Genomic DNA, 71,182 nt, shown 5'->3' with positions numbered 1-71,182 from the left:
CACAATTACCAAACATAGTGTAACATTATAATATGAAAGTCAAGGAGTGTAGGTCTGATAGTCCCAGAGAGAGTATGCTTAAACTCATGTCCATATATGCCCAATGTTAACTCATCCTTTTTTAATGTAAAAAAAAGATCCAGCTGATCTATAAATCATAGCCAATCAAACCACTATGCCATGATATTAGGTTACCGTAAACATATGTGTAGTGTTTTTAATGGTGCACATACTCCAGTTTCATAATAATCAACTTTCTATACTGGTCAATATGCAACATGGACACAGGATATTCAGTTATCTTCTAATATATGAGTCTTTTCAAATTTTTTTCCTTTGAGCTCGATTCCAATTGGCCAGCATTTCCAGACTCATTGTGTTGGTGATTTATAAATGTCTAATCATTGAGCGTGTAACCATTAAATTACACTTGGGTAAGTCATTAGTCACAGATCAGAGTAAGGCTTGTTGGCAGCTGCGGATCAATAGCACTGGACGTTCTGCAGTCATTTTTGTATGGCGTCACTTCACAAAGGTCTTCATCTGAATCTCTCAAAGTGGCTTTTCACACTGGTTGGACCATAATGATGGAAAAATGGAGGATGGTAACAAAAGCTCATGATGCTAAACAAAAGCTCATGATGCTCATGATTTCGATTTGCATAACTGTGGCTTCGTATCATGATATGCATCATTTCATGGTGTCTGTAGGTCGGTATTATAATAGTCTGTGAGTGTGAGCGGTTGTGACCCAGGCAACTTCCTCGGCGCTCCTCCAGGGCAGGTGTTTAGCTCAGGTGCGTCTGCAGCATCACACCAGCAGGAGGCTGGCCTTCACGCAGTGGTGGTCAGGCACTTGTTAGAAGCACATAGTTCACACAGACAGGAACAAGAAACATCCGCAGACTGCGGAGGGACCGACTGAAGCATGGGGAAAACTTTAGGGGAGGAGACCAAACAGAAACCGAAACAACAGAAATGGCACTGGCTAACATCTGACACTGAGTTGAAAAAGATGACCTAAATAAACATATTCGGCCAGTATACAGTCAGAGTTCAGTTCCCGGTGCTCATTCATGACCATATCCGTGTTAGAAGTCTGTCTCAAAAGGTGCCGTTAAACTCCAGTGTTCACTTAACTATGACTGGTGAGTTTAAGGCCAGGTTACAATACCAGCCATAGAAACAGAAAAGAGAAAATGAAAGAGCGAATTTATCCCACCTCCTGTGTGTCACACCCCAGTTCACTCCATTTCATGCAATCTCTTCAAATCTCCTCCAAATCTCTTCTCCCTGTGGGTTGGATTGTGCCTTAGTTGTTTTTTTTACCCTTATTAGTGATAATTTGGTTCTTTTCCGCATAAAAATGACATCTCACACGTGAATAAAGGAGGTAAAAGACTTAGGTAGTCTACTGACATAGCAGTGCTGTGTATTCTTCATATAGTATTTTGAAGATTAAATCAGATTCCTGAGTGCAAAGATGGTTTAAAGCCTTTTGGAGCTTGTATGGTTGTTTACTGGATCTAAAACACTTAATGGCTTTCATTCATTCGTTTATTCATTCAAGCCCACCTGAATTCGTGAGAGCAAACCAAGCTTCCTTCTTTTCCATACACAGTGGCTCGGCGCAAAGCCCAGGCTTACCTAGTGGTTGGGTTCACCCCAGCCAATCGTGGTAACTAATTTACTCATTTTACTTCTCATTGCGTAGCGGGGCCAATAAATGTTGCCGCTGCTGAAATTCATTATGTAATTGCTTAATTGTCTGCCACAGATTCCTCAGCTAATTTAATTTTACAGAACCCAACTTCAAGCACTTGAAATTTCAGCCAGCAGCCGTCTCTTTATTCTAGCGTCTGCGTTCATTCCCGTTTTAAAGAGGCTGTGCAGGGGACAGGTAAATCAAAAAGCAGGTAACCTCGCTGAGTCTGCTGCTTGTCTTGTATTCCACAGCAGAGCAACTGGCAAGCTTTCAAGGTGACTTAATGATTGTGTAACTCCGCTGAGGCTGACACTCACTTTCTCCTAATTGGGGCTCTCATTAACAACAGGTGACCTTCATTTCCGGACCCTTTTGATTTGGCTAACGAAGGAGAACAGGATCACAAAGATGAGTCCAGTATGGAATTCGCTGACCTGGAATGGCAAAAGCAAGCTTAAACTGGAGTCCCAAAGAGATGCTTTTCCCAAACCAGGAATGCTTATATTCTTATTACCATAACCTTCAGATGTGCTGTGCCTTGCAGCGATGCTGCTCTCTAATGCCAGGCTTGCTCTTAACACTTGCGAGTATTAACAGGGGTCTTGTAGTAAAGTGAAGAACAGTTTGGAGCTCTATGACTATCCTTGAAAAAATGGCAACTTGGTGTGTATTCTATAACAACCCTGAGGCCTCTATATATAAATACCACATTACACCAGCACGCTCTGCCCTGCTTGACAACTGTAATGACATTTGCCCATCCAGCCATATCAGATCGGCTTTGGTCAGTAATGTTTATTGCATGTGCTCAGGTCCTGTGGGTTTCCAGGCTTTTTAAATGGCTCTTGACCTTTTCCAGACAGTGACCAGCAAATGGGGTCTCTATTCATTGCCATTTTTATTGCAATGGGCATTTTCCTGTCCTTTTATGAGCAGTTGACATTTGCTCATTCTCTCCGAAGGTCTGCTGGGGTGACAAGGTGAGTCCATGTGAAATTTAAAGCCATGGTTTCATGTGTGGAAAGCTAGCTTTCTCCTTCTACAGTCCCCTTGAATTATGTGCCTCTTACATCAAATAGATTCGTCTCAAATGTTAACAATGCACATTTTTTATTTAACACTTACTTATACAAAGAAACTCCATCAAGACCAATGTCTGTTATTTCCAGCTTAAAATGCATGCATACTCACATACAGAAATAACTACAATTTAAAAAATCAAAGACTAACTAAAATAAGTACCTTCATCGTTAAGGCCTTTATTCTTTGTTGAAGCCATTGCTTTGACGTCAACTCAACATTGGTTAGCCAGATAGCTCCTCTGCTTCAGTGGTATGTGGTTGACAAACAAGGATGATGCTTTTTCAAATGACTGAGTATTGGTTTCGTCTCTGAGAACCATGACAATGAATTTGGCAGCAGACCAGCGATCCCTTTTCCTTCAGTTTTGCAGGAATTTAATTTCCAAGGTGTCCACCACTGTTGTTTGAAAATGAAAGAGTGCACCTTATACACTCAGTCCTTTACAGTCGAACTGTCCTCAGGAAGACAGTCTGGTCTGCAGGTATAACGCAGACAGGTGGGGATTTGGTTATAACTCATTTCAGAGACTTGATACTCCTCAGAATTCTACTATCCTGATTTCTTTAATTATCTCCTACTCAGAATGAAAGTTCAAGTGAAAGAGTCTCAGTTGCATCAATGGATGTACTGGAAATTGATTCGCTTGTCAAAGAAAAAAAATGTTTAACATGACATCAGAAGAGATCTGATAGGGTATGTTATTATCCAGCACGCTAATATTTTTCCTGCTTGCTCCAGTTGTAAAACACATTTGTATTAAAGGACTCGGTGTCAGTGCACCCTCCTATCAAGAACCCCTCCCCCCTCATCATTTCCACACCCCATGTGTTTTACGACCTGGGGGACCTTGTTAGACTGGGAAACCAGTGGCGCCACACTAGGTCTGAGTCCGTGTGCCTGCTCACGTTCCCTCAGGACAGGTCCGAGCACACGTGGGCATTCGGGGAGCCGGAGTCTTGGAGCCACAGAGAGCTCCTGTCACCTCCTGTGATTCCTCCTTGAATACTTTATGTTCATTGCTTCTGACATCATCCGTGCGCTTTAGTCTGGGAGTCTTTAGTCTGGCAGGCGACTCATTGGTACCATCTGAAAAATGTCACAAATGAAAAGGGCTCGGCACCGAGCTGTTGAAATTTGTTCACTGATCTTCATGGGGCCCAATTTACTGCTGATGGTGTGTCTCCTATGCCAGTGGATTTCTCAAATGATCTGAAACTTTTTTACTCGACTCAAGGAAATGGCACTGCCCGTGCTGCTGAAGTTTATTGAACACTTAGGGGAGCACCATATATATCCCCTGTCATGGCTAGTTAATTAGGATCCTAGTTTGTATTAAAGGTTTGGAAATAGTCAAAATCAAGAAAAATCAAGTTTATTCATGGTCATTTCAGGACAACATGCATAAGTAGTTCTCGGAGAGTTGGTGCCTCACCAAAGCTAGCATATGCCAAGACTGTTCCAGGCTCGTGCCAATCCTCAGCATGGAGGTGGCTGATCTTAATTTAGAGGGCTGGTGCAAGATGCCCTGCATCAGTGGCGCCACACACAGCACTTCTAGGGTATACTGCTCAGGCGTGAAGTGAGGCAGTGTTCTCCCTCAGGGAAGATGAGGACCAATTTAAGCGTGGTGGGGTGGCGAGGCGCATTGTGTGGGGGTGTGACACATGGTCTAATATTAGGTCCCGCTTTACTGTGGACCCCTGGTGGTGCTGGCGGCTTGTTTGCTGTTCTTCCCACTGGGCTTTCCTCTCCCTCTTTTCACACATCCTCCATGGTTTTGAAAGACGAGGAGTGCCCCCCAACCCCACATAGAGGCACAGAAGCCCCAGTTCTCTGGAGCCCCCCACTAATGTGGGAAATGCTAATTGATGGGGACAGACCATCAGACGGCCTGTTGCTAATTGTCTGTGAAGACTCGGCGTCCCTGGACTCTTCTAGAACCAGAGTCACAAGCAGACATTCCTGCAGCAGTGAAGCATGCAGAAGGGGCCCTGTGTATCCCTAAGGGGTCCTGGTGGGAGATGGAAAAGAAGACTGGCCGCTTCCTTTTTTGTGCTACTTAGCGCAACACTTGGGGAAAGAGATGGGAAGAGAACAAGGAACATAGAGAGAGTGAGAGAAACGGAGAGGGTCTGTGTGTTTTCCTGGACAACAGTGATTCTGGACTGCAGCCCTGTGGGTGTTAAAGCAAACCTTCACTCAGCAGGCAATCAATACTGAGAACACTCAGGTGTGGTGGTTTACAACCAAAATAATGACTTTAATCAGCCTTACACTCAGCTCAGAGGAACAGAAACAAGCGTTACTGTTAGAGGCTGGCTGGACCAACACTGACACGGCTAAAAGATTTCCAGTGCCAGATAAGATAAGCACTCTCATCTCCAACGAAGAGTTTATAGTGACTCTATGTTTTGTGACAAATGTGATACTTTGGTGGGCAAACAGAAAAGTAGTTACTCTTGCTCTAGCGCTATCACACCACATTCTGACTTTTTTATGATACACTTTATGCATTTATGTTATCTATCATTGTTTAACTTTGAAATCTTAATTTCTAATATCACAAACCCAATAACTATTAAGGTAATCCTCCAATTCAATTATTGCATTATAAATGTCACCTCCTCATTAAACTGAAGATTCTCTCAGGGTGTAATTTCATAGATCCCCAGTCGAAATTTTATCAGCCCCTTTCTGGTTTCTGGATATTTAGTACTTTTATTTGACCTTTTCAGAGTGACCAGCAAAACTAAGGCCCATTAATTTTCTTCGTAGGGCTACTTCCTCCCCTATATTACCAGTTGACATTTTGTGCCGTTCTGCCTTGTGTCTACCTCATTCAGAAGGGTTAAACACACATGGCTAACCAAAATCAAGCCATTAAAAGCAATTGTCCTCCATTTTGGCTGCTCCATCTATTTTAGGCTTATCAGATTAAGGGGGTTTGGAACATGCATGGGGAGCACCCACAGAGGTCGCTTCGTCCTCGAAGTCTGATTTGGGACGTTTTCATCATGACCTTTATCAGTGACTGGCTCTTGTCTACAGTCTAATTCAGGCTTCTGCTCCCCCCCACCCCACCCCTCTCGTACATGTCTCCCAGGCAACCAGCTGGGACCGCTAGGCAACGAGACAGCCAGGCTCAGCAGAGCTGGGTCTCCGAGGGCTTCCTTTTTCAGCTGCTGTTGCAAGCCTGCATCGCTCTGCCCTCTGCTAACCATCATCTCCTCTGCAAAGGTTCGCTTATCGTTACACCTCCTAGTCCTTAGTGTCACCATTCAGCTCTGTCTGTCTTGTGTGACAGACTCAATCCATCGCAAAGTCACTCAGTCTTACCAGCACTTTGGGTTTTTTGTGTTCTGTATGCTGCCAAACCCCCTCGTCTGCCTCTTTATTGTATCATCTTACGCTGAGATGTAATAACATGTTGTCAAGCATTCTTTTTGATGGTCATTTGTGCATCTAAATTGCAGTGTTTTGAGAATGAGACTGCAATCCATGGATGTCCATTGGTTCCTTTTGTCCTATCTCAGCCTCTTACTTTCTCTGCTCTGTCGCTCTCTCTTTCACTCTCTCCTCTGCATCACTCTCTCTTGCTCTCTTCTGAATCACTTTGCTCTCTCTCTCCCTCTCTCTCTTTCTCTCTCTCTCTCTCTCTCTCTCTCTCTCTCTCTCTCTCTCTAGTTGGTCTGAGTATCCTAATCACATATTTCTGTTAAATCTTCAGAAAATATATCAGCAACAATACACCAACATACTGACACACATTTACATAAAATACTATACAAACTGAAAAAGTTTGCATCATTTCCACAACATGTATAACCAGTTATCCCCGGCCAAATTTGCATGACACATCATAGATTCTTCCAGACTGGGTTGCTGTCATGCATCTATATGTGAAGATGCTGCATTGACTTGTTGGCTGACTGCATTCCCTCACAGGCTATGTAATGGCTGAATTACCATCCTGCTCTCTTCTTGCCAAGAGAAGGCATCAGCCTGCAAATAAAAGATAATGGAGGCCAAATAAGCACCGAAGGCACTGTGCAGGGTCCAAACACGCTCAGCCCCTACACACACACACAAAGAGAGAGAGAGAGAGAGAGAGAGAGAGAGAGAGAGAGAGAGAGAGAGAGAGAGGGAGAGAGAGAGAGAGAGAGAGAAATGGGCAATGGCTGCCAGGGCCATAGGGCCATTTGGCAGCCCTGCTGCTGGAATCACAGCTCCCCTTTGCAGACAATTAGCACAGAAAAAACACCCAGAATGCCTTGCAGATATTGTGCCATATTTGTATGTTTACCCACATCAAACATGCAATAGCAGACTTACAAATCTGTGGCAGAATCTATAACGATGGATCCATTTTAGACTTAATGCTCAAATGGATATTACCGACTTGATGGACAGTCTGCCAGGGTTTGCCTACTGTCATCCTGTTCCTTCTCTACCCGCCGGAAAGCTGGGAACAGCTTTCCGGGAAACTGCAAATGGGCCCATCAATAGGCAAATACATATGCGCTCAATTACGTGTTTGTTAAGCAATGAAATATGAGGGTAATGAGGCGTGGCCATTCACGGTGCAGTCATTTAGCCCGTTGAGTTATTACCACGTTAATGACACTCTCTCAATACCTTAATTAATGCTGGCCACACTGCTATAAAGTGGATGTAGGTGCGATGGGTGCACAATTGCCCACACAAATATTTATGGGTAATGGATAGACCAGCTGGGGCTTATAGTCAAATAATGACAGACTTTCTGCAAGTATTGACTCTGAGATTAGTGGTACATTGCCTCTCTGTGCCTTCGCTATGATTTAATTTTGTATTCTAATAAAGGACGGTATATTCCTTTATCATCACGTACAGTATATGCCTTAGCTAGTTTGCATGTTCACATGATTTGTGAACCCAGTGGTAGGCCTTATGTATAGTGATGTGCAAAACATGTTCATGCCCAGTATTTCATTAAGCCTGACACCACAGCTCCCCTTAAATGTGAGATGCTAAATGACATGTGCTTGATGGAGTGGTCACAGGTGTAGATAGAACACTGTGCAACTTGCGTGGGTGTGCAAGTCTGTCCATTAACATATGAATGTCACCTTAATTAAAATATGGTTGACACTTAGTGTTGGTGTCATCTCGGTCATGTTATATAAAGAATATATATATTCAGCATTTATAGTTAGACAGTCAAACGGACAGGCACACAGACACACACACACACACGCAAGGCCACATTCATAAATCATTCACCTCGGTTAGTTTGGTGTGTTTTCCTCTTTGATGGGAATGAAGCAGTAATGTCATATAAATCTTTCAGGGTCTCCGATTTGTGAGCCCCATGTATTCTGACTACATTCTGTTCTTTTTATGTCTTTTTAGAGAAGCCAAAGATTTTAAATTGTACTCTTTATGTTTCAATGGCCAATCTTTCCTCTTTCACTCTCAGTCTCTCTTCTGTACCAAGCTGATATATAATTCCTTTCTCTGCCCACTTATGTCTGACTCTGACCCTTCTTCTGTCTATATCAATTTCCCTCTTCTTTCGGTGACCTACTCTATCTCTGTACTCTTTTTTTTCCCCAGCTAGCTCATTGCTCCCCTGCGGTGTCATTATTCTTCCCGTTCTTTTTTCCATCCACGTCTCTCTCTGTATTTTCCTCCCACTGCATGTGTGTGCATCATGGCCCAAGGGAGAATTCAGCACCTCTCTGTCTGTGTGTGATTTAGTCTCTGGAGTTCCCCCTCTGCGTATGTCCTGTGGAGTCACCGCTTGTCCAACGGCGCGTTTTCTCCTCTGGCATCGCCAATTACTCTCTCTATCGAGGTGACCTAATTTTCCCAGCTTCCATTGTGTCTATGGTTGTTACTGCCACACACAGCTTGTATGTGTGTGTGTGTGTGTGTGTGTGTGAGTGCTGACCACCCTTCACCCTCATTGCCCTGCTACTGCGGTTTCAGGATTTGGTGCCCTGCGCGACGAGCCGTTCCAGCTCCAGCCTGGTGGGAGGGTGTTTTATGAGTACTTATTTTATGAACACTCTGGCAGATTACTTCACTCTGCTAATGTATTAACTCAAATCCTCTTTCCTCCACACCCTTCTCTTCTCCTGCAGAGCAGAGCGTCTTGAAGGCTGCACCACAGCCCTTGGAGATACAGTGCATATCGCATCAATGCAAAACTGTGCGATGCCGCAATTTATCGCTTTCAGCTTGCGTCGCTCTCTGCCAGGTTGTAGCGGCTGTGATGTGCACCTGAGCTGTAAGGCTGGGGGGGGCGCTCCTGGATCTGACAGCAGAGACTCCTCAGCTCCAGACTGAGTTATACTGATGGGCCATCCACGCACTTATGCAGACAATTTTAAACCCCTCTGGCTGCACTATTCCAATCTGGTTTCAAAGCAAAGAGCGATTTACGACTCAATCACCCCGACTGGCTCTCAAATGGCCCCCTATTTCCTCACTTTGAGTTTCCTATGGAAAGCACCTGTGTAGGTAAAAAAGATCTGGGGATTTCTTGACCATGTTGGATGAAAAACGTTCGTTCGTGGACGCGTGTTAGTAAGGTGGCATTTGGTAGGTTCTGCGTACCTTGGACGAGGGAATTTACTGTTCCTTGCTCATACGAGAAGGTCTTGGTACCTTTTGTGCTTGGATAACCGTTGACAAGCTTGTGGCTTTAAATCCAGGCCGGAAAATCAGTATGATGCTAAAGCTTCTGTCGCTGACCATTCTCTTTGCTAATCCTGCTCTTATATCCTCTGTCACAGCTTCCTACTCCACCCTCCTGCCCCCTCCCACTTAACCCCCCCCCCACAATCCCTGTCAAAAAATGCTCCTCGTCTTGCTTGGACAAAGGGTCCCTGGCTCACTCCCCCACACCACACACCACTCACACCCCCCCCTACCTCCACTCCAAGCATGCACACATGGTCCCTGTCCACACATGGTCCCTGTCCAGTCACAGGGAACACAGCCACCCACAAGAAAATAGGGAGATGAATCCAGTCTGGTCCTGAGGCTGCCTTCCCCTCCATCAGCCTCCCCTGTGGACATCCAGGAGGCTGGAGCCCATCCGCCAATTTTAGTGCACCATCCACAGCCAGGCAAATTGGCCATTTTACTGTAGGGTCTGTCAAGGCCCATGAATATTTGATAGGCTCTGACTGTTGATGAGCATGTGCATTGACTCCCTTATCTTATTTGGTCAGCCTGCCAGCACAAGTCCTGCACCTCCAGCTGCCTCCCCCTGCTCCCCAGGAGAGAGAAAGAGAGGAGGAAGCAAAGCGGCGAGGCCGGTAAGCTCTGATTCAGCGCTGGCCGCTGCCGGCCGGATTGTGATGTGGAGGCTCGGTGAGGGAGAAGGGGGACAGGGACAGGGATCATCTCAGCCATCTGGTAAAGAAAGAGATGGTAGTAGAGTGCCCAGCTGCAGCTGCAGAAGATATTCCCCCTGGGTGGACCACGGATGAAAAAAGCTCTTCCACCTCAACGGCAGTGGCTGATAACAGGGAGGAGACTGAATGGGACATGGCCTGCACATTTCCTGCCCTCGTCACCTTCCATAAAGACATCAGGGCCCTCGGCTTTCTCCCCAGGCTGCAGAGGGACATGGGGGCATTAACAGACATGCTACCTGGTTACCCCACCGTAGTGGAGGCACTGTGAGAGTAAAAAACAGGGGTAGAAAGGAATCCTGGCAGGTGACTTCTTCCCTGGTAAGTAAAGTAATCCCTGGCTTCTCTATTTTGGCGAAGTGCAATGTGATAGGATATAGGTACACATGTCATTTATAGACATGGATATAAATAGAATGATGCTGTGGTGTGTGTGTGTGTGTGTGTGTGTGTGTGTGTGTATATATATATATATATATAATTGGATGTTTGCTGAGGTCAGCAGTGGTGTGATCACTGCCAGAGGGTTGTTTTTTCCCTTTATTTCTCCATGGAGACAGCCGTGGAGCGTCCGTGGAGTTCTGCCCTGAGCCCGCGGGCCACTCCAAGTAAATGGATTTTCTTTTTCCATCTACCAGCATCTGGAATCTCATTTCATCCCTCCTTCACAGCTAGGTAAAATGGCGGAGCAAGGGAACAATGCAGAATCCTCGGCTGCGCCACCCAGTCGCCCGGAAACTCTTCACGTTCACACGGCCCGTTTCCCATGCTGTGCTGGCGACGTGCTCTCCTGAAGTGCATCGATCAAAGAGAAGTCTTAATCCACTCAGATTAATCTGACACTGACCCCCATCGATAAGACGCCCTTTGCCACTTCTTGGAGAAGCCTGGTGCCTCGGTACCCTTGACCTTTGAACCCATGCTTTCCATTCTGCAGCTCCCAGCTCTCTCTGATCTCTTATGTTCTGCTCAGACAAAAGGAGCTCCAGGACTAATTTCAGAGCAGGGGCTTTTTTCACGAAAAAAACCCAAAACAACACACCATGCCGTCTTTTGCGCCTCCAGCTTTGTTTCTCATTTTTCCTGACCTCAATCCTTGTAGAGGGGACAAGAGGATGAGATTGTGCTTTCTGAAGAGCATTGGCCTTCGTCAGCTTCCTGCTAATTGAATAAGGCTCTTCTCCGCTCACCGTAATGTGGGCTTTTTAATTGCGTTACAGGCTGGGTCAGGAAGGAGGGCCCTCTCAGAGGCAATAACCAGAGGAGGGAGAGCAGCGCAGTGGACTATTGACATTGGGCAGAGCTGGTGTACTCTGGGACGTTGTTATGGCAATAACCGAATTAGGGCGCATCTGGTCATGAATGAGGGTAAAGTGGGATTGGTGAGAGAGGAGGAATGGAGTGGAATCAGATCAAGAACGGGAGAGATGAGAAACAGAGGAAGATGCATCTAGTGGAACAAATCTGGTCCAAAGATGTCTGCTGTAGCTTTGAGGAACTTGATGTTGTGACTGACAGAAAAGCTGTGCTGGCCATTGCATTTTATCTGTCATGAGATAATGAGTGATGTTTTGTGAGCCTTGCCTTTCAACCTATCATAAAGCACTTCCGCCACTTTGGCCCTGTCGGAGCCTCTGAATGATATTCACTGCATCATTATGGCACTAGCATACTAAGTGGAAACATTTGCATATGCATCTGTATTCTGGCCAAAGCTTGCTTAAGGACAAAAAGTGTCTGGTTGCATAGATGGTGACGAGATCTCTCTGTCAAATAGAAAATAAATAAATATTGGGAGCCAAGGGGATCGATGGAGATTCAGGCTCCGTCTCGCTAGGTTCTTGCAAGTGTTGGTCTGGCGACACCCACTTTGCTTATCACCCACAGCATGATAAACGAGGCTACTCCACCGTGAAGAAATTCACCCCCCAAAAATGCCTGGCGCAATAGATTACGCTGGGGATTAGTTCAGCTGCACAGAATGCCCAATACATCTCGCCCAGACTCCTGCCATGAATGCAGACCCGTGTGCAGAGTGCCATTTAGTGCAGCAGATTTAAGTTCAGTCAGGAGCTGATGCTTAGCAAAGAAGATGGTTAAGAAAACAGAGATGAACCAGAGGAAACACCCAGGACAGGAATAAATTTGGTTGCTGGCTTTGAAACCCCACAATTGGCTTTGTGCATATTTGGGCCTGCTGGTTTCGGGCGGGGCCTTGGCAATAGCTTTACCAGGCGGATGCCATGACCTGCACCTGTTACACTCACATATCGCTGAAGTTCTAAAGTGCCAGCATTGGCAGCAGTAGTGCAGGGGGTCATTTCTGGAGCAGGATCACTCTAAAGTGCAGTAGCACATGCTTATGTCTGGCTGAGATGCCCACCTTGCCTTTACATGATTCGGAATCTACTCGACATATGTCCCATTGACAGCTGCCTCCACATCTGTCAAAATTCACACCTCTTGAACTCCCTCCTCCGCAGCTGAGCTGCACCAGTGCAATCTGAGCTGAAGATTAAGGCAAAATAAACACTCCACTAAACCCACTGGTCAGTAATCATTTTACATCCAGAGTGGCACAGAAAAATGGCCCAGGCCGTGAAACAAAACAAAATTCATAAACGAGGCTCTTTATTGACGGCCATAATGTTTACCTGAAATCCATTTCTCCAGACCGTTACGTGAGCATTAGAGATCATCGAGCGCCACCTTGCCTGGCCATGAAGATTCATACCGAGAGGCTCATCTGCGGCCAACGCCAAAATCAATAGGTACTGGCGTGGTAGGTGAGGCACTGCAGCCCTCATGTTCTTGTGCCCTCACAGTTCTGGCCCTGGTTGTTGAATTGTATACGTATTGGGCTTTGGTGACCAGTTTACAGCATTAAGCACAAATGCAGCTTGCTGTGCCCAAGTAAACTTGCAAATCCAGCACCAAAACAGTCTGAATCAGGAGAATCACCGTAATCGGTCATGACAGCGTAATCCATTTAAACGTCCAGTGTCGACCCACTGAGCCATGTCTCTCCTGTGAATGAAACGATGGTGCAAATGTTATTTAATCACAGCTCCAGGGGCCTGTATCAAGAGGATATTTTTTTTTGGATGACAAGCACAAAAGAAAAAAAGAAACTAGACTAATTTGAGCAATGAGAGAAAGATGATGGCTCCCCTTTGAATTTCAGATTTTGTCCTGTCTCTTTTAAAACCCTGCATGGCGATCATTAGAGACTGTAAACTCATTCCCAAATCTGCATTGGATTAGATGAGGTTTGTTTAGATTTGTTTATAACATTTCCCAAAATCCTCCTGCCTGTAGAAAAGCTGCCTGAACCAGGTGAGTGATTTGGTGTTGCTCTCAGAGTAAAACTACTTCCATTTAAAGCTCTCTACCTCGAACCTCTCAAACATTCAATAAAACATATCGGATGATCAACATCTTTTCCTCCTCTCACATTAATACACCACTATCACTTTGTTTCCTTTCCTCTGCAGTTCAGACCCCTTAATGACACTTCCTAATGACTGAATTCTGAAATGCGTACATCTTGTTAAAATCTTAACCTAAGAATACAGTTCTGCTGCTTTATGGCTAGACCTATTGTATGTTCCAACAATGAGATTATTTGTTCTCGAATCCAATTGACTGGCCATTTCAAATGTATTTTCCTTCCAAATGCTTCCATAAGTCTCTCTCCATCCATGCCCTCTGGTCATCCTTCCCATGAGCTGATGTTTCCGCATTAAACACACAAACCCAATGTGTCCTCCACAGTAATAATCTCTTATGCTCTGTCCAAATAAGGACACCAGTGCAATATGGGCCAACTCTTTAAGGGATTTCATTAATTGATTAAATATTCATAAATCAATACAGCTTTGGGAAAAGTGGCAAAGTGACTCATGTTTACTTTTTCACAGGCAAGCAGGGGGAGAGGGAGAAAAACAAAGGGAAAGATAAAAGAAGAGAACGAGACAGAGGGGCCGAGAGACAGAGAGAAGCTGATGGAAAAGTACAATAACAGGGAAAAAGTTCCGTGTTGTTTTCCCTGCCTAACTGTTTCCCTGGACAAATTAATTGTGCAGAAAATGTCTCATTGGTCTGGTGCATATCCTAAAGAGGAGTGGGTTTGGTGAGCCAGGCCTTAGCCTTGAGCTTTCTCAGAGTCCGGCTCTTCCTCCACCACGGCGAGTCGATATTTGATCATCTCGGCTCTGGCCCGGTCTCCTGCACTGACCTACAAAAGAGATACATTTGTGACATCCGTCTCCTTAAGGTCCACTTTTTATTTGCCACACTGCAGAGTCAATTTTCGCTCCCTGTCACGGGGAAATAAATAATTTCCTGGTCATGGCTGGGGGTGATGGCAGCAGGGTAAGGTGGCTTGGCAGCTCCTGGCGTGGAGGCAGGTGAGACAGAGGAAGGGAGAAAGAGTGTGTGTGTGTGTGTGTGTGTGTGTGTGTGTGTGTGTATGGGGGGAGGGGGAGCCGGACTGCTCCGATGGGTTGATATTCAGGTCTTGGAACGAATGCTAATTTAATCAATGTGCTGTAAATCCGACTGGCTGCTGACTCATGTGAGTCTGCTCCTCCAGAGGCCTCCAAGAAAAGCCCTGCCATTGCAGTTTGCTCCCCTGATGCATTTTAAAATGCTCTCTCACACACATGCTCACACACGAACACACACTTGCAAACAGTGGAGATCTGGACACATGGACGCATACTAACATCTTGCAGCTGCAGCTGTGTGTGTGTGTGCGTGTGTGTTGAGAGAGAAGTGCTGATACGGCAGCTTGGGGAGTACTGGGCGCGAGTGGTTCCAGATTCCCCTTCCTCTCCTCGAGTCCGAATGTCTGCCAACCCGCAAGTCCTGGCCATCAATCTCATCACCAAGTGTCTCTCTCTCTCTCTTACTGCCACCCTCTCTCACTCTCCCCACACTCACTCATTCACACACACACACACACACACACACACACACACACTTACCAGGCTCAATGAGAGGGCATTGTGTCCGACGGGTCGTCTGGGCAATATAAACGTTATCATGGGTGTCATGACTACAGAAGCTGGTGAGGATTTGCACAGGGGCAGAGAAACAGAAGCTAAGGACGGGTAGAGACAGGGCAAGAGGAGCAGTTCTCTGAGGGAAGAAGACAAAATAGAAGAAAAAAAGATAAAGAGTGAGAGAGAGAAAAAAGATGTCAAAGTGAAAACATCTTTCCTAATCGGACCCAAACAAATTATAACCAATTAAAAACCAATATACATCATGGAACGAATCAACAAAACACACAACTTGCAGTGCATTTTGGGTCTAAATCAAAATTCGACACTGGCAACATATCTAATCGTAATCAAAGACCGAAAACTCAGGTAAGCAATGACAATATACAGACTCAGTGAGCACAGCCTGGTCACTGAAACTAGTAGGTGCACGCAGACCCAACTGCTTCCACTACCATCTGGGAGTGGTGGAGACAGAGCTGCGCTTCCTCACCGACTGTCTCAAATATGAATGAATTAGAAACCTGTTGTTTAAGAATATTTGCAGAATTTTCCCCGTGTTTCTACATTGCAGCAATAAAAAAACTGGCCTGTATCTTGGGAGAGAAGAGTGGGTTGATTATGCAAGCAGCAAGATTTATGCCATCTTGTCACAGCCTAAGGGACAACCAGTAATTCTTTCTTAGTTGGTCAATATTAAACAGGATGTTAATTATTTTGTAAATAATGTACTTTATTTTGTTCTATCCCATTTATTTCCCTTTTTGCTTATATTAATTTGCTTTGGCAACAACACAACAAATAACATTCATGCCAGAAAGCATTGTTGAATTGAACTCAATTGAGACAAAGGGAGAGAGAGAGAGAGAGAGAGAGAGAGGGGGAGAGATGGACTAAGAGAATAAAGAAAGATCAGGGATTGGGGTGCTGAGAAATAATCTTGAGGGACAGGTTTTATGGCTGGGTGAAAATTTATTTGGAATAAGTCCACTGTGGCCAGTGCATGGTGTGGCTAGGGGGGCTTTTAATTAATGAGTGCATGCTTGTCACAGGCTTTGGGAAGGCTTCTAAATCACTGAGGCAAAGGCAAGGAAATATGTGAATGCAGCCACAATGCAGACTATTTGAAAATACATTTCATGCATTTGTTTCCCCTCAACATATATAAATTAAGCTCTGCAGTATGAAAAAAATAAACTGTGTTGAAATACAAGAAGGCTTAAACGTAATCTTTCCTGCACCTCAGGAACCTCAGTGTGCCCATCACCTCTAAAGGTCGCGTGTGTGTTCAGGTCACAGAGAACCATGAAACAATCACTAATGACACAACAGACCTCTTGAGGATGGTGTCACTGTCGAGATGTGGGGGCGTCCAGTACATCCCACATTATATCAGATGCATCACCATGGGATCCCTACACCCCTATGCTGGTCCACACATCTTACTGGATGGGGTTGAGTCTTAGCTGTTAGGAAATGATGGCAACAGTCTACCCAACGAGCTTGAAGCATGGGCTACATATATAGCTTGTGTACATGGCTCGGCCAGCCATGCTGAACACAGCCCAGGGTGTGTATGAACCGAGCAACCGGTCCCCTTGTGTCAGGCCACGCATGGGACCATGACAGAGTGTGACAGTTGAAGAAAATGAAGATGAAAAGATGAAAAAAGGAGGAGGGATGAATGGGTGATTTTTTTTCTTTGTTTGCAATGTATAACATGGAGTTGCTTTAGATTGAAAAAAGGGTGATGTCATGTCTGGTGTTGTCTCAGCTGGCCAACTCTCTCCCAGGCCGTCTCCCCTAGCTTTCACCCACTCACCTCCCTCTCCCCTAGCTTTCACCCACTCACCTCCCTCTCCCCTAGCTTTCACCCACTCACCTCCCTCTCCCCTAGCTTTCACCCACTCACCTCCCTCTCCCCTAGCTTTCACCCACTCACCTCCCTCTCCCCTAGCTTTTACCCACTCACCTCCCTCTCCCCTAGCTTTCACCCACTCACCTCCCTCTCCCCTAGCTTTCACCCACTCACCTCCCTCTCCCCTAGCTTTCACCCACTCACCTCCCTCTCCCCTAGCTTTCACCCACTCACCTCCCTCTCCCCTAGCTTTCACCCACTCACCTCCCCTCTCCTCTAGCTTTCACCCACTCACCTCCCCTCTCCACTAGCTTTCACCCACTCACCTCCCCTCCCCTAGCTTTCACCCACTCACCTCCCTCTCCCCTAGCTTTCACCCACTCACCTCCCCTCCCCTAGCTTTCACCCACTCACCTCCCTCTCCCCTAGCTTTCACCCACTCACCTCCCCTCCTCTAGCTTTCACCCACTCACCTCCCTCTCCCCTAGCTTTTACCCACTCACCTCCCTCTCCCCTAGCTTTCACCCACTCACCTCCCTCTCCCCTATCTTTTACCCACTCACCTCCCTCTCCCCTAGCTTTCACCCACTCACCTCCCTCTCCCCTAGCTTTCACCCACTCACCTCCCTCTCCCCTAGCTTTCACCCACTCACCTCCCCTCCCCTAGCTTTCACCCACTCACCTCCCTCTCCCCTAGCTTTCACCCACTCACCTCCCCTCCTCTAGCTTTCACCCACTCACCTCCCTCTCCCCTAGCTTTTACCCACTCACCTCCCTCTCCCCTAGCTTTCACCCACTCACCTCCCTCTCCCCTAGCTTTCACCCACTCACCTCCCTCTCCCCTAGCTTTCACCCACTCACCTCCCTCTCCCCTAGCTTTCACCCACTCACCTCCCTCTCTAGATTTCACCCACTCACCTCCCTCTCCCCTAGCTTTCACCCACTCACCTCCCCTCTCCTCTAGCTTTCACCCACTCACTTCCCTCTCCCCTAGCTTTCACCCACTCACCTCCCCTCTCCTCTAGCTTTCACCCACTCACCTCCCCTCCACTAGCTTTCACCCACTCACCTCCCCTCCTCTAGCTTTCACCCACTCACCTCCCCTCTCCTCTAGCTTTCACCCACTCACCTCCCCTCTCCCTAGCTTTCACCCACTCACCTCCCCTCTCCTCTAGCTTTCACCCACTCACCTCCCCTCTCCACTAGCTTTCACCCACTCACCTCCCCTCCTCTAGCTTTCACCCACTCACCTCCCCTCTCCCCTAGCTTTCACCCACTCACCTCCCCTCTCCCCTAGCTTTCACCCACTCCCCTCCCCTCCCCTAGCTTTCAACCACTCACCTCCCTCTCCCCTAGCTTTCACCCACTCACCTCCCTCTCCCCTAGCTTTCACCCACTCACCTCCCCTCCTCTAGCTTTCACCCACTCACCTCCCCTCTCCTCTAGCTTTCACCCACTCACCTCCCCTCTCCCCTAGCTTTCACCCACTCACCTCCCTCTCCTCTAGATTTCACCCACTCACCTCCCTCCCCTAGCTTTCACCCACTCACCTCCCCTCTCCTCTAGCTTTCACCCACTCACCTCCCCTCTCCACTAGCTTTCACCCACTCACCTCCCCAATCCTCTAGCTTTCACCCACTCACCTCCCCTCTCCTCTAGCTTTCACCCACTCACCATCTTCTGTCCTTACTTTAACTCACTCATCCCCCTTTCTCTAAAATTACTCAGTGTGGAATGTATGAGGACATTGCTGAAGACCTCCAAGGCACCCAGCCAAAGCAAACTCTCAGTCAAGAGACCGCCCCTCTTAAACCATGCCATTAAAATGTTGCACTTAAATAATTGCATAGATCAGGCAGGATTTGACAAATGCTTCTAAGCTGCTGAAAGCCTGTCAGTGTATTACATACACATATGAACTTGCTCAGGACACCCATAACAAATTTACATAACATTTGTGTAACAAATATCAAAAACAATTTGCATGAAGAAGTAAGAAAAAAAGAAAATGTATGGGGTCAGAGAGGGCAGGTGTTGATATTGTTATGGTTATGCTACTCATGTTGCTTCTGGCTGGTCTATCCCTCACTGTGGACATGGACAGGATCAGGATCTGCGTCTCGCCACACACATTAACCTCCCTACAGCTCCACAAACTATTTTATTTCATGAAACACTTTTTTATCCTGTGATTTTATCCTTCTATCAAGGCAAAAGCTATACCCCTACCCCACCCAGCCTGGCCTCTACTGTCATGATTTAAAACATGTTTCTTTTTATTATTTCATCTATATTTCCATCTTTTCTCTTTCTCCACTTTGTCTAGCTCTCCCTCAGCTCCCTGTGTAAACATCTGTCACGCCCAGATTTCACTATGTTGGTCCATTTTTCGACATGTCCTCTGCTAACCCTCTTGGTTCTATCACTCTCTCACCAATCCCACAACTGTCCATCTCTTTCTCTCTCTCTCTCTCTCTCTCTCTCTCTCTCTCAAAAAAAACCCCCACATCTGTAGATGGATTCCATGTGAAAATTCAATCTACTGCGGCATCTGCAAGAGAAGATATTTGCCCAACGCAAAAGCTCTCAGATTCCATGGTCTGAGTCAGCTAATCTAAGCTTTTCCATGCAGTCCAGTCCAGGCATGTGAAGATCTGTCTCTGTCAGAAGAGATCATCCTCAACATGACAGGCGGTTGGATTTAAAATGAGTTTTTACTTATGCCACTTTTTGCGAAGACTGTACAATAGAGATATCATCTTAAAAGGGACTTCAAAGCATTTAAATGCCTCTTACACATGCAGGAACCAATGCAGAAACACTTCCATGGAATGAATCACTGTTAATGCCCATTTCTTATATAATAATTCATATTACACAAATGAAGATATACGATCAATTCAACTCCATTCAAATATTTCCTTTTACAGTGGCCTTTTATAAACCAGTTTTCCTCTTACATATATAATGGTTAAGGTTAGGGTTTAGATAGGTGAATGTAGTTCATGATTACATAAAGAGAATATGTCGAGTAACAGAGTAAAAATTCTATTTTTAACAAGCTTTTGAGCACTTTTGCTTATTCTATTTCTTTAAATGCTAATTCATTACACTTTAAAGGAAATTCTTACTAGTCTGGTTTTTGATACACTTTATAAAGTTAATTGGGAGAATGTTATTTTTGTGAAAAGAACACCGTTTAGGAATTGCATAATTTTTCAATGATATGTACAAAAATATTGCCATATAAAATAACGTTTGCAAGCTGTTAGTCCTGTTTCCTCAGTGAGTTAATTTCTTCTTAAATACGTTCACTAAGGCCAATGTACAATAAAATAAAATACCTTCTCTTAGGTTCACCACCCCATTTGCACGTGTGACGCCCCGGAAGCGTGCGCGCGTCTGCATAACACTTATCGACCAGCTCCATTCAAACATTTATCCGCCTGACGCTACTGCTTCTGACATGTGACCCAATAAGGTGCCGATTAATACGCCACCCCACCTCATGTCCTCTTGCATCCCTTTCACCTTGTTCTGGCCAGGCCTTTGTAATTGCCATGGCCAGCGGGGCGCCAGTGGTGTGCTGCAAGGCCTGCTGATGGGGGAGATGTTGTCTGTATTGTGTTAGTAGTGATTAACTGACAGGGGTGAAGGTATGAGCATACATGCCTTATAGTGGGAGTGGGTCTGAGGAAATGTGTGTTAGTGTGGAACGCAAGATGTAAGAGGATTATGGAGACAGGAGCTGAGGAGTAGTGTGTGTGTGTGTGTGTGTGTGTGTGTGTGTGTGTGTGTAATAAACAGTGTGTGACAGTGCATGAGTCAGAAGCATGTTATACAGTGTGAGCAGTACTACATCTTTCCCCCCTGCAGAAACCTATTTACATGCCATTGAGGAAGAGTGTGCAGTGTGTGCGCACATGCATGTGTCTGTGCGTTTTGGGAAGATGTTGGAAGCAAGGAATGCCACGTGTTCAAAGACGTGGCATGGATTTTTTTCAGACCCCATGGAATTGAGTGTGTCTAAAATAAATAAATAAATAAATAAAAAAATAAATAAATAAATAAATAGATAAAAAATAAATAATAAAAACTCCATGTCTGACTTGCACACGGCCCAACTCAAATGCAGGAATGGAAAGCAGGAAAACAAATCTCGAAACACAAATGCAAATCTGAAAATTCACAAGCAAATGTGAAAAACACAACAGCACAAAAGAATGCATGAATGCTAAACGCTGTGCAGGAAAACAAATTAACGAAGCCCAAAGAGAACACCAAAAGAAAACAAAAGGCAATCGGCAAACTGACAGCAGTGCCTCATTACAGGAGACACAGAACAACGCTTTCACCAGTAGGGCAGGCCTCCTTAACTAAGGCTCTACATGCACCGCTTTGGTCGGTCCTTCTTTCTGGATCTACTCCGGCCCGCCATGCTACGCGAGGGCTGTGAAACCCAAACGACTGACTGCTAGACCAGCTGCTCTGTGTGTTCAGAGTGCTGCTGCAGACGTTCACACACACTGGCTGTCACGGCGTACCAAAACTGGCTCTAGTCGCAGTGTTTCCTGTTCCCAAGACCTTCAGGGCTCAAACTCTGGCAAAAACACTACCCCCAAACCTGCCCTCCCCACTGGATCAGGACGCTTAGCCATACACATCAGCACCTTATGCCCGCTGCAGAACAACTACAACAGCCCTGTACCAGTCAGTCATCCACCCAGCTGTGCCGGCCATCTGTAACCACTATTATGGTGAAGTGCTCTAGAAGTGGTATTAGTGGTAGGGTAAATATTATTGCTAGTATGGGCCATTCAGAAGAATACCAGGATCCACTGCTGAGCCAGGGCAACCAAACAGATCAAGAGATTACACCAGACATTAGAAGTACTGTTGAAGGAAAGATATAACTCCTCTTTAATGCGAAGGAAGTGCAGAAGAAAAACACACACACAAAAAAATTGTAAAACAGAGTAAAACATTATGAGAACTATCGTGTGCCAGTATTTGTAAATAATGGTAATTATTAACAACTTTCAACTTGTATTTGTGAATACTGAGGAAATAAATATCCAACACAGGTTAGTAATCTCACGAGGTCATATCTCTGTGCCAAAACTTCGGCAAAATACAGATAATCTTCAATATGTTTAATCTCTCTGTAACAGAAATGTACTTATCCTCTATCTAAATTACAGGTATTTAAAATCACTACAAAATAGTTAATAAGTAATCTAAGGTAATAAGGGATCCCTAGTGGTTTGGCTAACTACAATTAGCGTTAGCTTATTTCTTACCGATGCGGGACTAAACAGCGAATATTTATCGATCGTGACAATGGAAAACCTTTGGTTTAAGATCCTGGTGAAGAGATATGATCAATAAAGATGCTATATACCGCTCTAATTCACTTTTATCATCTCGTTTTCTGTTTCATTGCAGGTTAGACGGGAGAGATTTAATTGCATCTGTTCTATCTGTAAAATGACATGCACTGTAATATTATTACTTTACGCGACTACATTGATGCGGTTCGTTGGCTGAGGAACCGTCTAGATCTTTCCATACTTAAAAGCCAGTAGAAAACTGTAAAATAGCTGGGATAACATTGAGAAAATGAACTCATTTTTTTTCTAATGATCTTGTCTGTCCTTACACACACATATATATAGTCCAGTTTTTCATATGTGTGTGTATATATATATATATATATATATATATATATATATATATATATATAGAGAGAGAGAGAGAGAGAGAGAGAGAGAGAGAGAGAGAGAGCTATTTTTGTGACTGCTTCACAATACAATTCATTTATATGATAATCTAATTAATAATCAACCATATTAGAATCTGTTATTTGCTTTCCATATCCTGGATTACATTGCCATGCACTCAACTGTACCAGCCAGACTTCCACCTACTTTTACCATCCACCCACTTGTACTGGCAACAGCCAATCATATGCTGTACCAGCCCTGTACCAGCAAGTCATCCACCCAGCTACACCCAGCACCCACCCCAATGTGCCAAGCTCCCAGAGCATCCACCTCCCCATACTGTTGCAGTGCCCCACCCAGATCCATCAACTTGTTGCTTGATTACAGCTGACGGAGGCTCTTATATACAAACGTTGAGCATAACAAGATCTCCATGCTCCTGTACTGACTGCACTTTGATATCAGAGTTCATGTAGCCTTTTGGTTATTGTGAACTAGCTTCATTACTTTTAACATCACTACAGGCTACAAAAGAGCTTGAGACCTTTGCTTTTTTATTCCAGGCCTTCCACTTAATAGGCTGCTGTGATAACAAAGTAAGAAGCCTTACCCTGTGAGCAATCACAGTAAAAATATTCTCAGTGTTTCGTTGTATACATCATGATTTGCCTCTGGGCTAGTTGCGCTAAAACTGACTGCTTCTTCCTCCTCTGGCAAGCTGATTTTATTCACCTGTAACTGGAGTGAAGGGGCGCTCCAGACCCGTGCGTAGCGTTCCTGTCCAATACCTCGTTTAAGCCACTCTGGAGTGCCTTGCTGCACTTAAACAGAAAAGCACAGTCATCTTATCTCTGCTACACCTGACACGGAGGAGGGAGGGCGGATAAACCTCGAGCGGCGTCATCTTAAGAAGAAGGATCGGCACTCTGCTGCTGTTCCTGTACGATGTGCGGAGCCGCCCCTCCCCCGGTAACCATGACTTCTAAAGACCTGCCTTTATACCCTGCAGAGGGAAGCGGCACCAAAGCAGGGCTGCAGTAAGCTGGGCGCTGAGTCGCAATGCCGGCCCGTCCATTCCGTTCCATTGATCACCTGTCCTGGGCAACTCCAACGGAGGTCAGGGAGTTCAGTGCACACAACTGGCACTGAGAAGGATAGCCTGATCTCACGGAGAAGCAGCACCCCCTAACAGCCCTCCTCTCCACAAAGACAATATACTTGAAGTCTATCACCAGCAACCTGCTTTCATAATATTCTAATCAAGGTCCCGAATGCATTGTAGATCTAATAGTGGTGAGCTTCCCAAATCCAATATAGGTCTTAGATTATGTCATTAAATTTGGATTAATTAAGTCATCAGCACTGAAACAGGTATCTAGGGTAGTCATGTACACATGGGTGCATATGTACACATGGTGAGTGAATTGTCTTGTCAGCTGTTGACAGAGAGGCTTGGAACTCTCAAGGAATACACACTAATCTCTTCTGGGCTGTAAGCATCACTCTTAGTTGAGTGTTGTCTCATAAGTAAAGGCGAACTCAGTGTTCATGGTTTGAACGTGTCGAGGGAGACTTATTGTGTTCACATGCGCACACGCATGTGCACATGCACATGCCCACGCGACGTGCCAAATTAGCTTTTCTCCGGATAACTCCTCAGAAAACCCCCCCCCCTTCCAAGCTCTCCCCCATCTCCTCGACCCCGGTCGAGCGTGTCCTGTGTGATTGGATACCCTTAATCGCGCCGGCTGCAAATTGCTTTTGGGAGGAGGGGAGAGCCCCTGCGTTCCGCCGCGGCCCCGCCAAGGGAGTCGCTGTGCGAGTGGCTTTTTGGGCTCGACGCGCGTCCGAGATCGAGGAGGGAAGCAGGAGCAGAATAGTTATCTCCGGCTGTGCAGCGAATGTGAAAACCTCTCACGTAGATGGCAGTGCAGCGTCTCTCTGAGTGCGCCGGCGGTCTTAAATTAGCCTCTGCGCATTTGCAAGTGTCACGCCAGCATCCGGCAATCTGAACTCACGCGACTGAGCTGAGGTGCGTCGTCGTGGCTTAAAAAGACGGAGGAGGTGCTTATCTCCTGTCCTCTCTCTTATTTCTACACCTAATGACTTCCTCTGTGTGTGGGGTCCCTTTATTAGCACCGTGTGGGAGACCCGGGTGCGTTTCAGTGGGTGCCAGAGGAAGAAGCTGAGGAGGGGGACCATTTTAGCTCGGTAACATGATTTCACGTAACACACCCGGGGTAGGAAGAAATGGTTTCCGTTTGGGAGCGGGCATGTAGAAAAGCGCTCTTGGCCCGCCTTAGGCTCTCGCTCTTAACATACCATTTATCATCCCCTTCCATCCAGTGAAACCATGCATCAAGCAATCAACAAATAAGGCGACACTGCACCACCACCAAGGGGAGAGATGAGAGGAGAGAGTAGGGTTAACCGAAAGGAAGATGGTAAAAGTGGGGCAAAAGAGAAAAAGAGGCCGAATAGCATAATACAGCATTTAAATACTTTGTTGTTTTACGTTCAGGGCCTGCTTCTAAGATCACAGCCAGAGAGGCTCATTCATAGAGCCCGGCGGGCGTTCAGTGGTCGTCTGGAAACCCCGACGTTTCGCAGGACAATTCTACTCTGCTGCGTCCCAGTGTTTCTCCAGTGATATGGACCATCAGAGCCTCTTACTTTCGCAATGCTGCTTGGAACATCTGGATCAAATGGAGGAAATTATGTTTCCGACTAAAGCTTTTAAACCAAGCTTTAAATTTACATTCTCTGTTCCATCTCTGCAACTGCCCAAAAGTGCACTTACCATGAGTGAAGCATAAGAGAAAAATCGTATTTTAAACTTTTCTGCTTATTCCTAAAGCAGACGTGAAACACGATACTTGTTGGTGTCACCCTTCAGGCCTCTTCTTCACTCCAAACACGCTCCAGTAAGTAAGATGAAGGGCCACACAGCCACCTCACCCTGCGCTCCAGTCAGTAAGATGGGCAAATTAGGCGGGGCGCCGTGGGAGTAAACTGTGCTGAGGTCAGTCCGGACTGGCGTTTAGGAGATGTAACATGGGAACTTGCTGATCCATGCAGAGCACAGTAGTAGCCGGCCCTGGGGCCCAACGTGATGCCCAAAGTCAAGTTGCAGGGAGCGCTTGGAGCTTTGCGCAGAGCACCACAGCAAGCATGGAGGAGACAGAGCAGCTTCGTGTATCCCCGCTGAACCTCCACGTCTATCCTCTTTTATCCTTCTTCATACTAGTGTCATAACCTCTTTGCATGCTTTTATACCTCTCCTGTTCCTTTTTATCTGCTTTTCCTTGCCTCTGTTTCATCCAACTTTCCTCAAGTCTTTTTTTTATCTATCTTCTATTATCGCTCTGTCTTTACCCCTGACTCCCTGCTTCTCTTCCCTTAGACCTCCATCAGCTCTCTCTCCTTAGTCTCGTATGTCTCCTCTCTCCTCCTGCTCTCCCGGCATCCGTTTTCTTCCCTCTCTTCTTTCATGCAGCAGTCGTCCTCTCCTCACATCGTCTTCTCCTACTTTCCTTACATCTCTCCTGTTTCATCCCCCCATGTCCTTCAGCCTGGTTCTCATTTCTCCCTTTAAGCTCGCCGTGCCTCTCCTCTAGCCTGGCTCTCATTTCTCCATCTTGGCTCACTCCAGCTCTCCTCCAGCCTGGCTCTCATTTCTCCATCTAGGCTCACTCCAGCTCTCCTCTAGCCTGGCTCTCATTTCTCCATCTTGGCTCACTCCAGCTCTCCTCTAGCCTGGTTCTCATTTCTCCATCTAGGCTCACCCCAGCTCTCCTCTAGCCCAGTTCTCATTTTTCCATCTAGGCTCACTCCAGCTCTCCTCTAGCCTGGCTCTCATTTCTCCATCTTGGCTCACTCCAGCTCTCCTCTAGCCTGGTTCTCATTTCTCCATCTAGGCTCACTCCAGCTCTCCTCTAGCCTGGTTCTCATTTCTCCATCTAGGCTCACTCCAGCTCTCCTCTAGCCTGGTTCCCGTGCTGCTTGCTCTGCCTCCCCTCTTCTCCCGCGTGGAGATGCGCCTGGGCAGTCTCTGCAACACAGGAAGAAGTGGAGCCATGATTAGATTACACAACAGTCACACAGCAAGGGATGGTGCAGCCACTGGAGGTGGGGTGGGGGGGTGGCGGCGCAGGGAAGTGTGTGTGTGTGTGTAAGTGTATATTTGTATATTCAACATTTTTCTTTAGATGTCACAAGCGAAGATACTGAATAATGTTCAGATGCAACATTCTGATCCCCCAGCAGTAAGTGTGCAAACAAATAAATACACACACACACACACATATGTATATATATATATATATATATATATATATATATAGAGAGAGAGAGAGAGAGAGAGAGAGAGAGATAGAGAGAGAGAGAGAGAGAGAGAGAGAGACACACACACACAGAGAAAGACACAGAAAGAAACATTGCTGATTCATAAACCTTTGCTCAAAAGTACACCTGTCCCCCAACAGACACAGTCTGCCTTGTAGTAAAGTCCTCTGCCTTGTCTAATGATGATCTCTGTGTGTTCAGGTCAGCGGATCCTGCACTGGCCACCTCACTGGCCTCGTGAGCTTTGTTGCGTTTCTGCTTCCAGCAGCGCCCGGCACTGAGCTCTGTCTGCTGCTCCACTCACCCTCCACCCTGCTTCCATATCTTTGCTAGCCTCCTAACTCCCTGACATTTCTCTCACTCTCTCTCTATCTCGCTCTCTTTCTCTTCCTACCTGTACAGCCAGGGAGTCTTAGATAGCTCTATCTCTTTTTACACCAACCTGTCAGCTCCCTCCGTTGCCAAGGCAACATGCTATTGTCATGGCAACCCCAGCGGGTTGGGGAGGAGGAGGAGGAGGAGGAGGAGGAGGAGGAGAGAGTGTGTGTGACTGAAGCTGAAGAGAAAGAAAAATTAGAAAAGCAGAGGGAAAGGAAGAGTGAACTAGTCGCCCATCTTTTCTCATTAAGCGATAAACAAGTCAGAGTGCTTCTAATCTTCGTTCCACCGCAAGTTTATCAGCTCTAAATATCAGGCCCCCTTCTTCTCAGAGTAAATAACATGGGCAAGTCCATTTGGTAGCATAATGACTGCCATTTATTAATAGTAATGCTGGTATTAAGTTGGCCTTGGTCATTACTTGCGTTCTCTGCTCACCGCTCCACCCTCTTCCTCTCCGGTGTGCTGTCAGACAGGGAAACTGAGGGAGAGAGGGTGACAGAGAGGGGAAAAACACTCATCACATTCGCTTAGGCTTCTTTTGTGTGCTCTTTTCTCTCTCTCTCTCTCTCTCTCTCCCGTTAAAGAGCGTGCTGAGAGCCCATAACAAGCGAGACGGGATGCAGGTCAGCAGCTCTCTTTAACCTCATTACCGGCCCGTGTGAACAGGAATACGGCCCCACCTGATTCAGTGTGCACAACGCCCCCCCCCCAGCAACTCCCCAGAGGGAGAGTCCACACATACACATGCTAATATATTTAATCTCTGTGTATTTTATGTTGTGTGTGTGGCGGTTGGTGCATGTGTCCATGTACACACACACAGAATAAAGTGTGAGCCAGGCATGGAAAATCAATGTCAGATCAATTTTCCTTATTCCCCACAGCAGAGGTAGCTTGCATGGCTCAGCGAACCCCTAGCCCCCTCTCCATCTCTCTCTCTCTCTCTCTCTCTCTCTCTCTCTCTCTCTCTCTCTCATAAGCACTCTATATCTCTCTCTGATGTAGGTACTGTAATTTGAAATAGTGCCCCGATAGAAATGCATTAAATAGACCTCCGAGCTGTGTGCTGAACGCATGGCCCCAGGACTAAAAACAGATAAGCTATTACAAAGACTGATGGCCACACTCGGCAAACAAGTCTATTCACTACCTGGCCTGCGTCTGGTGACGCAGAGCACACAAAGCCCATTTCCCACCTCCTCACAGTGTTCCCACAACTTGCCTATAAAGTCCCAGATCATCTCATTTTTATGTTTAAAATCCATTTGATTATTGACACTAGACTTTGTAAATCACTTTAAAACATGATCATCATCAACCAGGACGTGTCGTGGTATTTTGTATTCATACTTTGTTTTCTGGAAAGTCACCCATCCACACTTGCCAGTCAGATGTAGTTACTTACTCATATATGTACTTTATACTCATATGTATATACTTACTTATGTGTTATATATGTATATTTACACACACACTTGCACGTTGTTCTTCACACATACAAATGCCAGTCTGAATGCAGGAGAGATTGACCGGTGAGGCTCAGGTGTGCTTGTCTCTTAGTTTATCACCAACCTTTACAGAGTGTGGAAGTTCATGTCTTGGTGCAAATCTTCTTGCTCTCTAATGGCTGCCCATGAGTGCGCAAAGTTTAATTAAATCCACACGTCTAATGAGGTCAGGCTCCATTCTGCGACAACATGTTAACGAGGTCATCCTGAGGGACTGCGAGACGTGTCTGGCAGCTCGTTGTGGAGGCGCCGTGGAGGTGCGACGAGGTTTAGAAGGCACTCTCTCTGGGTTCTGATGGGTTATTATGATGTTATAGTCAGATGTGAACAGAGTAAGTGGTGTTGTCATGAGCACGGGTCAACCGTGTAGTCACTGAGTGTTACGCTGCATGGGAAAGCTTGACCAACACACCGGTCCGAGTTGAGATATGCTCTTTCGTGTGCGCACAGCTCAAACCACCACACTCTCTGCCTTTTGCGCGTGGTAATCCCGATTTGTCTGAATGTGACTCCCATGCAGATGGGCGCTTCCTCTTGTTGGGCAGGCGAGGCCGGGGGGGTGTCCCGGCCCAGCACGGCGTGCAGGTGTGCGGGAGAATGGCACGGTGGATCTGGAGGACGGAGGAGATGAAAGCCTCGGAGGTCAAGCGGACGTTCATGCTGGTGCTACACTGTGATGGCTTACAGTGAAAAAATGAGAGAGAGAGAGAGAGAGAGAGAGAGAGAAGTAGGCAGAGAGCTAGATGGAGGAAAGAAACCATGGAAGCAAGCGAGAGATCCCTGGCAGGGTTAATTTGGTAGGAGCTGCTGCTGCTGTGTTGGTTTCCTGTACACTGTGCTTTTTGAGGTGCCTGTCATAAAAGAGAGAAAAAAAACCCTCACCTTGCCAAATGGCTTTGGAGGAAAGTAATTATGTTCACATGCACACAATGTAATTCCAAAAATGTACTGGGACCATCCCGTACATCCTTTTACACACACACACACACACACACACACACACACACACACACACACACACACACACACACACACACACACACACACACTCTCACTCTCCATCAGACCACACTGTGCTTTAGGAAGCAGGCCCCAGCTCTGCTCCAGGTCCACCGCATTGTCTTTTCCACTTCCTCTCCTCTTCCGTTTCCCCCCGTTCTGCTCACCGCTGCTGAAGTGCCGAGAGGGCATGCCTGCCGCACCGACCCACCCGTTAATTAGAATAAATTAGGCACACTGATTCAATTAACCTTTTTGGAAATGGTTTGCTGCTGGTGTAGCGGGCAGGTTTTACATCCTGTTGACATCGGGCATGACAGCAGAGGACATCAGTCAGGTTTGGAGGGCCACGCACTCATAGTCCACACGTAGCTCTCTGATCCTCTAAAGGCCAAAATCCCACTCAGTGTCACTGTTGTTTAGGTTCCTCTTTACCACATAGAATTATGTTCTTCACATTAAATATGGCAAGATATAATCCAAGAGAAAATCTGTGTATAATTTATCATGCTATTAGAACAGATATTAGTATTAGTGGCTTGTACTATTAACATAAACAACCTCCAGATGTGGTTCCCACTGATTAGGAACCAGTAGCTACCAGTGACGAAGCATCTAAACCATGCCACATTTTGCTTTCAAACAGCTTTCAAAACAGATGAGACCTTGGGCTCCCTTATTTTATCATATGAATAAATGAGGCTCATTCCATCACCAGGACCCCCCCCCATACTTCTGCAGCTAAAATATTTGCTCTTTTGCTGTGACTGATGGCTGTGAGACCCCCTCATCCAGGGCAGGGCTATGCACCTCCCCACCACCACTACCATGCTTGTCCACGCATCATCCATTCAAACAGCATCAACTGCACATTACGTGAACACCCATGATGCATCTTTAGTCAATCTCTTATAAATTTGTCACATGCACCCGTCACGCCGTAACCCGCCCCACACTTGCTTGGCTGCAGGCGAATGATCAAGATGAATGACTTTATGTTCTGGGATGGGCCGGGGGTGGGGTGGGCTGTGATTTTTGGGTGCTCTGTTTCAGTCTGGCTCGAGGTGTCTTGGGTTTGGATAAGACCTAAAATTTCAGTACGTCTGGCACAGGGGGTCTCATCCACGGGCTCTGGGCCAGAAGAGAGAGCATCTAATGGGCCTTATTGATCACCAAACACAGCCAAGTGACGGATGGCTAAATAACCCCGTCACCCCCACCCACATCGCTCCCCACCCTCCCACCGGCCCTTCCTCCAGATGCAGCAGACCGAGGCATAATTGGCAAACTGTGTTCCAGTATGCATATATCACACCAATAATACAACTCTGCTTAGGCAGGCCCATATTTAACAGCAGACACCCATCCCCAGCTCAGCCTACTAAGGCTTTCGGACATAGAACCACAGATTTATATGAGGTAGGGAAAGAGAGAGAGAGAGAGAGAGAGAGAGAGAGAGGGAGAGAGAGCGAGAGGGAGAGAGAGAGAGAGAGCGAGGGAGAGAGAGAGAGAGAGAGAGAGAGAGAGAGAGAGAGAGTTCAGTTTTCTTTGTGATAAACTTGCTGTTCTACGTGGAGCGGAAGCTGAGACAGTCACCACAGCACCACAGCTCTGCATAATTTAAGAAAGGATATTTAAGAAATGGCTTCCTTTCTATGATACACTTTTATATAGACACACTATGTTGGTATGTTTTTCTGTTGGCTTATTCATTTATGTATATTTTGTTAAATGTTATTTTTTTGTTCTTTTTACTTATCAATTTGCTTTTGTAGTGCTTTGGCGAAATTGTATATCAGTCATACCAATAAAGCATTATAAATGAAATGAAAAATGAATGAAATGACACAGGGAGAGAAAGAGAGAAAGAGAGAGAGAGGGAGAAGGAGAGGGAGACAGAGATTGATAGACAGAAAACATATGCAGGCATCAACAAGTTCAGTACTTGATGCAATTTGTGGGTACTGTTGCTGAATGAGCAAGGGGGAGGTGGTTTCATCATCAAACACCCTCCACAGTCATCTCTAGGTCACCTGATGTTGTCCGGGCAGGTGTTGGCATGGCGACAGAGATACACACCGGCGTCATACTACATGCCCGGCCGCTGCTGCTGACAATAGCTTTGTGACATTCTAATCTTTACTCACCTACTGCTGTGCATATAATGACAAGGGAAAGATACGCATGTGGCGAAAGAGAGAGGGAGCATGAGGAAGGCAGAGAGTGAGAGGAGGAGAGAGAGTCGCATTGTAATTGAGATGATGTCTGGATCAACAGTCTGCAAAAGCCATTATGTTTGTTTTTGTGGAATCAGGCTTAATGTTATCAGATGAGGGAAGAGTGCCAGTTATAAATGTACCCCTCTTCCTCTCTCTCTCTCTCTCTGTCTCCCTCTTCTCTGAGCTCTCATTCCCTCTGTTTCCTTTGGCTACGGATGCCTTTAATTTAGGAATCAAATTAGCAGAGCGGCATGCACACAAACACCTACACACACGTTCATTTGTGTCCACTCTATCCATCCTTTTGTCACTGTCTGCACATCTGCTTGTCCCTCATCCTACCTCGTCATTTCTCCCACTCTCTGCCCCTACTGTGCAACTTAACGGACGGAGCCTCACCGTATCCTTCCATGACATGCATAGCCTCTACACCCTCTATGCATGCATGAGCCTTGCACCGTGCATGACTCTCATTACTTCTCCTTGCATGCACACATCCCCTACACCCTCCACACACACACAACCACCTACGCCCTCCACACACACACAACCACCTACGCCCTCCACACACACATAACCCCCTACAACCTCAACACACACATAATCTCCAACACCCTCCACACACACATAACCGCCTACACCCTCCACACACACATATCTCCTCCACTCTCCACACACACAAAACACCGCCCACCCCCCACGTGTGTGCAACTGCCTACAACATGCATGCATAAACCCAAATGCACTCTATGACACAAGTGACCCCATGCGCACTCCGTGACATGGTGTAACCCCCTACGTCCTGCACACACGCCGACCCCGCCGCGCGTGACACCACATAACGTAATATTTATGGAGGACGGATGGCAGATCTCTCGCTTTATCCTCGTCCGCCCCCGAGCTTGCTGGACATTAACTTGCTCAGGTTTCATGTTAATGAGGGATCCTGTTTCCGCTTAATAGCCGCGTGTGCTCGAAGCCGGTGCCAAAAATCAATTTCCAGTCCTTTTCCACAGAGCATGTTTGCAGCAGGCTCTCTGGGAGGAGCGGACACCGTGGTGTCAGAGGAAAAAAATCCATTACAGAGAGAGTGAGAGCCAAAGATGGAGATACGAGTGGAGAAAGAAACGAGAGAAACGGAGCCAAGGATGAAGAGAAAAAGGCAAAGCTTCAGGAGGCATTTATCATGGAGAAAGAGAAAAAGACACTACTGAGTAGACCGCAGACAGAGAGCAGTGGGGGAGCCTAAAGAAACGAAAAAGTAAGAAAAGGATAGAAAAAGGGTGTGAATTCAGGACATTAATCAGCCAACTTGTTACAGTGAAACGTGTAAGGCGACACAGAAATTAGTGTGTGCGCGTGTGTTGGGGGGATCAATAAAAGCAGCGGTGCACGGCCCAGATAGCGTTTGGAGCAGAAGCAGGAATGGAGGAAATGGACTGATGAGGGGTTGAAGAGGCAAAATCCCCCAGAGTGTCTTGTGGTCAAGGGACGGAGAGCTCAGAGCAGTGGGGGAGAGAAAGAGAGACATGCATGTAATGACACAAAATAGGCTCGTGACGCTTAACGGCGGAAAACATCGGCAACGCAGCCACACGGCAGTGTCCATTAAATATTTATCTGCTCCTCACGCGATGCCGGGAAGCTGCGTCATCGTGTCGAACGAGCCGATCATTACTGTGGCTGCAGCCAGAGAGAGAGAGAGAGAGAGAGAGAGAGAGAGAGAGAGAGAGAGAGAGAGAGGGAGGTGTGGAGTAAAAGACCTTTGGTAGGGAAATAACTGAAACGATGTTGGATGAGAAATGAAGACAAAGTATGAGGCAGGGCTAACATTCTTGGTGACTGAGTCTTATACTCAGCTTTTAGCAGTCAGTGATGTTTCGATACAGTCGAAATGACAGTACAAAAAAGTCATTGACTGTTCAAAGAGAATAACGAGGTCGAATATATCTCAGTCAAAGGTCGGATAGAGCAACATCGACTAGTGTGATTCACTTTCTGTCAGTTCTAGCCTATAATTCATTTACACTTACCAAATCATATTGTTAATACTGCTATTAGAAGTATTATTAGCCTAACAATATCACTGACAAGCTGAAACCTCTAGGCTACTTATAACACAACATTTGGCCCACTAAATGAATGACATTTACAGCTAACATTAGTAAATGAGGTAGCAAAGTGTACAAGCAACATCCTTGTTATTGTAATAGCAAAACCATTGCTCAACCAGACGATGCATTACCATTTGTCAGAATTATTTTGTAGATTCCTGTGACATTAATTCCTATTGGTCCCTCATGTAACATATAAATTGCAAATGTTACCCTTCACCGGCTAATATGACACAGTGTACGAATATCGGTCCGGGTTTCGGCTTGATGGTGATATTGCTAGTCATACTTCTAATAGCGGTATGAACAGTATGATTTGGTAGATCTAAATGAATTATAGGTTATCACCTTTTCAATTGAAGTTACTTTTAATCATTCAATTTAAACGTGCCAAGGTCCATTACTGTTAAAATGTATAAGCTCTGAATTGCTTTATTATGTTAAGGCCAAATTCAAGACCAACGGCACAGGACGTGTATAATTTCTTGTGTCATCATACCTTACCGTGGCGTTCGGGAGACCGGGTCGTCCTGACAGAATGGCGTAGCGCCTCACGGGCGGGAACAGGCGCTCACGTCAACGGCCATTACCGACGCCCGCGCCGGGGCCTCTCCCGGTTAGCAGCACTCGGCGGCGCAAGCTGCACGCGCGCGCGCGGGTTCGAGGCGACGCTCGAGAGGGTCTGCCGTGAACGGGCGCTTCGACATCGGCTGCGTTTCCGAGGCTTGGTGACGTGCTGGCGTTTATCCTGTTTTATACACCTAACAGGCATAAACACGTCTTTGCCCGAGAAATGATGTGAAGTCCAAATGAATTTCATACTGTAGTTTTGTGGATATAATTAATGTTATTCCTGAACAGCTGGTTTATTTAATAAGTTTGTGAGCATGAAATTATTATGACATTTATAGTCGTCACGTGTTTGATCACAAAATATACAATGCAGCAGCGTATCTACTACACATTAAGAACTTGATGCAACTCGTCCTGTCATCTGGCATGACATGTCCAGTCAGAGAGAAGCAGAACGCCAGTCGGATTATCTTATTCCTCACCTAATTAGCTCAACCATTTAATGGCGTGAAATCATTTTCTGCACGGTTATTTCCTCTCTCTTATCTGCCTGTTGGCCTGCACAAATCCTCCCTGAAAAAAAAAAACCCAAAAACTGGCACGGCTTCTGGAAGCACGGCTTCTAATGAAATGTCAGCTCTCCTGCATTGCCCTTTTGTTTCTCCGCTAACCTCAATCTAACGACCTGCGCCTCTACCCTCCTGCTCCCGTCTCACCCAACTCCGTCCTCATTTAGGAGAACGCGGGGGAAAGGCCATGCCGCTCCTCTCCTCCCGATCGCGGAGTTGAGGGGCCTCCGACGGCTCTTTCCAGCGGTATCTTGCTGGCGCCTCGCCGCTCGGGGCGCATCAGGGCTTGCGGAAAGCCCAGCTCATATGGAAGCTGAACGAGTCCGGTTTGATTGCGAACATCGGCTGCCCATAGTGAGCTTTACAACCGCGTTATTGCTGGAGTGATGCATTACAATGTGAGTGCTAATGGCCTGACTGGTCCCCTCTTCTAATTATCCCTTTATCATAACCATATGAGGCGTTATTGAACTCTGGATTAAAAAAAGAAACTGTTCTAACCTTGCTGTAGTGCCACGTAATTGTATAGCTCCCTATGCAGAGTCGTATGTAGTAATTTCACAGCGGATCATATAAGATTCATGGATAAACGTGAGCCGCGCTGTCGCTCCGTGGCTTCCGTTACTGCTCTCCACCCACACCTTAATGAGCACATTAGCATGATTTCCACCAAAGACCCATTTCCCCACGACGAGCCTGCTTACGGGAACAGGCCTCTTGTTCCATTACAGAAACATTAAAAATACACTTGGATATTCATGCCTCAAGATTCGTCCCTTAGAAACAGATCTCTCTACATGAAAAATCCAGAAAAAAATAATCTGGTTTCATAAGTTTCCCTGAAGGCCTATTATAGCATGCTCAGTGCATGCAGTCTACAGCACTGGAAGACCCCATTAGGTAGATAGGTAGCAATCGATACACCTGAGTTAATTTAAATTATTGTGACTTAATTCTACATGTATTTCGCTAGAAATAAACCAAAAAAAATTAAAGGGTCGTTCGAGGAAGGACTGTGCTTTGAATCCCGGCGAGCATCCTACAGACTCAAAAGAATAAATCTAAATAAACATGATCAGACATTTGATCTTAGAGGTGCAGTAAAAGAAGACAATGCTTTCTGTGACTGACTTAATCTTTAATATACGGCGGGCAACTGAAAGGGGGCTAAATTTCAGCTGAGCACGTAAACCCTGCCAATCAGGCGCACATACTAGGATGCGGATCACGCAACGTTCAGTTTCTCCCGCAGTGGCTGAGGTTTTAAGGAGAGCGCGATCATCTCATTCCGGAGGGAAAGAGTAAGTCCCCTCCCCTCGTGCAGACAGCACGCTCGCCCTGATTCATGGCCATCTGTATCTGCTCCGCAGTGAGAACACAAGGCTGCATAGAAATAAATCCATTAGAACCCTGATGTCTGAGGACTTCCCTATATTAAAGGATCACTTTTTAGCATCTTTCCAATGCTGCTTGTTTGATATTTCATGAGTGCTGTAGTATGTTGCGCTATATAATGCAGAGCATTGCAATAAGCAGCGTGGTCTCCAATAAAACCTCCATGTAGAGCAGTTCCCATCGTGTTCCTCTGGGGCGTGATCTTCTGGGTTCAGGCAGAACCCTTTCATAAACACGCTCCAAAGAGCCGTCCAGGAACGCTTCCATCTGGCACTGAGCCAGGCGAGGGAATGTTTGTGTCGTATCGCCTTTTCATGTCAAGCTGCAGACATGCCTTGTTTCAGAAGACGAGCATGATGCATACCAGGGCCTGCAGGCGTTGGACATTCAGTTTTGTTTCTTTGATGTGTCCTGATGGGATTCGGAAACTGCTGTGTTGTGCGCATGGTGATGAGGTTAGTGTGCTCACAGCTTGCAGGTTTCTTTAAGTGCCTGTGTTGCAGTGTCTCTTCATACTGTGAGGGAACCTTGGGTCTTTTAAAATGATCAATTCAGCTAAGTTTGGTTTAGTGCCTGTCACTCTTATAAAGGGCCTATATTCTAGTGGTACATCTGGTTTATGATCACTTATAAGTCACCGTAGACACTTATAGGGAGTATTATGAGTCATTGAAGGTGCATAAGTTTTTATAAGGGATATTTTGGTCTGTTCTCTGGACACTGACTAAACCTAGCTCTAGATTAAAAACATCTTCAGTATTAAATCTCTATTGACAGTGTAATGTGATCCAAGACTAGTGTGTCAGTGTGTGTGCATGTGTGCATGTGTGTGCGTGTGTTTGAAGTTACACATGCAGCATGTGGGAGAAATGAAGGAGACTGAAAATTCCAAAGGAAAGGTGTTGCCTGAAAGAAAGTCTGGCAGAAATGCAACAGACGCAACACTTTTACTGATTCTAGGAGAACATTAGTCAAGCTGGGGCTCGAACCCGCAGCAGTATCTCCAGGGGCATGAGGTGGCTGCATCTGTGGCCCTGCCAGGTGTGTATGCGAGACAGTGAAGTGGGTCGTGTGAAGCGGGCCGTGTGAAGAGGGCCATGTGCTGACCTTGGCAAGCTCACCTCCGCATGTCTGTTATTCTGTCCACACCTGCCTTCTTCCTCTTTTCGAAATGCCATTGTCTTACAAGGCTCTGTTGATTGAAAGACTTTTTTTTTTTTTTTGTGGTTTGATTATCTCAAAGCCCAATTCATGGGTGTATTATTCTGCTTTGGAAGACCTTGACAGTACTGGAGAGGTGTCGATCTGCCCTGGGTTTCATACGGGTTTGAATAGAGACACAAATGTATACAATGCAGAACAACCTTGGAAGACACATGAAGCACGCTATGTCTTGTTGATAAAGACATTCAGAGGCTTAGTTTTTGTACCTTTTGCGTTTCATATTGACGTACTGAACTGCACTAAAGCAGCACATCTTGGTTAAAAGCGAGAGAGAGAGAAAGAGAGAGAGAGAGAGAGAGAGAGAGAGAGAGAGACACTAAATGTAAGAATTTAAGAAAAAATCATTATTTCAAAATATATAAAACACATTGTGCTTTCCAACAGAGCCATCAAATGGTCATTCAGCTAAATACACCTGCGTTATGTAAAACACCATATCCTACACAGTTGTGGGTATCGTGATACATGTTCAATAGTTATACATTTTGCCTCACATTAATTTTATACCAATCAACCGACTATCATAGAATTGATTATAAAATACTAACCCAGCAGAACTTCCCCACAATATGAAAAATGCCACCAGCCATCACGGCTGTCCCACACAATCTCACATAAGGGAACAATGCCATCTGCTGTTGAATTTGCTTTACCCCAACAGTGAAGTGTGTACACCCATACAGATAATTCATGCATATACTTAGGTGCATAATTGTGTGTGTGTGTGTGTATTTTCATATATACAACATTTTTCTTTAGACGTAACTAGCGAAGATACTGAATAATGTCCAGATGCAAAATTGATGCAACATTCTGAGCCCCCAGCAGTAAGTGTAAACACACATACACACACATGCAAACAAATACATACACACACATGTGTGTGTTGCTTGTAAGCTTCTAATTCACGAAACATTTAAACACTGCACATCTGATCAAACGGAAAGAAAAACAAATAATGTGATACAGTTTACAAATAGATATGCTTATGCTCCTGCACAAGCTGAATTGCCTCACAAGGTGCAGGATCAGGTGAAGAAGTATCGTGGGTAGCTGTGCTGTCTTCCTTAATTCAGCCTCTACTGCCCTCTAGCGCTCATAAGCCTTCAGTGCCATTTCAGTCACGTCATTCTGACGCCTTTGCCACTGGACTTCAGTGCTATTCTGATTGGGCTCATCTTTGTAATAAGTAATTTTAATTGTTTGAATCATTTGGAAAACTGTATTGGAAAATTAGTCTGACATAAAAGACTACTTGCTGTCGTAGGTATTCCTTGTGATTATCCAAGTTTGTTATGAGGTTCTTAACGTGGCTCTAAGTCTCCATGGAGAATGCCAGCTCCCTGCCCTGCCTGGGGTCATTGGTGTTTGATTACTTCCACATCTTTATCCAGTCTGAGCTTCATTACTTCTTTCCAAGCTCTCTATAGAAACTATGTTCAGCAAAGTTCTGATTCAATTAGCAATTACCGATGTATTAGATTCCATTACACTGGACCACTGACTGTGACTCTGTTAGTGGAGGAAAGTCTCCTGTGTTATCACACAAAAAGGCCCTCATTGTTCTTTTGACTGTCCACTAAATACACTGTGCTGATTTAGTAGCAGTTTCTTTGCATGATTTCCCAAGTTCACAATAAAAGTAAAATTGTTTTTTTTTAATGGTGTTAACTAATTCATAGCTCTGATAATGAATTACTGACTTCACTACAATTAAGAATATCTCTGCATCTCTTGCTACAGTACACTTCATTACTCCTTGATTACTTTTATTATTCTAATTATTTACCCAATATTTGCATTATGTTAAAGATGCAGGATTGGATTCTGGCAATAAATGCTCAGATGTGTTAATGATTATATTATAATACAGAATATTATAATACAGTCACTTTGCCCTGGATGGTTGTTTGTCTATTTATTTTGCTCATAATATCTTTTTTTTTTCTATGATGGTATTCTTGTAATGATTAAGTCAGTCTGTACAGTAGTGGTGCCAACGGTAGCGGCTTACAAATGTATAGCAACCTACAAGACACTTCGTGATTCTCAGTAGTGTGATAGTGATGTCGAGCCAAGACAGTTAAATGAAAGATTATTCAAGACGAGGCATCACTTATGAAAATCATAGCGGGCACCTAGATACATCTATAGGGAGGGGGATATATAGGGATACAGAGAGTATGTAAAAAAAGCTCATCACTGAGTGTATATCTATCGCTCTTTGTGTATATGTATCCCTCTGAGTGTATATCTCTCCCTCTGACTGTATATCTATCCCTCTGACTGTATATCTCTCCCTCTTAGTGTATATCTCTCCCTCTGACTGTATATTTATCCCTCTTAGTGTATATCTATCCCTCTGACTTTATATCTCTCCCTCTGACTGTATATCTATCCCTCTGACTGTATATCTCTCCCTCTGACTGTATATCTATCCCTCTTAGTGTATATCTATCCCTCTTAGTGTATATCTATCCTTCTGACTGCCACTGAACTTTGTTAGGTCTCTTGATTCTCAGAGAAGCTTCTGAGCTGGTGTTTAGTGTGCATATTTATAAATTCTTATTGTCTTATGTTGAATGACGGTGCTTGTGCCCATTCTCTCAGGTTTGCCTGCTCTCTAGAGCCCTATTTTCCTGTGATCTGGCCCTGTATTTTTTCTCTGTGTTTTTCCGCATGCATGCCTGGTCCACTGTAGCCTGTTTACTGGTGATAACATTGGCTTGTACACTGTACTGCTTGTAATAAAAAACACAATCCAGCGAACGCAACATTCCCCCTGTAATAAGCATACTGTTATCAGATTGATATTTTATTTTTATATTTTATTTTTTCCATTCAAGACACAGCTCAAACACTCTGATACTCTGATGTCTGAAATGACAAATGGCCCTAAACCAGGAGTAAGTTTTACTGCACCAAACGGGAAGCATGGGCACACCCAAGGAAACACTAAAATAATAATGGCAGAAAAAGGAGAAGATCATTTTGGTTCCTAATTCTAGTTTTACAGAAATGTTCTCAGCAGCCCTCATGCACCTCAGTTGATGTTGATAGTCGAGTAGATGACGGCATCTGGTATCTGTGTAAATGGCATACAGGATTAGGTATATGCACAATAACCCTGGCAAGTAATGAACAATAGACTAAGAGACACATGTTATCTCAGTTCTAAAGAAACAAATGCCTATGGTTGTAGATATTGGATTTTTATTAATCTAATGTCACAAAACCACCTTTCACAAGATTTGTTAATTGCTTACCTTGCTGTTTATGAAATCCCCACTGGCTCCTGAAAAGATCACGATGGCATTTACAGCGCTACAGTGAAATCTGCACCACCCATTATATTGCTTATTATGTGCAGAGTCTTATATACTGATGAACAGAATGAGCTAATCCTCTCTAATCCATTCTGTGGCCTTACCACGACACACTCCTGCTATGGTAACTGAAGCATAGTGGAGCTCCTCACCCTCAGGTTTTACCATGGCAACACGAACACCATCTAGTGTAGTAGAGTGACAGCTGTTAGGGGTGTTTAATGTTTAGGGTCATGCATATTCAATATATATTCAAAAGCAACAATGTATTTAGAAAAAAAAAAGCTTTTATAAAGTAAATCTCAATTAAATATTTATGTATATATGGCAACATTGTATTGAGAAATATTCTTTTATAAAGGAAATCTTCATAGACACAAAATATATACAGTACTGCCCAAAACTTTGAATCTATTACCAGTAACTGTTTTAATTTCTTAATTTATCAAAAAGTGATATGAAATGTTAGTGGGCTCATGTGTATTTTACAGGAATACATTTAAAACTGGCAAGAATCAGGTTTTGGGCCGATTCCTCCTGTACACACATCACTGTCTTCACTTTTTTGTACTAAAGTATCTTTAATTAAAACAGGAACACATCTATGCACAGCTGTTTCACCACTTCTGCTGATTTAACTCTGAGAAAGCACTTCTGCTGGAAAACATTTTTAGCTATCTAGTGTCAGTGGAACTTGGTGAAACGAAGTCAGGCCAAGATGTTCTCCTGAGTCCTGAAAAACTCCCAGTACCTCGGAATTTGAACACTTTCTTAGAGTCAGAATGTGCCACGATGGTTAGAAAAACTAGTCAATTGGGGCATTTATTAAATACATACTACAAACTACTTGTATAAGCATATGGTACCACTATAAGCCGGCTTGATGATACCTCTGTTGACAGAGTGAATGTGATTAATGGTTGGATCAGGATGACTGGGCTCGGGTCTGGATGGCATCTCTGTCAAAGATGGCATATCCACAGTAAGACGCACAATAACATAAAACAGACTTTAGCAACACTTGACAAATTCACATAATCTGTGGCTGGCTATATTGGTTGAGTCATACGTGGTTTGAAATCGAGACTCTTGTCTTGTAAATGTAGTACTGCCAGGAGTGGGTGAGTTTACCAGCTGGTGATTGTCTTTGACAGTAGAAGAAGAGAGGTAACAGCAAAACCGCCACACCCACAGTTATAGCACATGACACCATTACGACAGCGTACAGCCCTGCGCCCTCTGCTAATCTTCTGCCTCCTGCACAGATGCATCACGCAACAAGTGTCCTTGACTTTACTGATGTTACCACAGGACAAACTGGGCTTCATGCTTAAAAAAAGCTCAAGTGAGGCTCTAAAATGAAACTTTTCCTATTCAATTTAAAATCTTTCTAAGTGGAACATGGAAGTGTTACCTTGTTTAGGGGGAACTGAGGTGTGGTTTGACTGCCCTGATGGTGGCGTTTGTGTTGAGAGCAGGTGGAGCGTTATGGGGACCAGAGCTCTGAGTTTGTTCTCAGTAAACACGGCACACTTCCACAGGACCTGCTCCTCACACACACTGTTCACAGTTACACTGAGGGACATGTTGCCTCCTTTTGTAAGGACTTCCTGTTTGACCAGCACTCCTCTGCCTCTCTCCATGCTCAGCCAGGCCAGGGTCACCTGCTCTGTCACCTCTGACACTTCGCAGGTGAGAACCACGGGCTGATCCCTGAACACACCACCAGGGGGCTCTGCAGAGACTGACATCACCAGAGGTCCCAAATACATAGGAATGCTCTCAGGAAAAACACTGATAAAAAAATAAACTGCTAGGATATGTACCTCTTAAGGTGTGAAGTACAGAAGTTGAGTAATTGACTCTGTCATCCATCACACACTTATATGTGCCACTGTAATTGAACTTCACAGGTGAAATATGAAAAATGAAATGACTGCCTTTGTAGACTGTAGTTGTCCATTGCCCTGGTTCAATGGGTCCGTGCGCTTTGGGTTTTCCTCCATGTTCTGCTTCTATCATTACTACATTAGACTTCTTTAACCGCCAGATCCACATGGTTCTCCTGTAAGACTTTTTGGACTTACAGACGAGCAACACATCACTGTGGTTAGAGCTCTCTCGGTATAATATATATTTTTTCTGGTTTGTATCTGGAAAGAAAGCGAACACAGATGCTATCTTTAGTTGAGCGCATTTTAATGTGCTTTTTGCTATCAGTAAAAAATAGTTTTAGATGGCATTCTTACATTCGGACACATCCAGCAATTGGGTTGCATTCATCATCACCTTTCCCTTGTATATCAAGTTGCACTGGTATATGCCCTTACTATTTTGGTCAACATTGTATAAGAGGAGGAAGATGGTGTTGTTGTAGAACAGGGTGGTGTTTGCCGTGGGAGTGCCCTCTCTCTCCCACTGCAGTGTGGAGGACTCTGGGAGACTGGACACCTCACAGCACAGTGTGACATCGTGTCCAGGCTGGACTTTGGGAAAGAGAAATGTATCAGATATATTTGTTGTCATATTCCAAGACATTTGCTAATTGTTACGAGAAGGTTTTAAGACATTTTTTACTGTGAATGTACAGTTAATACAGTGAGAAACAACAACCAGTGATACGTCCCTCCCTCCCCTCAGCAAGCAGCCTCCATCTGGCGGTGATGGCAACCAAGCGGATTCTGTTTAAACTTCGTCTTTCGTTTCGATCTTTAGCCTTTCGTGTTCCCATTTCATTTGCTGCGCCACCTGTGAGGCTGGTTATGTGAAAGCGCCCTATTTGTTTTAACCGCTTATCTCGTATTAATGTTGCTTTGGGTTTCTTTCATTTTCGTTTGTGCACTGATTTTGAGTTTTCCTTTGTTTTCATTAAAACCATCCAGCCATCTTTAGTCGTGAGCTCAAGCTGACGTCCCCCCCCCCACGTTCTCCACCCGTGACAAGTTCATGCAGTTTGAAAAGGAAACATGTCGTTGTTTCACCTAGAAGCAAACATCTTAAGATATAGGACCTGACTGGCCTGGTTTGCTACAGAAGCTCAGGGACCTTTCATAACAAAAACCGTTAGAACAGGAAGGTCCATGTCTGCGTACGGGGGAATATTCAAAGAGCCCTGTATTTTCAAAAGTCACTAACGGCTCGATTATACCTGCTTTCTAGTCAAAATGTTACAATGATGTCGTCTCCCCAGTTGTGAAGTGCATGGCCCCCAGAGTTTGGTACCTGTAATCTGTGGACACGGGGTGATCTGGAGTGTGTAAGACTGGTTGTGTAAGGTATGTTGTTTCTGCTGGACGTCTGTGGGAGTGGAAACAGTTTCACCTCATATTGGTAACAGGTTTCATGACGATTTAATCTATAAATAGCACATTTAAATTGATACTGCAGTTACTTTGCATGGTACTGTGACTAAGAGCTCAAATACTTTCAAACGAAGGCTGTTGAAGGAAAAAAGGTTTTAACCTTCCAGGAATTGTACACCTTGGTATGAAAAGATAATGCATCAAGATTTATACGCACTGAGCACAGCACAAAAACAAACACCCGCACAGAAACAAATGCGCGCATGCACGCACAAGCACACACACACACACACACACACACACACACACACACACACACACACAGCATGAAAAATAAATATTTCAGTAATGATATAGAACAATAATGTTGACTTATTATTACTATTATTATTATTAATAAAAAATCTGATATGTGATATCAGCATGGTAAGATTTAGGTAGCTTGATCAAATGTATCTTAAATCATTGAGAATACATTACTTACTATCTCGTGTGGTAATATGTTGTAATGTATATTTCTAGGACTTACTTGTGGCCTGAATTCTGTAGCAGGTTTGAATTATAAAACAAAAAACAGTCCACAGGATGAAAAGCATGTTGCATACCACTTTAACCAATACCTACTGAGAGTGTAACTTTTTCTTCCATGCTAGACTGATCTCAACGGAAATGACAGATACATTCTCACAGCGGGTTTTAAAAACACCTGGAATGTGATCATTAGAAGCAAAAATGAAATTCAAAAGGACATTATTTTTTGTCTTATCTGTGGTATAAATCAGAGTGACTCAGGACATGTCTGAACATCATTTGGTCATATGATCAGTGACCTTTAGTGAAACTTGTTTGTTTGTTTGATTTTCTCATTTCATAATAAATAGCTTTGGGTTATTTTTTACGCCAATGAGATGAGTACATTAATATTCAGATGTGACCTGATAAGTCAGTGCCTACCGCCATGCTTGTTAAATAGAACAGTATGACGAGTAAATCAATGATACAGTTTTTCATTAGGCATGGCAAAGTTTGGTCTATGAAAGAACCTAACACAATTTGAACATTACATACTTATAGAATCTTTTCATCTCAGTAGGTTTTATGCTATAAGAATGAAAATTAAATTAAAATTGAAAATTAAATTAAATTCAAATAGAAAACCTGTTAAACGAAATGAATGTTGGTGAGCTCCATTCGATGAGCAGTGTGCATTACAAGAACACGTCCAGTAGTGCTGCACTGTGGTTACAGACTCTTCATACCGTTCTTAGTGTCTCTCATTTCTTTAGAGTTCTAAATATGTCCTAAACATGACACATATTCAAACACAGGAAAGGCTTTAAGTGCCACTAAACAAAAATGAATGCCCAAATAAATGAAAACTCTTCACCTGGTTACTACGCCTCTTACAATCTTATGAAAAGCTAATGCATCAAAGGTACAGCACAAAAACACACACACAGACAGAACCTCAAAAATGTATGCATGCAAACACCCCCCCCCCCACACACACACACACACAAGGGCAGATTTGGCATTTATGGGGTGCCAAGCAAAGTTATAACATTTTTATTTTTTATTACAAAATACAACATTTACCCAACCTCGAGAATCTTTACCTATCTTTTTTCTGCATTCATAACTGAACATCCTGGTTTCTTTTCTTTAACAGTACAAGCGTTTCATGGTTGGTTCAGGAGCCCTGAAGAGCTAACCAGCATATTATGGTTTCTCTTTGGTGTTGAAAGAAAGAATGCGTTTAGTCATGGTGTTTTCAGTCAACCGCTAGTAAAAACCACTGCTGTGTACGTGCACACACACATACACACACACATAAATGCATTGCAGGGATTTTCCGCTTATGATAAAGCACTCAGGATATGTTGATGGTTGAATAAATGATCTCTTGAACACTAGATGTAGGTTCCTAAAAACACATGCAAAATTACCTTTTAAAAAGCCAAATTAAAAAAAAAAGTATAACATTGACCCACTAATTAAGATGAAAAACCTTCCTCACCTTTTTAGATTGACTGCTGGGGTCTGTAACAAAACAGGAGTTAATGAGGTATGTTTATCAAGTCCATGTAAGACTTATTTACTAACTAAGTGCTTATTAACTACTTATTCATTCACAAGACACAGTACCAAATACAAAAGAATATAACATATTTTACATTCAATTTGTTGTTCAAGTTTTGTTTTTTTTTCATAAATGTTTTTTGGCATTCATTGGAACTGTCAGGGATAACAAGAAAGTTCTGATTATGAGGAAATACTGAAATTGAATGCCAGTTCAGGGAAGCAAGCACTAAGGGTAAGGTCATAATAATCCTAGAACCTCCCTCACATCTTTTTCAAATACTTTACAATAACACATCAAAATATGACTAGAACCTCCCTAACATATAAGACAGATATCTCTCAAAAATATATATTTAATTACCTTGTTGGGATCCACTGGCTGACACTGTAGAGTAAATAACATCCTCTTTCCCTGTGTTTATGAGAAAAAGGCCAGAAATATTATTTAGACTTTTATTTTATATTATTTCAGAACAAATCCTGAATAATAGTACCTATGGTTGTACTCATAGGCAATGTGAAGCCTGACCCATGTAACTTTAAGGATGCAGGCATGTCAGGTCCAGACAATTTGGGTTATATGTACCTACAATACTGATACTGGCGTTAGAAAGTTCTTTCTTAGACAATTAGCACAAGTAAATGACTACCACCATCTCAAAACAATGTACCCACTTTCACTTTATTTTCATCCCACACTAAGTTCTAAAGGATCACACGTCTGACACACCTCTGTGTATCTGTGCCCCTGTGGTGTTAATGGAGGGTGGATCTGACTGAGTAAAATGGCTCTCTCTTCTGGCTGACAGAAGAATTTCACCTGTAACAGGCATCAAAAAGACACCATACACAGTGCATCATATACAGTCTTCATGTGAACAGTCTTAGCTGAGAGGAAAAATCTACTTGGATTGAATGACAAAACAGGGAAGTGTTCAAAATGACTTTTTTTTTTTTTTTTTTTAAGAAATTGACCATTGATTGTGTGAAAAAAGAAGCTTTGGGTGTTTACCAGCTGTGGTAGATATGTTACAGCAAAACACCAGAGCTGCAACCAAGATGCATATACCAAGAACCGCAGCAGAAACCACGGCAACCATAGTTATCAGACTACTGCCCTCTTCTGGTGGACCTGCATAGTTAATGTATTTAAAACAAAACATTTCTCATAAATTAAAGCAATGGACAAGCACTATGAAATTATACTATTCTGTTTAAGCAGTCAGTTAACATAAATGACACTTCAACAAAACAGAAACCATTTTTGAAACCTAATACTCTGATATTATTAACACAACATGAAAGTGAAAATCGAAGCAGGAAACACCTGACACATTTGCTGTGTATGGAGAAGTTAGGCTTGCCTGACAGGAGACCCATAAGTGGAACATGGAAGTGTTACCTTGTTTAGGGGGAACTGAGGTGTGGTTTGACTGCCCTGATGGTGGCGTTTGTGTTGAGAGCAGGTGGAGCGTTATGGGGACCAGAGCTCTGAGTTTGTTCTCAGTAAACACGGCACACTTCCACAGGACCTGCTCCTCACGCACACTGTTCACAGTTACACTGAGGGACTTGTTGCCTCTTTTTGTAAGGACTTCCTGTTTGACCAGCACTCCTCTGCCTCTCTCCATGCTCAGCCAGGCCAGGGTCACCTGCTCTGTCACCTCTGACACTTCGCAGGTGAGAACCACGGGCTGATCCCTGAACACACCACCAGGGGGATCTGCGGAAACTGACATCACCAGAGGTCCAGCTCATAAGCTCTACACCACATTTAAGCTGCACAGTCAACAGTGCGTTATGGGTGTGCACATGGTCAGTTAAATTTAAAGCAGATTAGAAAGTTGGCTAATGTTCACTTTGAATCTACTAACAAAGACATCTATACCAACCTCTAAGTGTTTCTAGCTGTATTGTGGTGAAGACGACTGCATCATTACTAACATAGCAGCCATAATCCCCACTGTCTTCAAACATAACAGGTTTCACATGCAGAGGAAAAGAGAACCCATCATATGCATGCGTTGAAAACCTATTTTTATGAATCATGCTTATTCCAGCTGTCAGGATAGGTGCCAGTGGCTTTTGGCTTGACTTGTTCTTCCATGTAGCAGTAGTGTAACGATTTTTTGACTTGCAGGTTAGAGACACCTTACTGTTGTTTGCTCTATACAGAATATGGGATTTATTGTAGGTATCTGGTTAAAAAAGAGGAAATATTATTAAAGTGAGAAACTTTTTGTATTACTTTTCAATACAAAGAAACAATTTAATAGATTTTTTAAAAATTATATATATATTTATTAGTAGTCCAGTTACTTAAAATAAATAACGCTAACCCATACAGTGATAAACATTTCACTTTTAACTTACACTGTGATACATTTAGATATATTTGATACTGATGGTCCTTGACGTTGCAGAAGTATTTCCCCTGACTGTCCTCTGACACATTGTATAAGAGGAGGAAGATGGTGTTGTTGTAGAACAGGGTGGTGTTTGCTGTGGGAGTGCCCTCTCTCTCCCACTGCAGTGTGGAGGATTCTGGGAGACTGGACACCTCACAACTAAGGCTCACATCAGACCCAAGAGTAGCATAGTGCGTTTCAACTAGTAAATGAAAATTTAAAAAAAGACAAAGTAAATTTTTTTTGCATTATCACCTTCTTTTACTCGATAAAATACCCAATTCTTTATTATATCTACTATCACAGCTTGAATGTTCTTCCCTCCTCCAAAATTAACATCATATGTACACCAATCACAAGAACCACATGCCTTTACACCCACTTTATCAGATACATGGAAAGATGAATTTTAAAGGTGTACCGTTAGAGACTGTAGTCCGTGTGTGTGTAATGGGTGCATGCTTTTAAGGTGTGAGGCACTTAATATGGTGATGCTCAGTATATTAATATAGCATTCGGCATTGCCATGTAAGAAGATAAATGGCAGCACATTGCACAGAAAGAACTGTGTTTGTTTCGACAAACTATTGGGAAGTATTATTAAAACAAGCTTTTAAAAGGAAAATTGAATTGTTTGCTGTCCCTGGTAGAGCTAAAACACTACTGAACACTATCTCATCAAATTAATGGTGTTTATGGTTTATGTAAAATGTAGCCTATTCTTATAATCCTTGTAAACTGCATGGAGTAAAGGTTTGGTGTTTAAAGGTGAGAGAGGAATAGAGCCGCTGAGTTCCAAGGGGTTGCTGGCTACAGCTATATTTTTGCTATGTGTTTGTGTGGAATTGATTGTGTAAGGAAGTATTTCTTCTGTATTTGTGTATGGTTTTATGAAGAACTTATCACATCTCTTTGCGATTGTCTATTATATATATTTATATTACGGACCCTTTTTCGAATTTGCATAAAACACTACACTGATCTGCTGCTGCTACAAAGACCATTGTTAAAGTGTCTCAATTGGTTTGTTTTTCTTAAACGGCTTATTCAATTTATAACTGTATTGTCCCAGTTATAACACAAATATTGTGTGTTAAGAACAAAGAGGTGGACTGTGGATGCCCCTGTTAAGAAGGATACGCTTGGGATAGTTCAGGGATTACAGTTTGGTGCTGCAATCTGAGGGAGTGTTGTATCACAAATTGTGGGGATCAATGACTTGGAGATATTATCAGATGTTTCTGCCACAAGTATTACAAGCATTAAGTTATTACGAGGTAGATGGTACTCGCCTAAGAAGCATCAAGATATGGAAGGAACTGAAGGAAATGTGTATGATGTGTAGCCAAGTCCTCCTTGCCCAGAGTGGGCACAGACATGCCCAGTTTGTTGGCATCAAAACCTTTTGATGTGGTAGCAGTGGATTTGACCCTTGAGTGAATGTCCTTATATTCACTGATGTGTCTTCAAAATTCACAGTGGCAGTATTCAGAAAGAGATCGGTAAGTGGTGACAGAACCCAACACCCTGGTGAAAGAGTGGATGCATTGCTATAGTGTCCCTTGGTGGATCCATTCAAACCAGGGTAGATGTTTTGAGGCTGACATTCAGCGTTTCAATACCATCCACAGGGTGTTCCACGTTGCATGATCTGGTGAGAACCACCAGCTAAGAAGAGGAAATCAGTAGAACACCTTCCAGAAAATGCATTTGCATATTATAATACAGAGTACAGAATACACGGCTTTTTTTTAAAGGTTTGGCTAGTCTGACAATCTGCCACTTGAAGTTATACTGGGGACTGATATGGAAGATTGTTCTTACACCAGAGATGAGTGAATTGAAGGTCATAAGTGACATCTTTAAGAGTCCTCTAAGAAAGGAAGAGAATGGCTAAAGCAGTGTGCTGAGGCACATAGCAGGTATCATGGCCCTCCAGCTAGAGGTTGCACCCTGCAAATTGGTTGGCTGGTTTAACAGAAAAATCATGATTTTCAAGTAAGTGACAAAGTACAAGATTTATGGATATAAGTGCTCCTTTCGCATTTTGGATCAACTAGATTTGAGTAAGACTGTCTACACTCTTGCTCCAGTCGATGGCTCTTTCGTTCAAAGAAAAAAACTGAAGTCTTATGGAAGGGAGATTTTTGTAAGTGCAGAAAAGATCAGTAATCTGTCAAGGTGATTAGATAACAATCTCTTCTTATTGAACAAAATTGAGATGTAAGTGAGGTTCTGGAAATGTTATATGTTTGCACAATATATAACTGATATCTTAAAAACAAAACACATGAACTAAGTAGGACAAAGACCCAGAGCAAAGAAAAACAGCTGTTTATTATGGATTTTGCATCCAAATACGTTTTTAGAATTTCACAACAACCATAGTTTTTTTTTTTTTTCACACATTCTATTCACGTCTACATGAATGGCATTTATCAGATGGGATCTACCAGAGTGCTTTTAGCTGTTTTCTTAAATAGGTCAAATAGTTTACAGCCAGTTATACTCACATATTGTTATGTTTAGTAGTCTTATGGAAAATTGGTACCAAATTGCAGCCCCTCTATGTTGGCAGATTACTACTGGTCACTGAAGAGGGAAGTTCCTGACGCCAAATATTGGCAGAATTCGTACACGTGTACAAGACTGTTTATATTTGAAGTGTAACGGTCTTATTTATGAATAAATAATATATACTTATTGTAAAATTAATTTTAAACTATGCCTGAGACAATTTATACTCAAGTAGCAAGATACTTAATCAAGATACATTAATCATTTAATGGTCTTTTTAAGAGATACTTTATTACTTTTACTTAAGTAATAATTTAAATGACTACTTTTACATCTACTTGAGTACTTGTTATTTTCTAGAAACGTTACTTTTACGTGAGTGCAGTTTTTGACTACTCTACCCACCTCTGGGTGTAAGGCCCTTAACATGGTGGTGCGCAGTATTTAGGGATAATTTGGTATCTGCCACTTAGTTCTGGAGTTTACGGTATTATCACGTAGGACGTTAAATGGCAGCGAGTTGCACATAGTGTTGCTGAATCAAGCTTTTAAAGGGAAAGTTGAGTTGATTTCTGTCTCTGGTAGAGCTGTTACACTGAAAAGAGGTACGGACGGCTTATGTAGAGTTACATTAAATTAGAGATGGTGCATGAAGGTCATATTCTTACAGTAAACTGTGGAGTAAAGGCGTTTAAGGGGAGCGGGGGGCGGAGGTGTTTGGTTGCGAAGCTTCATCTATATTCTGACTTTATTCTGCCTTTATTCTGCCTATGTGCTTGTGTTGAATCGACCGTGTAGGGGCCGTTTTGGTAATATTTTTGGGTACGATTTTCTAAAGAGTTTTTACTTTGAACTTTTTAGCGATTTGTTTCTGATCTGACCTGTGCCACTGTTCTGTGTAATAAGTTCAGGCCTAGATTACTGTTCCTTTGTGAATGAGTGTGCTGGTGATATGCGTGTTTGCGCAAAACTACACTTATCGGTGTCTCTGATTAGCCGCGTATTCAGATTTGTAGCTACACTTTCTCAACCAATAATGTGTTAATAACAAAGAGGTAGGTGCCTCTGTTATGAAGGACAGACCTAGCATAGCTCAGAGATGACTTGCAGCTGCGTGTTAAAGGGGTACCGTTAGAAACCAGCCATCTCTACCCTATTACTGATCAGGTTCTGATTATGCTGATTATTTGTCCGATTTCTTTGCATGATCGATCATTCTCAGTACAGGGACACTGACATTTGTACTGGTGTGGTACTGGCTGCTGCACTGGTATGAACCCAGCAACCCATGAACCCATCAGGCACAGCAGTGGAGGAGTGGTGTGCTAATAACACAAGCAAAGGTTTCTGGACAGTACTGGTCCTTTGGCTAGAGGCTATTGATGAGGTGGTGGAGGATCCTACTAACTTCATATACTAAATCACATTTTCATTTAAGTGTATACATTGGGAAATAGATGATATTTTAATACTATTTTGACTTTCATTTTTTCATCCAAGCTGTTTCTGTTTCAACCCTTTAGCACATGGAAAAGCATCATATTGACAATGAAATTATGTTTAAATGGGGTAGATAATACATTTCATACATTTAATACATGCATTTTTGGTTGTGATGTTTAAAGTCAAATATCAGACAATATTTGCAATTTATGCATAGTTTTGGTTAAAAATACAGGACTGAAAGAAAAATAAAATAGTAAAATCTTAGACTGACAGAAATATCTATATAAGCAAAAGCAAAAATGTGACCCGTGCAGGCAAAGTGACAGACGAGGCACTCTTTCCAAAATGTCACTGACTGCATCATTATGCATTAGACTTGCAGAACGGAGAGACCTATTTTGGAAATGTAAGTTTTAGAGATAAAATACAGTAGGTGAAGCACGTACATGCTCATGGTTTCTCCTTGCTAGAGTTCACAAGCCCATTGAACTGTTAAAGGGCTCCCATGTGTAGGCCACATGTGACCGAATTTGTTCATTAAGTGGAAGAGCTACATATCTTAAAAGTTATTTGCTAAACCTGCAAAAAGCCTACCAACACACACGGACAAAAAGAGATGAGATTACCAGCCCTGCCTGTGTTTGTTCACACTGAATAGAACAATTAAATAAAGGTCTTTTATATATTGTACACTGCCCAAAGAAAAACACTGCGCTTAGTTTATATGGTAGGCTAAGATCATGCACAGATTACGTTATAGTTGATATGAGACACATAATGTACCGTAGGCCAGAAGTACATTATAAGTGATCAGATCTGATGGCAAAATGGATTGCTGTACTGGTACGCCATGTTCATGAATTTCATGAAGAAATTCGATGACAAGGAATGGACTCCACTATGATCCAAGAAAATGGTAACACTTCATTTTTGAGTTGTGCTTTATTGATGACTAAAAAACTCTTAACAGAGTATCTGTAACATTGTCATAAATGAATCCTAAATAGTTTGGCTAAAATTACAGTCAACTCACAACTTTACTCACAAGTGGACAGTTCAATGGTCAGACACCAGCTATCAAACCTTAACCTCAGCCCAACACTTAATCCTAACTGCATCCTTAACCTCAACCAAAAACCTGACCCTAACCCCAATGTTAATCTCAACCCAAAACCTAATCCTGACCCTCACCCTGGCCCTAATCCTGACCCTAACCCTAACCAAATAGTTTTCTTCAAAGTGACTTTAATGGCTCAAACCATTTTTTTAATAAAAAGATTTTAATATAAAGATTTTTTGCGCATATTTTTCATCCCGTCACTGGGCAGTGTCTCCAGTTGGCTAGAATGGAACTCTAGTAGCTATAGAGGTTGCCAGTGTAAAATGTGCTACAAACACATTAATAAAGATACTAAACTAATCCGGGGATAAAGTCTAGAATATTTGCCCACTTATTTAAGTGAACAAATTTATGTCTAAGCCAAAGTGAAAACAACACTGAAAAACATTTTTGTGCTCATCACATAGACACACACAAATCAGCATGCACCACCTGTATCTTAATTTCTTATTTTGTTTCATATGTTTCACAGAGGTCTTCATAGAGAAAGATGAGACTTACCATCTGTACTGGTTATGCCCCTGTGCTGAAGCATGCACACAAACACAAGCCAGAAAGCCATATTCACAACTGTCTAGTCTTTCTCTCCGCTGAGTCTAGCACAGTTATGCAAGGAAGTAGTCTAGAACAAGGAAGTCAAACAATACAACACTGATGTGATTTATGGAATAAATTCTACTATTTAACATCTTTAATTTATAGTGCACAATTCATTAAAATGCAATAACAGGTCCTTTGCAGGTCTGTACATTAAAGTGACAGGAGAAATAAGAAGTAAGTGTTCTTGTGTTGCTGCATGCAGACCAGTGCTATTCCTCATTGTCTGCGTGCTTCCTTCTTCATACTCTTACCCTGTGAAAGACCCATCATTCGTTTTCGCTGTGCTGCAAGATCTGTTATTGGCAGTACACTGAGTGTGATGTCACATGGTAATGATCTCATATGCTGACCTGTTGGCAAAACTACATCTAGGCTTTCCAACTTGGTTACATATGATGCTACATGCCATCTGATTCATTCTGATAGAAGGGCAAGGCTGTTTGTGACAGTTTAAAGTTTACTGTGTAGTTACACTGGCCTCTAAAAACAGCTTAACGTTAGAATTTTGTTTTGTTTTGTTTTTTTTTTCCTGTAGAAGTTCAATGCATGCTTTTTCATCCTATATGTCCGTTTTAATGATGTTTTAGCAAGCAAGCCACGTCTACCCTTGTTACCATGAAATAATGTTTAACAAGAGTCTCAGAAGGACAAGGGATCATGGTTGACTGCTGAGTCACTGGTGTATAGGACCACGGGAGACGTGCCTGCCATGACGTACAGGCTATTTGAGGAGAAACATCATGCTACCCTTTATCAGAAATATCGCCTAACTCCTCCCAACGAGGTGAAGGAACTTGTCCTGCAGTACCTGGACAAAAAGGTAGGCCAAATATGTATTTATATTTTCGCTGTTCTCTGTAGTGCTTACCACGGTTTCAGTCTGACCACATCGAGTTGTGTCTCAAATGCCTTCTTTCAGGGCAAAAACCAGTAATGCATTTAGTGTTCTAACTCCTGTGTTATCACACCTAAGTAAAATCACCAGCTTCTTGGAAGCTTCATGACATCAGTGAGAGGTGTCAGTGCAGCTCCCTGAACTCAGTGAGCCCTGCATTTCACTGTCACAGAATGCAGATTGACACCAATTTTAAATTTTTATTTTTTGTAAAAATGTTAAATTAAAATTTTTTGTGGAACATATTTAATTGCTAGTTGAATACACACACAAATGGTTCTCTCTTTTATTGTTTAGCCTGTATTTACTCTTTTCATAAACATTAAGCTTGTCCTGATCTTTAATCTGTAATCCTTAGGCGGCCTGTTACTCATTAACCCTTTGTAAATGTGTTTTCTTCATTGCTGTTTTGTGGTGGTGGTTTGTGAGTTAGAAAGGACCTCCCCATGAGCTGGCTGTGGACCTTGGGTGTGGGACGGGCCAGAACACTCGTCTGTTTGCCCCGCACTTTCAGAAGCTGGTGGGCATTGACGTCAGTGAGCAGCAGGTGCAGGAAGCCAGGGCAATACCAGGGTTGGACAACATCACCTACAGGTCAGTTAGAAAGGCTATTGCATAGTTGCAGAAGTGTAAATAAGAGAATTGCAATTACTTGCAAAGTGTGCACTGCAAACTTGTTAAAACAGCAAGTTTTCACTTGCACAAACTCTTTTCTTGTCATAGATTCGCTCCCTGTGCCAGACCTCAGGCTGTGGGGACACATCTCAGGCTCAGCTAGAGCTAGCATGCAATCATTACTTTCATAAAGCTTTGTTTAAATTAATATGGTACAGCAATGTGTAATAAAATGTGGAAAAGTGGAATAACAAAGTATCCTGGTTGAAGGACTTGGGAGATTTCATGCTACTATGTACTGCTATAAGTTGTGTATGGCATGGCTCACGTGATGTTTACGTGACAGAGCCGGCACAGCGGAGGAGCTGCCATTCCCCGACGGCTCCGTGGACCTGCTGACAGCGGCGTCGGCAGCTCACTGGTTCAATGCGGAGCGTTTTCTCAAGGAAGCTGACCGTGTGCTGAAGCCCAGTGGTTGCATGGCCCTGCTGGGTTACACTGAACACTTCAGCCTGCATCATGGCTCCTGTGGTGATAGGCTTAAGAACATCTATGCAGAGGTGAGGACCTGCGGTGGTGTGTGCGTGCACAGGCTGGCTGCAGATCCTTCCTGAATTCCACAAGGGAAACTGGGTCTGGCTCATAATGGCTGGAGAACCCAACCCTTGGTGGGTTCCCATGAGCATAACATATTAATGGCCCGTAATGCGTTTGCATGACAGTCTGTTTTAAGTGCTCTGCTGTTTAACAGCTGTATGTTAAACATGTTAGTTGTTTAGTCAGTGAAAAACAGATTTTCCAAAGTATTTTCTTAAAGGTAAAGTGTGCTATAGAGTAGACTGTTTAGGATTGGTCTTGTGGGTGAGTGGGTGACAAATACACCAAGTGGGAAAGAGGTGATGTGATACAGAATGCTCTGAGTGAAGATCAGAAACCTGCTGCTGCACTCAATATTCCTGACTCTGCTTCAGTGCACTCTACTGTATACTCTGATGGTGTGATACCTCTGGGTGATGCTCCATGCAGGGGAGGAAGGATTATCTAGATAATTCAAGAAATCAGTAAAGATGAGTAGGAACAGACGTGTATTTAGCCTTATGTGAAATGAATAAGCTTCAGCTTGAATAATAAAGTTTGGCTAGGAAAGCCCGTCTAATGCCTAATCGTACATTTAATTAGCGTGGTGAGGTGCAAAGATTTGTATCAGTGATTCAACTGCGTTTATAGCAAGTAATTTAGGATGTTTTGCATTGACTGACAAACAAATAAATAAAAGAAAGAAAGTGGTGTGCAAGGTGCACTAATATTTGTGTTTGCATTTCTTCAGGTGATGAAGGCCCTCATGCCCTACAGGAACACTCGGGTAGCAGTAGCCAACAGTAAACTGGAGGACTTATTTAAAGCAATACCCTTCCCTGACAAAGAGAGGTATCTCTAAACATGAGGTCTAATATGCACATACAGCAGGTGAAATAATTAGTGAACACAGCACGAGTTTTCTAAGTAAATATATTTCTAAAGGTGCTATTGACATGAATTTCTTACCAGACGACAGTAGCAACCCATCCAATCTACACATGCAAAGAAATCAAACCATAGATGTCCATAATTTGTCATGAAGAAAGAGAGCAGCTGAAATCTATTAGTAATTAGGAATCCTGCCACTTAGTGCAAATTAATATCAGCTGGTTCGACTGGTGGCCTATAAAAAAGTGTCTCATTATCAAGGTGCCACACAAGAAACATCTCAAAATGGGTAAAACCCAAACGTACAACCAAGGAAACTCTCAATTGGTTTCAGAAAGAAAATAAAGCTGCTAGAATGGCCCAGCCAATCACCTGACCTCAATCCAATTGAAAATCTATGGAAGGAACTAAAGCTTAGAGTTCATAGAAGGAGCCCATGGAACCTTTAGGATTTGAAGACTGTGTGGAAGAATGGGCCAAAATCACACCTGAACAATGCACGCGACTAGTTTCTCAGGAGGTGTCTTGAAGCTGCCATCACCAACAAAGGCTATTGTATGAAGTATTAAATAAATTGCAGTAAGCATGTTCAATACTTTTTCCCTGTGTCATTTCTCATTATTACACACAACTTAATTTATGGACATTATGGTTTGATTTCTTTGCATGTGTGGATTGGATGGGTTGTTACCAACATCTGGTGAGAATTTCATGTCTTTAGAAATATATTTGCTAGAAAACTGGTGACGTGTTCAATACTTATTTCACCTGATGTATGTATAGATTTTTGTTTCCTACATTATAGGATATTATCAGTGCAGTTTATAGTCACTCATGTTTTTACTGCAGCATGACAGGCTTCTCTGTACAGAGCTGTTCTAATTCTGATATGTAAATGCAGGATTTGAATGTGTAGGTTCAGTCTTGGACTGTCTTGGTTTAAGTGCTTGGTGTGCTTTAGCCTTGATGAGCATTATATTCTGCTGCAGAAGTCTCTGATACTGAGAAGAACATGCCTCCTAGTTAGAGCAGATTAAGTTCTAATGCAATAAAGCATTAAGGCCTTTTTGGTTCTTTAGTTGGTTTGTCTTTTAATCCAAATTTCCATCCTGCCATTTAGGTCTCCCCTAAGGGTGAGTGCTTTTGGAGAAATAATATGTAATATTCTTCTTCTTTCATTTACTACTATAGCACAGCAGGACTTTGGTTCGGTAAATAGCCAGAAACACCTGATTAAAAATAGACCCTGACAGACTTATTTGACAGCAGCTAACTTGGATTTATGTCAAAAAAGTAATGTTAAATATGTTATAATGGCAATTTTCCTTATTAAAATAATGCAGTTGAATGTTTAAAAAAAACTTCCATTTTTTAAACGTACCCCTCGGTACTGTAAGAATCTCAACTGCTATTATGGTGAAAACATTTGTCTTAAGGTTAAATCCTGTGTCTTGGTAAGGATTGAATGCATTCCAGTGAAGATGCAGATGAGCATTAACGCTGCACTGGGCCTTGTGGAGACATTCTCCATGTACCAGACGTACCTAAGGACAGAGCCACAAGCAGCCACTGCCCTACTAGAGTCAGCAAAGATGCGGTAATCTGGGGTTTCATTTAAATAAAGTGTTATTGAAACATGGGGATATCCTCAACTTAAACTTGGTGTGGATGTATGTGTGTCTACATATACACTAACACTAATATACTCCACAATAAATTACAATTCAATTTATTCTTTCTAAAGAAGTTTGTTTACACTGCATGGTTACATATTTTTGAGCACACTTTCAGATAGTTTTTAAACTAAGTGCTCATCCTATTGTTCCAGGCTTCTGGAGGAAATGGGTGTGTCATCCCCTGATACTGAGATGGAGGTCAGCACAGACTACTACTGTGTACTAGCTTGTAAACCACACTAACTCTAACCAAAGATTTTTAAAACATAGGATATTTGTATTATTACTGCAGTTGTTGTTTATGGTTTTACAGTTATCACATACAGATAATCTGTCATTTATCCTATTTTTCATCACAATGTTTTCATCTTTAAAGTATGAAATCATAGAAATGTAAATTGCACAATGTACAATTTTGGAAAAATAAAAAGGCTGCATAATTAACAGCTTCACATTTTAAGTGTGTCTTTGTGTATATACTATCTTTAGAAGGATAGATTATCATAATTTCTCAATGTATTCCTTTGTATTTACAAACAAAAGTGCAATAGCTTTGGGGAGGTGTGTCAAATTCTTTTCAAGGTGTTGCTGTAAGGGTTTATATGTCTGTTTCTAATTTTACTGGCATAAACAATCTACCCTTGTGGGAGGATCATAAACAATCCATCTGGTATTTTACTACCTCATGTACAGAAGAGCTTGCACAAAGTCAAAGGCACATCATCCACTGACAATGAAGAGCTACCTGAGTAATGCATGTAAATCTCTTCTTTTGTACAGAGCATCTTAGCTCACAGTCATGTTTGCCCGATAAAAGAAATAAAACAGTCTTCGGTGAAACAGAACAAGCTCTTGTGTCTGCTAAATCCTCTCCCGTAACACTTAAACATGAAGAGAAGATGCTTGATTAGCAATCCAGTCATATAATTGACTACGGTACATTATATGGTGTGTGACAATACTAATCTATTTAACTATATTAACTAACTACCAATAAGAAGAATGTGGGAAAGGACCTTGCAAAACAAAAGTCCCCCACCAGCATAAGCCATGTCTTTTAGTCAAATAAATTTAATTATAAGGTAGATTTTTTTTGTAATCATAATGACATTCTGCATCTTCATATTTCATTTCATGAAATCTTGATTTGCCAAGGTAATACTGATCTCACCCTCCCAATTGAGTCATAACAGATTTTACAAACATGTTGTAGAGGGTGAGGTAATAAAATGATATTGTTAGCAGAAGAATGCAGCTAGTCTAAAATAAACTGGATTATGTAGAGAAGAGGCTCCAGCAGCTTCAGTGTACAGTCTCAGAAGGCCTCTGTGTCAGGTCTTGGACTAAGGCCAGGACATCACAAGATGAACCAAAAGAAACAATATTACTGCAGTGAACACCAGGTGGTTTGAATGAGAACACCGTTTTTTAATAACACACCTTAGATTTGGAGTTAATGGTAGCAGAACTGGATAATTGTATAAATAAAGTAATAAAATGTTTTGGGATATTTTAGGATCAGACCATTTTGAGTCTGTAATTGCAGAACAGACGCTCTGATACAGGAGGTTTCAAGGCCTCTTTGCAAGCCTAAGGCAGATCACTCTGAAGTGTTCCCATGAAAAATATCGTCATTAGTACTGGGAAAAGATCATCTTTGCTACAAGACTGTAAGATATTCTGTGGAAAAGCAAGATTTATTGTCTTACCAAGGACAGAGAGTAGCAGGAGAAAGACTTTATCTTGCAGTTGTTTGGTAGTGTGAATCAACATCATCCTTCCTTTAAAAACAAGGAAAATCCTCCTGTGGGACATATTGGTTTCAACTTACTTAATGCTGCGTCTCAATTTACATATATTGAATAATGTTTGAATGTAGTGGTGGAGATTTCAAACACTAGTATTTAAAGAAGGTGGGGCGATTGCATAATCAGTTCTGAAAACTGTATAAAAATGTGTGTTCTTTGTGTGATTGTGTAAGGGTCGGTGCCAGGCCAAGGGGTCCTCCGGCCACCAGAGTTAGGCCTTGAGTCAGGCACACCGCTAAGGCTTAATGCCCAACAGCTGGGCTAGACCTTATATAAGCCCAGTGACCCAGTCACTCAGTGCTGGGTCTTTGCCAAAGTTCTGAGCCAAGCTCCTAGCTGGTAACTTCGGGTATTGAGCTCTGTGAGCCCTCGTGCTACACCTCACTTCTGCGCTGCGAGGGTGTCCATATTTTTACACGTCCCTTCCCCTCTCCAGTTTTCCCCCTCAAGTCTGTCTCTCTCCCCAAGCTCCCCTTAGCCATTGCAGTTCCTCCCTGTTTTCTGGCTTTGTTTGGGAAGTTTTAGTTTGGTTTTCCCCAGGGCAAGGGAAGAATGGGCTCCCATTCTTCCCATGGCATCCTCAGTTCTCCCTTTTCCCATGCTCGGCTGCCCCTAGTCAGGAGGCAGCTGGGGCTGCAGTAGCAGCAGAGCCAGTCCAAATAATGCCCACCACACGTTCAGAGCCAATACTCCCTACCCCTGAGCGCTATGCCGGTGAGGCAGGAGGTTGTAGGAGGTTCCTCCTTCAATGCTCACTGGCTTTCGAGCAGCAGCCCTTTTGGTTCCCCACTGAGTGAGCAAAGGTGGCGCACATCATCTCCCTTCTGACTGGACGGGCTCTGGCATGGGCCACCTCGGTCTGGGAGCACCAAACAGATGTATGTTCCACTGCGAACTTTTCACCATCTGGTTGCTGGAGAGGAGATGGCTTCCTGTCTCCTTAATATATGTCAGGGCAAAAGAGTGGTGGCTGATTATGCTATTCAATTCTGCACTGTGGTGGCCGAGAGTGGATGGAACCCCACAGCGCTGATGACCACTTTCCATCAGGGCCTCAGCGAGGAGCTTAAAGACAAACTGGTCTACTGAGATACTCCTGACTCTCTCAATGACCTGATCGATCTGGTATTGCGAATTGACAATCACATATGGGAGAGGTGCAGAGCACAGAGACCAGAGATCATTCGAGGCTCTTGCAGAGCTCCACGTGCCCTTAGCCCTGTTCATGTGCCTGACAAGCAGGGGAGTCCAGATCCCAGCCAACGCAACTCAGACACACCCGCCTTTTCCAAAGTAAGCGCGATGCTCGGATGTGGGAGGAGAGGTATCCATACTGTGGAAGCTTAGGTCATCTCTGCCCAACTTGTCCTGAGCTCCACAGAAAAGACAACATCTATCAGGGGAGGGAGGACCTCTGATGGACTCAACCAGTCCTCCCCGAGCTCAAGGGTTGTTGTTCAGTACTACAATTGCTTGGGGAAACACGTCTCCCTGAAATACACCTCCAGGCATTCGTGGACTCAGGAGCAGCGGGCAACTTTCTCGACGCTGGGTTAGCCAACAAGTTACTGGTCCCACTGGACGAACCCTTACTCACTGCCACCATAGATGGTCGGTCCCTTGAGCCAGGGCTTGTTAGCCACCAGACTCATCTAGTCATGTTGCAAGTTGGCCCACACACTTTGTCGGGAAGAAGGACGGTGGGCTATGCCTCTGTATAGACTACTGTGGCCTTAACAAAATCACCATCAAGGACCGCTATCCATTGCCCCTCATGACGTCAGCATTCGAGACACTGTAGTAGGCCTCCGTTTTTACTAAACTGGACCTGTGCAGTGCCTACAACTTGGTGAGAATCTGGAAGGGAGATGAACGGAAGACGGCGTTCGTCACTCCCTCTGGGCACTACGAATACCTCGTCAGGCCACTTGGGTTGATGAACGCACCCGCCGTCTTGCAAAGGTACATTAGTGAGGTCTTAAGGGAAGCCCTTGACAGGTATGTGTTCGTCTACTTAGACAACATATTGATCTACAGCCAAATGGTAGACGAACATGTTGCCCATGTTAAGCGGGTCCTCCAGCTCCTGCTCAAGAACCACCTTTTCATCAAGATGGAGAAGTTCACATTCTATGCACAAACCATCTCCTTTTTGGGCTTAATTGTCTCCCACAACGTGTTATGCATGGACCCAGCCAAGGGATGGGCTGTGGAGAACTGGCCTAGACCCACCTCGGTGCATCTGATCCAACCCTTCCTGGGCTTCACAAACCTTTACCGCAGGTTCATGAAGAACTTTAGCACAGTTGCAGCCCCACTGACCGCGTTGACCAGGAAGGCATCTGGTTGGTTCTGCTGGTCCACCGAAGCCCAGCAGGTATTTGAATGGTAGCCTACTATCGCGGCTACTATTCTTTGGCTCCCTGATGCAGAGCTTCCGTTTATCACTGGGGTGGACGCATCTGAGGTGGGCGTTGGTGCAGTTCTCTCCCAGCGATCAGGAGAGGACCAAAAAAACCGCATCCCTGTGCCCACTTCTCTTGCCGTCTGTCCCCAGCAGAAAGCAATCACAACACGGGCAACCATGAATTACTTGCGGTCAAGCTTGTGCTTGAGGAGTGGAGGCACTGGTTGGAGGGGCAAAACACCTCTTCCTGGTCTGGAGGGTCCACAACAACTTGGCTTACATACAGCAGGCCAAGTGCTTTAATCTGCACCAAGCCAGATGGGGACTGTTCTTTGCCCAGTTTGATTTTACTTTAACATACTGGCCGGGCACTAAGAACGCTAAACCGGATGCCCTATCCTGCCAGTGGGAATCCTCGCCTTCTTCTGCTCCACCATCGGCCGTTATCCCCAGGGCCCGCGTCGTAACGCCAATCCTGTGAGGGGTTGGGAAAGCAGTACATCAGGCCCTTCTTGCTGAACCCAGGTGGAGGCCCTCTGGGGCGGTTGTGTGTACCCAAGGTGGTTAGAGCTCAGGTCCTCAAGTGGGGACATGCAGCCCCCTTTTTGGCACACCCAAGAGTCACACAGATGCTCGAGTTTCTCCGTCAGCGGTTTTGGTGGCCACGCATGGAACCTGACGTCCAAGCATTTGTGAACTCCTGTCGCACCTGTGCTCAGTGCAACAGCCCCAGGACAAGGCCCACTGGTCTGTTGCACCCACTGGCTGTGCCTTCGCATCCTTGGTCTCACCTGTCTCTCGACTTTATTACAGGGCTGCCCCCATCAAGAGGCAATAATGGTGATTTTGGTGGTCATGGACAGGTTCTCCAAGGCTGGCTGCTTCTTTGCAATGCCAAAACTGCCATCTGGGAAGGAGACAGTTAAGTTATTGCTTACCCAGGTGGTCCGTCTTCATGGGCTGCCTAGCAACATTGTGTTCGACCACGGGCCTCAATTCGCCAGCCGGTTCTGGGGGGCCTTCTGTTGGTTGTTGGGGGCAGAAGCCAGCTTGTCCTCCGGCTTCCATCCCCAATCCAATGACCAGACCAAAAGGGTTAATCAGGACTTGGAGTGCCCTTTCTGCTCTCTGGCCTCTTCCTGTCCATCCTCTTGGTCTGAGCACCTATTATGGTACCCTGTGGCACTCACCAGTATGGGTATGTTCCACTACGCTTCCCAACCAAGAGGCCAATGTGGGTGTTTGGTCTGCTGAGCAGACAGTCACGTGCTGCCGCTTAGCCTGGTGAAGGGCACTTTTATCTGCTGCTGCTGCTCAAAAACGTTATGCCAACAAGAGACGGTGACCAGTGCCGACTTATCGGCCTGGGCAGCGGATTTGGCTATTGGCCAAGGACTTGCCTTTGTGTGGGAATCGCCACAAACTCGATCCTCGCTACATCAGGTCATTCAAGATCCTTCACCACATAAACCCTGTCTCTTATCGCCTTGCCCTTCTCCTTTTGCTGAGGGTCCACCCCACTTCCCACGTGTCTCGCCTTAGGCCCGTATTGTGTTTGGTGGGCCCCTCCGACCTGCCGGGTCCGCACATGGTGGATGGTGCGCTGGCATACACTGTCAAGCATCTCTTGGACGTCTAGTGGGTTCGTGGTGGGGTCCAATATCTGATGGACTGGAAGGAATACAGGTCCGAGGAGCAGTCCTGGGTCCCCTCCTATCACATCCTGGACCGTGGCCTTATTCGGGCTTTTCTGTGGGATTGTGTGGCTGGATTTGGTGGGATTTTGTGGCTCCTACCAGAGGGAGGCCTTGAGTCAGGCACACCACTAATCAGGCTTAACGCCCAACAGCTGGGCTGGACCTATATAAGCCCAGTGACCCAGTCACCCAGTCCTGAGTCGTTGCCAAAGTTCTGAGCCAAGCTCCTAGCTGGTAACTTTGGGTATTGAGGTCTGTGAGCCCTCGTGCTACACCTCACTTCTGCGCTGCGAGGGTGTCCATATTTTTACACGTCCCTTCCCCTCTCCAGTTTTCCCCCTCAAATCTGTCTCTCTCCCAAAGCTCCCTTTAGCCATTACAGTTCCTCCCTGTTTCCTGGTTTTGTTTGGGAAGTGTTTGTATGGTTTTTCCCAGTACATCGGGTCTGCCATTCTTCCAATGGCATCTTTTGGTTCTTCCTTTTCCCATGCTTGGTGTGGTGTTTTTTCCTCTAGTTTTGTCATCCTCTATTCATTTGAAACACAATATATGCACAGGTAGTTTTATAGCTGCCGCAGTCTAGTAGGTATTTGTTTACCGTGCAACAAAGTGGCTGAGGTTACCTTTTCTTGTTTCACTGGTTCTACAATCTAAATGTTTTACACACAGTCCCACCATCATTAGAGCGTGGTTGCTCACCCAGTAGGCTGTGGGTGTCATCGCCTGTCTGACCTGGGTTTGGGCCCATATTACAGATTGTTAGGCATATTCCAGACTTTGCCTAGTTTGTAAGTAACTTTGGGCTTATATATACTGAACCAGCTATTTTCTTTAAGTAATTCTTGAGGCTGCATCTAATATTTTCTATTTAAAGTGTACTTAATAAAATTACTGGAATGTGGGAAAAATCTAGGAACCACATGGGGATGTGATGTTTCTGTGTTCCTGTGAAATATGCTCATGCCTGTGACCAGAAATTCACTCTGGCTGGAATATTACATATGTGAACGCACCTTCCTCAACAGTGTCTGTAAGATTTCACTTTTTCGGACTCCATTTGCATCTTTAAGTGTTATTTGCGAAAACATTTTGGGTGATGACAGACAGAGACTCCTCAGATCACAGATGGAATATGGGAAGATTTGTCTAATTGGCTTAAAGCTCAATAAGATCCATATTATAAATTTTTCTTTCTGCTGTGTCAGAAAGAAAAACCAACCCTAACTGGGGTGAGACACTTCCCACAGCTTTTCCTCTTCCTCTTCATCATCTCACTCAGCTCATTCATGGAAAATGTATCTGCTCCTGCTGTGATTGCTTAGGACGTGTTGCTTGCTCTATGTTCTCTTACACTTAATGTAACAGCACTTCCAGTCAATAATGCTGACCGCAAGGTATTTGTCGACAGACCCGACGTTATCCACAAGGGTGAAACGGCACACTTTGGTCCAGTCAGTATATCAGAAAAATTAAACTTTCATTTAGTCTTTCTGCACAGCCTCCTGTACTTCTGGCTCTCACTGAGACTCTCAAACCAGCTGTGGGACAAACTAAAGTTCTCAGGTTGTGCTTTCAAGGTAGCTCTAATGACTTTGACCGTTATGGCCAAATAGGCCTGAGGAGGGTCTTATATTAGAGATAAGCCACTAGGGCACATGCAGATGCTGATAAGGAAGCAAAGACAACAGCCCTCTAGCCTATGCTTTCAGTTTAGGCCCTGGGCCCCTGGGGTTCCATTAATGAAGACTGGATCATACTTATTACTGTGTGCACACTGAGAGGGAGGCAGGGATGGTGACCTGTCTTTCCAAGTACTTCCAGGTTAGGTAACTGGATGATAGTCGTTCAGATTGCTGATGCTTGTTTTCTTCGCCACTGGCACTATAATGGCTGACTTCAGACATACGGGGACCATTGCTAGAGATAAAGACAAGTTGAAGATTCCTGTAAATACCTCTGCTAACTCTTCCATGCAGTCCTTCAGCACCTGCCCTGGAACTCCACCAATGACTGAAGCTTTGTTTGATTCGACCGTTCTCACAGTGTGCCGTACGTGAAGAGTGATCGGCATGAGAACCTCTTCCTCCCCTGTGGTCGGGATTCACTGTTGCCACTGTCAGAGTGAAGAATGTGTTTAGCTCATTGGCCATTGTGATGCTACTGTGGGAACAGGCAGGGTTGGTCTCATAGTGATGGGCTGGTTGCTTTGCCTTATGCTTTGGGTGTTAGCGCTGTTGAAGTGGTCATCTCCATGCTGTCTGTAGGGGTGTGATTTACAGGCAATGCAGGCTTTTAGAAGAATGTTGAGCTTTTCGTTCATCCACAGTTTGTTTTTGTTCACTATAATGTTGTACATACGGCTGTAAATGTAGAAAAGTAGCGTGGATGTGTATTCTTCCAAGTCCACATCTGTGCTGTGGGTAGCCTGTCTTAGCCTGTCTCACGTCCCACTTACTGTGTTCCAAAGTCTTGGAGTCAGTTAAATCCTACAGAATTGGATGGGCTTACTAATTAATTGTGGGTTTCATATTTTCTTCAGTTACATAATTGTGTGTTAACAGTGGATTTTCGGTTTTGCCAAGTTAATGATTAAAGGTATGTGCCTTGACATATCTTGTATTAAAGACATTGCGTTCAATCCTTCAGCTGGGCTTAATAGGTAAGATAGAATTTTTTATATGAATGTATTATTATAATATATATATAATGTACATATTGTATATAGTATTGTACTGGTCTAAGAAGTGTTGTTATTGCATTTACTCACCCAAGTTATCCCGTTTAATAAAATTATCTGACTCCAAATTATAATTACAAAGTAATATTGAAAGTGTTTAAATTAACTGTTTTAAAGAGTTGAATTTAACAGTGTCTAAGATAACATATGGTCCCACTCACCACACTGTAAAAATAACCACAAGAGTTGCTATGCACCTAGGTTCTGGTAACATATCTTTTATATGCTATCAAGATTGAATAAGACCGAAAATGTTATTGATAAAAAAATCTAGCCAAACAGACTGACAGCTTGACAAATGATTACTATGTCCTAGATCTCTTCTCCAGATGCAGCTAAGCCAGTGAATTTTTCCCTGACATAATAATAACATGGAAACAAACTTAACACTTCAGCACAAACCTCTTAACCAATTACAACAAAATGTAACTTATGTTGCAATCTTCACTTGGCAGTTTTCAGATTTACATTTGTGATTGGGCAGCAGAGATATAATGGTTTTAGGAAATGAAAATTTCGTTTCCGAAATTTGAACAGGTCGACACCGATTAATGCTAAACCCGCCTGCTGAGTTTTACTATTCGGTTAACAAAATTTATGGTTTAACGTAGTGTATGTGAGCTTCATGTGAGTTTAAGGTAACTGGATTTATTTGCATAGAAGGGTTAGTACAAAAATGTGTTATACATTACAATTGGTTATGTATTGTGAAGAGGTAATACACTTTATAAATAACCGAAATGCGGCATACACAATATACACAGGAAACAGCCACAGGATCTCACAGCTGGTGGTAGGACACTGATTTAAAATCCTGATTAAATATAATCACCCCTATCTCTGTGAGAAACCAAGACATGCACAGCAGTGGGGGTAGATGAAAACAAGACTTCTTAGACCAGAGTTTGGCCTACATCTCTAACTTAGTTGTGCCTGACATCACTCCTGGAAGGCCACAAAAGTGCATTATTTAAGGTTTTTTCTCCTTCTTTACACCATATTTGACTCATCAGTTGAACAAAATATAAGTGTTTGCATTTTACATCATGGATGATGAAATGGACCTCGGGGTGTTTATCAAGCTGTGAATGGGTTTGACGTTTTGTTACTGATTGCTTCTTTTGCATATAAATCTGATTGGATTAATTTGTATTTCTTCTCCCTGTTCAGGCAGCCACTCTCCCTGAGCTGAAGTCTGTGGGGCTGTTTTGAGAGGTTTGGATGTTTGAGGCAAAAGAGCACACATCTGCATACTGGAAATATAGGATATCCCCCTCTGAAGAGCTTATCAACAATATTCTAACATTCTTCAAAATAAATATGCAAGGATGGTTGCCTATTTCAGCATTTGTTTAAATGAAAATGGGTGTGCAATTAAGCGTATCAGAGTTTTTTTCAGGTATATCTTTGCTTCAGAGGAAGTTTTGCTTCCCGGTTTTTGTAGAGTGATTTGCAGTTTGAGCTTGGATATGGGCTCGGGTCTGGTCAGGGGACTATCCCCTTGATCCCACACTTCACCCAGGTGGTGGGAACGGTCATCACTCCTGCCAAGCTGGAGGCGGCAGTCAAGCAGGACACTGCCTCAAACATCTACAGGCTGCTCAAGCTCCTGTTAGAAGGCTATTTTTTTATTCTGTGGATTTTGTGCAGTTCTGTTTGAAAAGCTGGGTACAGATTTAAAATAGCTCACCTTGAAACGAGTCACTCCAGAGTTGCAACAGTGGAGGGTGAAAGGGTCTGAGGCACCCAAAGTCTAAATGCTGCATCATTTGGGATGAATTCTGTTTCAGTAAGTTCAAACAATAATTCTCATAAAAATATAAGCTGAAGAAACCTGTGTAAATATGTGAACTTCAAGCATTATAACCTCGCAAATAAGACACCTACCATCTATATGTTTCTCTTTATATCTATATTTATCACAGCTATATATATCACAGCTGAATGGACTCTGTTTGCCAAAGAAATTAATAATACTGTCATGGTGCACTCAGCCCTAAGGGACACACCAACTGTCAGTCACACACACACACACACACACACACACACACACACATTTGCCTCTTTTGGTTCTCCTTGTTGTTTAAGCACACAAGAACACTCGTCCGGTGCTGTGCATTACTTCATGCTCTTGTGTTTCTGGCACTCTGCGTTTACTGCATGTGAACTGCTGTTTCCTACCTCTGCAGTGTCTGCATGCCTCCAGTTTTACTGCCAGCAATTTTTGCTTTGCTCTGTGGGTTCGTATCCTGCCAGCTCGTTGCTTTTCCTTTCTTTATGGAGAAACTCCGATCCCACACTCACGTCCCACTCCTCCCTGCCACTGTCACAGATACTTCTCTTATGTGCTTGTTAAAAGCCCATATTTACTTATTTATTGCTTATGCTGCTTTGACTCAGCTTTAGAGACTTAAAAAAAACAAAACATTGCGCATTTTTCATGGCGCGTGCACTATGCCTGTCAAGTTTGTTTTGCGTTTTCAGACAATGTCCTGCTGAAGAGTTGCCCTTTGAGGATGAGTCAGTAAATCTTGTGACCGCCATGTCTGCCTTCCTTCTGCTTGAACCACCTACACTTTCTGCAGGAGGCTGATGGGATCCTGAAGCCTGGGGGCTGTCTGGCCTTTCTCAGCTACTGCATGCACATGGAGCTTAGCTAAGGAGAGTGCCCCGGGCATCTGAATTGCATCTGCAAGGAGATTCGGGTCAATTTAAGCACTTTATATAACATCCAAGAACACTGCTTTTGATTTAATATCAGGCTAAAAGCATACCCAGAGTCTACTACCCAAATAACATTCCTGGTCTTTATACCACCCTTTGGCCTTACCTTCACCCTTACCTTAGTGACGGCACATTTACTTTGGATGAGCAGGTCTACAACACTCTCCAGTATCCAGTCAAGGAATAGTAAGGAACTTCTGCTCATACTTTCCCTAAATTACAGAAGGGAAATGCCCTTTACTTGAATC

The 71,182-nt window shown here is 43.7% G+C and overlaps 3 protein-coding genes, 1 long non-coding RNA gene and 1 pseudogene across 14 annotated transcripts; 2 read left to right on the top strand and 3 right to left on the bottom strand.

Moving 5' to 3' along the window:
• Positions 1-14,040: 14,040 nt before the first annotated feature.
• LOC145659232 (uncharacterized) lies at positions 14,041-23,670 on the bottom strand. The gene is made up of 3 exons (XR_014125199.1): positions 23,514-23,670; positions 15,183-15,336; positions 14,041-14,431 (listed from the first exon to the last, which is right to left on the bottom strand). It is a non-coding gene; the product is annotated as an uncharacterized LOC145659232 (long non-coding RNA).
• A 17,252-nt stretch (positions 23,671-40,922) lies between these two features.
• LOC113567591 (uncharacterized) lies at positions 40,923-45,400 on the bottom strand. 2 transcript variants are annotated; one of them, XM_081720758.1, is made up of 10 exons: positions 45,265-45,400; positions 44,656-44,730; positions 43,683-43,919; positions 43,260-43,586; positions 42,848-43,177; positions 42,565-42,690; positions 42,300-42,392; positions 41,538-41,618; positions 41,374-41,402; positions 40,923-41,192 (listed from the first exon to the last, which is right to left on the bottom strand). In XM_081720758.1, exons 1-10 carry the CDS (start codon positions 45,329-45,331, stop codon positions 41,151-41,153), a joined length of 1,407 nt encoding a protein of 468 aa, XP_081576884.1. In that variant the 5' UTR covers positions 45,332-45,400; the 3' UTR covers positions 40,923-41,150. The 2 variants fall into 2 exon arrangements, with proteins under 2 accessions (XP_081576884.1, XP_026851474.2); XM_026995673.3 differs by having other exon boundaries at positions 40,924-41,192; positions 42,324-42,392.
• Positions 45,401-46,343: 943 nt separating this feature from the next.
• On the bottom strand, positions 46,344-48,556 carry LOC118240761 (uncharacterized). Its single transcript, XM_035522700.2, has 6 exons — positions 48,220-48,556; positions 47,830-47,949; positions 47,548-47,637; positions 47,179-47,229; positions 46,753-46,775; positions 46,344-46,659 (listed from the first exon to the last, which is right to left on the bottom strand). The coding sequence occupies exons 1-6, from the start codon at positions 48,554-48,556 to the stop codon at positions 46,606-46,608; spliced, it is 675 nt and encodes a 224-aa protein (XP_035378593.1). The 3' UTR covers positions 46,344-46,605.
• A 3,677-nt stretch (positions 48,557-52,233) lies between these two features.
• Positions 52,234-60,021, top strand: zgc:162396 (putative methyltransferase DDB_G0268948). 10 transcript variants are annotated; one of them, XM_035522894.2, is made up of 8 exons: positions 52,242-52,347; positions 55,050-55,082; positions 55,596-55,728; positions 56,237-56,397; positions 56,765-56,978; positions 57,746-57,846; positions 59,345-59,482; positions 59,714-60,021. In XM_035522894.2, exons 3-8 carry the CDS (start codon positions 55,618-55,620, stop codon positions 59,802-59,804), a joined length of 816 nt encoding a protein of 271 aa, XP_035378787.1. In that variant the 5' UTR covers positions 52,242-52,347; positions 55,050-55,082; positions 55,596-55,617; the 3' UTR covers positions 59,805-60,021. The 10 variants fall into 10 exon arrangements, with proteins under 10 accessions (XP_026888883.2, XP_035378783.1, XP_035378785.1 ...); XM_081720806.1 differs by lacking the exon at positions 55,050-55,082 and adding an exon at positions 53,977-54,104; XM_035522891.2 differs by lacking the exon at positions 55,050-55,082 and adding an exon at positions 53,977-54,104 and having other exon boundaries at positions 55,544-55,728.
• A 9,410-nt stretch (positions 60,022-69,431) lies between these two features.
• LOC145659227 (putative methyltransferase DDB_G0268948) overlaps positions 69,432-71,182 on the top strand; it is a 9,845-nt pseudogene continuing 8,094 nt past the window's right edge.

This window comes from Electrophorus electricus, chromosome 9 (genome assembly GCF_041902795.1).
Source record: "Electrophorus electricus isolate QZ-2024a chromosome 9, ASM4190279v1, whole genome shotgun sequence".
NCBI lineage: Eukaryota > Metazoa > Chordata > Actinopteri > Gymnotiformes > Gymnotidae > Electrophorus > Electrophorus electricus.
Note: the sequence above shows the minus strand (reverse complement) of the source record. Positions and strands in the feature narration are given on the sequence as shown.

Excerpts from the sequence above, each read along its gene's own strand:
- zgc:162396 (XM_035522890.2), top strand. The coding sequence starts at position 54,077 with ATGGACTCCACTATGATCCAAGAAAATG. Across the intron at positions 54,105-55,543 it reads CACTATGATCCAAGAAAATG|AGTCTCAGAAGGACAAGGGA; the intron begins GTAACACTTCAT and ends ATGTTTAACAAG. Across the intron at positions 59,483-59,713 it reads CTAGAGTCAGCAAAGATGCG|GCTTCTGGAGGAAATGGGTG; the intron begins GTAATCTGGGGT and ends CTATTGTTCCAG.
- LOC113567591 (XM_081720758.1), bottom strand. The coding sequence starts at position 45,331 with ATGCTTTTCATCCTGTGGACTGTTTTTTGTTTTATAATTCAAACCTGC. Across the intron at positions 44,731-45,264 it reads CTACAGAATTCAGGCCACAA|ACGTCCAGCAGAAACAACAT; the intron begins GTAAGTCCTAGA and ends CCACTCCCACAG. Across the intron at positions 43,920-44,655 it reads CCCGTGTCCACAGATTACAG|TCCAGCCTGGACACGATGTC; the intron begins GTACCAAACTCT and ends TCTTTCCCAAAG.
- LOC118240761 (XM_035522700.2), bottom strand. The coding sequence starts at position 48,556 with ATGTCAGTTTCCGCAGATCCCCCTGGTGGTGTGTTCAGGGATCAGCCC. Across the intron at positions 47,230-47,547 it reads AGGGGCACAGATACACAGAG|GGAAAGAGGATGTTATTTAC; the intron begins GTGTGTCAGACG and ends TCATAAACACAG. Across the intron at positions 46,776-47,178 it reads AGCCAGTGGATCCCAACAAG|ACCCCAGCAGTCAATCTAAA; the intron begins GTAATTAAATAT and ends GTTTTGTTACAG.